Here is a 72,089-nt window from a genome sequence, read left to right on the forward strand (position 1 = left end):
GTGATCTTTTCATAACAGTCAATAGATGTTAAGTTGCCAAAGCTCACCCAGAACTTAATCTAATTTGTCAGTCTAGGTTTTGAAGCATGGATTGTTTTGAAAGGTAATGACAAAACAAGGACAAATTACCCGTAAAACAGTTTAGGTCAGACTAAGGATATCCTCAGGCATCACCTGTGATACACAAGCATTTAGCAAGAGCTTGCAGTGTACCAAGACAATGCAGCACTGATTAAATTGAGTCAGCTAATGCAGTGGACGTCTCTAGCAGGGAGGAAACACACACAACCTGTCTAGATTCATTGTGCTGTGGAGGATTTAATTGTACCTTTTATTACCAGGAAAGAACAAAGGTTTACCCAAGAAGCCTCGGGGAACCTGGCCACCCACTCACCTACTACTCATACGCTCACACTGTGATGTCAGCACACACAGTCCCAAAGACAAAAGACAACCGGAAACAAGAGGATACAAAAAAAAGAAAGAGAAAAAGTGTACTGCATTATTGAGCCAAGCGCTGCTCTGGAAGCTGAGGATTTGCTGTCCTTGAAACTGGTTGATGCCGCACATCGACTTTATCGAAATGGAATTAACACTTTATGTCACCATGTGCCCAAGAAACACAAAAAAGTTCTACCAAGGATGGCTAGCAGATTACATCAGACAATTTCCATGCATGTATTTTACATTTAACCCTTTGTAGCAATTATAATAACCAGTGTGAGAGATGGCTTTAACTTATTTCTTAGAAAAACTTCCTATCTGAAATCAAAGCAACGTTGTTCGATTCACCACCGTGTAGTGATGCCAATCGTTGCTCTCAGACGGTCATGCATTTTGTTACACTGACATTGTCTACAACATTTTCCAAACAGTCCATGGATTCATTTATCAAACCTGTGGGTTGAGTGTTTATCGCCAGGAGACTTTGTCGGGCGAACAGTGATGTTCTCAGTACTGAAGTTAGCTTTTCTCAGAACGCTGTGGAGTGTCCTGGTCTGGTTTTCAGTCCTACAAAGAGTCCTAGTTTAGTTAAGTGCTTTAGGGGAATTCTTTATGGAACAGTGGACCAGTGGACAGTAATGAATGGCAGTCGAACCTTCAAGGAAGCTGTAGTCAAATCTGTTACGTATACTGCTCTACTTTAGATGCCATGATTGTTTAACCGAGAAAAATCTCATGTTGTTTTTGATCCAGCAAATGTTGAAAGTCAGATGAATTTAGTCTCGTTCACAGAAATCAACACCTCAATGACTGAAGCTGGTGAGATAGTTATATTACTTTAACTTTATCATCAAATTCAGCTCAGATGTAACCTATACAAATCTTATTTTTATTTTTATGTGCAAGCTTTACCTACCAAGTTATTCCTAAAGTCCATACTGAGACTGGTAAGGAAAACACTTAATCTTTCTTTGACGTCATTGACATGTCACTCTGGGTTTCTCGTCTTCTTACATGTCCTCTCTGTGTAGGGGCTCAGCTGGACGCAATCACTGGTAACCTGTTGGCTTAGAGTTGGATGAGGCGATTGTCGTAGTCCATGACTAGATATCCAGAAATATGAGTAAGGGAAGATCTGTCTTTGTGAATGAAAATTCCTCTTAATGTAGCGTAATTGCGAAACAGCAGAAACATCATCATCCCATGTTTACATTTTAACATCGGTGATGTTCCGAGAAAGCTCCGGACATTCCCTTCCCCCCTCGCAACAACACATTCTGGATCAACTCAGGTCTTTATAGGAAGTCTTAAATGAGGGCTTTGTTGCAAAAGATGTAGGAATAGTGAATGATCAAAAGCATTACTGAGTAAAACTACCTCAGGCACTTGAATCTTCTTGTAAACATGTAACACAGACATCGGTTTGAGTAGTAAGATCTTTAACCGTGTGTCTGTTTGCAGCAGTTCAATCATTGCGGCTTACAAAACAAAATTCCTTGATTAATTATGTCTTTTTTTCTCTTTTTTTAGAAACGCCTTCGGCAGCAGATATCTGTTCCACTGACAAAAAAACTAAAACCCTGAACACAATTTATCTCGAATGTGTCAAGTCTGAATATTTTATCGCACCAAGGAAACGCATCACCGGGCAAATCTGATGAACCGGAGGTGACATTTACCTGTTTGAGTGAGTTTGAAATGAAAGGTCATGTCACTCTTTGCTTGCTTCAACGCCTCTGGGAAAAGAATTGAGGCCGAGGGCAGTTTAGGACATCTCAGCGCCCGATTTCACCTCAACCACAGTTCTAGTAATATCATTTGCATTTGGACTAAGCCCCGTTACCTTACGCTACCTAGCATTGTAATTCCCTTTTTCATCTAAGGCTGCACATCGTGAGCACTGTGAGGCCCTTTCAGTTTCATCTGGGCTCAGCTGGGATGGGGAGAAAGCTCATCCTCGGCTCAGCGTGCTTCCTTTCACCATTCACCTTCATCTGGGGTTCTGTTATGGAGATGAGGAAGCAGGATAGGTATCATTCTTTCTTCACTCTCCATGAAGTGTTGTTGCTAAAGAGAAAATGATAGATGAGATCTCTGGTACCTCATTTTCACCTCTGTATCAGATACAGAGCAGCCCAGAACAAAAAGACCACTAACGGGCTGTCATAGCAAGTCATGTGATGATATTTTACACCCCTCTGTTATTTTCCACCTTTTTCTCTCAGGTTGAGAACTTTCCATCAATAGAGAAAGTAGGTCAAGAAGCTGAGGACTTTCCATCAGTAGAGAAAGTAGGTCAAGAAGCTGAGGAACGTCCTCTAATCAAGTATCACAGCAGTTTTGGAACCAGGTATAGAATCTGACCTCATTAGTACCATAGATGTATCAAATGGGAAACACACCGGGAAATAATCCCTTTCTTAAAGACAAACTGGAGGTAGCAGAGATGAAGATGCTGAGGTTCTCTTTGGGAGTGACCAGGATGGATAGGATCAGGAATGAGTACATCAGAGGGACAGCACATGTTAGAGGTTTTGGAGATAAAGTCAGAGAGGCCAGACTGAGATGGTTCGGACATGTCCAGAGGAGAGATAGTGAATATATTGGTAGAAGGATGCTGAGTTTTGAACTTCCAGACAGGAGGAGGCCTAGAGGAAGACCAAAGAGGAGGTGTATGGATGCAGTGAAAGAGGACATGAAGGTAGCTGGTGTGAGAGAAGAGGATGCAGAAGACAGGGTTAGATGGAGGCAACTGATTCACTGTGGCGACCCCTGAAGGGAAAAGCCGAAAAAAAAACCTATGAGTACTTTCACCAGTGGATTATACTGCAATACTGTTTGAAAAGTTTCTGATACTTTTGTGTAGTTGGCTTTTAACTGTCACCGAATTTTCGAACCGATAGACGGTGATTAAAATATTCAAAAGCCAGTATATTAAATACATTTAGCTTTAACTTTTTCCATCATCAACGTGGTTAAACACGTCTCAACAACTGTGACACAGCTCACAACAAACTGCAGCCTCCAAGGTTAAGTTGAATCAACATTTGAACATAATCCATTATGAACGTCCCATTTATTGCAAAATCTCGGAATTGACCAAAAACAGACTAGTGGAAAACAAAATACACATTGAAGTGTTTGTTTTACTTCACTCTCTTTCCTCTAAATTCACCAAACTTGTATTGTTAAAAAACATGTTTTAAGGCTTTATACGGTATTTTCTGATTTTGTAGTGGTAGAGATAATAACACTAACACAATTTTAGGTCCTACTTGACCATGCTGTGACAATAAAGACATTTTAATTGTTTTACGTCTTGGTTTCTCCCCCCAAAAGTCCCTTAATGGAAACAATCAGAATATGTCTGTACCTGAACTGAAAGCAAGAGTTTGCAGTTGAACAGATAGCTACTAACAGTATGAACATCTTGCTTCTTTTTGATTCTATTGAGGATCACTACAAAGCTAAAGAGATATTGTGCTTTAGGAGACAATTCAGCTCTCCACATGCTCCGACGAGGAGCCTTCACTCCTTTGTTTCCACATGAAGCATTAACCAGCTGTTGAATTTGCTTTGCTTTGTGACGCCGATCGCAAATCACTTCCACAATACAGAACGTACACATTAGCTTCAGAATAAACACACTGAGCAGCTGCTCCGATGACACACTCTAAGTTAACTGAACAAGTTGTCATCCAGTGTGAACTTCCAGTATACTGCCAGGCAATTGATGCACATGTGCACCATCACTGTGCAGTCAATAAAACTAAATGGAGACAAATGCGGACGAGGTTTCCTGCGGACTGTGTGACTTTATGCCTGAATGAGTGAGAGAAAACACAGCAGAAGCCACAGCCGTCATATTAGAGTAACAGCGCTGTGTTTGTGTTCATGGAGAAGGTGTAATAGAAAAAAAAACCTGACATCCTGGTCTCAGGTCAGTGCCACAGGAAGTGTCTGTAATGTTTCCCGGCATTACATCGGCTTGTTTGTTTGTTTGCTTTTCTTTATTGAAGGTCCTTCAGGGCGGTGACTCAGTGAAGAGCGGAAGGGGGCAGCTGAAAGTCCATTTAAACAAAAAGATGAATTGCTGGGAAATTCCTGCCAGTGGATCTGTACAATCTAAAAAAAAAAAATCAAGGACACACGATTGATGATGGGAATAATTGTTTGACGGTAACTTAGCATTAGATATGAATTAGTGCTTTGAGTAAAGAGAAAGTTGAAGGTTTGGAAAGCCACCCCACATTTTGTCAGTGTTTCTGGCCATGCTGAGAAGCGACATTAAAACGAGCGATTTATCGTGTGTCGGCGTCTGTCCTTTAGCTTTTTACTTCACAAATATTTCACCAATGACTAAAAGAAAGTCCCAGATTGTCAACAGACCACACATTTCAGGAGGGCCCTAAAAAAGAATCTCATCTTTATAATGATGCATTGATTATGAAACCTTGGCTCAAGTGTAAAAACACCTCAAATCATTAAAAAGTGGTTTCATAAGATGCAGTCTGGTATTGTGAGGGACTAGATCCTTTAGCATATGAAAGTGTTTTAGCCACTCAACCTTCCTCTGAAATAATTACCAAGTTCAACAAATGCTTCGGGGATTCAAATATAAACAGGTCGGTGCACCAAATATTTAGTTATTTTAGAACTGCGATCCACCCACGCAGAATATATTCACAACTAGAACGAAACATGCTTGGACAGTTGGGCAGTTGTCCTTTTCCCTGAAGCCTCTGAACATTTGTGAAGCGGTCCTCTGTGGGAGTGCATCTGGCAGTGTGTGTGTGTGTGTGTGTGTGTGTGTGCCTCAGGTTGCTCATCTGTCTGATCCTCCTCTGGGGAGGAGCGGGGCAGCCTGCTGCAGACCCAGCCAGATGCTCGCAGTGGCTGTTAAACAATAACCACTGGAGTGTGCTCCCCCCTCAGCAACACTGTGATCTCTAACTACTCCCAGGAGGCTATTTAGACAGAGGTCAGCCGAGCCTACACTATGCAAACTGCCCTGAAATTTAAAGTAATAATCTGTGAAACAATGTCTCTTTTTTGTTCATTACTATACCAGAACTTCTTCAAACTGTGATCTCCATTAACATTTTCCTTTAATTTTTCTGTTGCAGTTTGCACTCCATCCCTTTCTCTGTTTTAATTATGTAAGATGTGTGCGGTCACACCACCTACTTTACTTCTTGAAACTTGAGAATTCGGATGCCTTAAAAGTAGCAAAAGCTGTGAATGGAAGAAGTGCAGTCAGCACCATCAGCGCAGTGTGTAATTATAGGCAGCATGGCAGAAGGTACACAAGCATGAGTCAGCTGGTCACTGCACATACAGAACCAGGTGGTAGCTCTGAATTAATAACAGGACTAAGACTTTACAGCAGGGGTGTCCAAACTTTTTGCCTTGCAGGGTCAAAATTGAAATCTAATGGTGAGCCACAGGGCAGAAGCAAACACCTCAGGCTGTATTGATTACGCTCAAAATGGTACTAAGATAAGTGATGCTCGACCAGAAGAAGTACATACCACCAACAACTATTGCATTGATTTTGTTGCAACTAGATTATATTTTCTGTTTTTCTGGGTCTGCATCAGTTTGAGTGTTTGTACCACAGGCGTCAGAAGAAGAGGAGGTTTTCAGGCCCGGGGCATGGGGGGATGCTGACAGGGAGCAGAGCTAATGTCATGTCAGAACCAGAGCTGGTCGGGTTGCCAATGTAACAGTAGCTTCAGTAGCCTCTATGGACATAACAACAGAGGAGAAGAATGTTAATGGAGGAAGCTAAGAAGAAAAAAGGAAAGAATTAAAGCTGCAAGCAGCGATGGTCGGGAATGTGCATAATATCGGTCTTTATAACCACAAGAAGTTTCAGACAGCTCTGAGAAGGTGCTTCCTGACGATTTTCTTCTTTGAATCTTTTTATGGATCGCCACGCCCACACAGTTTCCCCAAAATTCATCATTTTGATAACTTTTATTCGGTATGTCTATATGAACACACCTACCAAGTTTGAAGTCAGTTGAATAAATTCCCTAGGAGGAGTTCGTTCAAACATGACTCCTTCTCAACCAGCCCAAAACACCAAAAATGCTGATTTTTATTCTTAAATATCTGGCTTCCTGTTCATTGTAGCCCGTTGCTCCAAGAGACTTCTTTGTAGGTCTTGCCATGTTCTACAATTCGGCTGAGTTTCTGTGAACTCTGTGTCCAAAACTGTGGCGGGGCTGCCTCAAAGAAAAATTCAAGGGAGCGCTATAGAGCACTTTTGCCATGCCCCCTAAATAATATTATGCAGCCGAATTTAATAATATTGGTCTTAATAAGCACAAGAAGTTTCAAACAGCTCTGAAAAAGTTGAAATCAGCCAAAAAGTCAATGGAGTCACATTTTTTTTTTCCGAAAAAAAATCGGCACTGTTGACTTTGACGCGCCGTCACGGTCACGCCCTCTGATGAAAAGTTGAGATTTTGATAACTTTTTATTGTCGAGGCCTTAAGAACACACACGGCAAGTTTCAAACACATAGGATGAAAGCCCTAAAAGGAGTTCATTCAAATACGACCCCTGGAAATGACCCCAAAAACACGAAAAGTCCAACTTTGACAAAAATCAGACGCCGTACGCTTCACTATAGCCCGGGTCACCAAGAGTCTTTTTTGTGCGTCTCGGTATGTTACATACTCCCTCCAAATTTCGTACACGTGGATGAAACCGTGGCGAGGGGCCCCTCCGAAAACATACATCTAGGTGGCGCTGTAGAGAAATTTTTGCACGTCCATGTGCGAGACCCGTGAAATACGGAATTTTACATCCGACTTTGGGGGGGTAGGCAAATTTTCGTGAGTTTTCGAGAACATATAGGCCGTCGAAAATGCGATTTACTTTTAGACATTCGAAATCCAATAGGGCCTCGCAAAACATGCTCGGGTCCTAATGACAGTATTCTTGCTGTTGGACTAGTAAGTAATATTTCTGTTAATCCCAAAGATGGTCTGTCTTAGTGTCCCTGCAGTTGTCCTTCCAGTATCTAGCTTGACAGATGTCCAAAATACTGTTATCTATAAAGATAACCCCGTATGTTGCAACTCGTTTCCTCGCTACCGTCTCTGCCTGCTGTCTAGGATTTGGCCTCTTTAACATTATGACGAGTGTGTAGTCAGGTACATATTTACATAGAGTATTTAGTGGAGCCCGTCACAAACACTGGTAACTAGGTGTGTTTTATTTTCCTTTTTTTTTTAAAGGGCAGTGGACAAAGGCAGCATGGTTCTTTTGATATGATAATCTGCTGGATTAATGGGCACAGTCTTCAAAGACAATTGCCACCAAGCACACGTGCAGCAGCACGTTTTGCTGAAGTCCACAAAGGCCTCCTCGTTCCTCCTCTTTTTCTATGTTACACAAATGTTCTCTGGAGCAGAGCCCGCATCGGAAATCATTTGCGCTGTGTGTCTGCTGTCACGTGTGTTCTCATTTTGTATCATTTTATCCTCGAGCATCCTTGAAACCATCTAGATTCAGTATTACATCAGTGGACTATTTAAATGTTTAAAAACCATGTTATGTGTATCGGAGAGAGGTGGATTGTAATCAGAGAGGAGCAGGGATATCTGGCTGCACCGAAGCAGATTTCACAACCATGAATTAAATATAAGCGTGATGCTCTCTCCAATAAAAGCGCCTCCAGCAGTTAAACGACTTGCAGCTCGTAGGTGGTCCTTTACAAGCGCTGCTTGCCCCGGAGAAATCGCTGATAATGATTAACTTGACGTGAACGGCTTTGTTTTGTTTCTCCTGCTGTACACCCAGTGGTGGGGTTGCGAAATGTCAGGCCCAGACAACAACAGGACTGATATTTGACTCTTGTCAACATCACAAACACACACTATGAATGTACCGGCTGCCTTGGAGATCATAACAAACAATCAGTAATGTCAATACTCAGCAGGTATTATTCCCAGAGACTGTTGTTTGTGACTAAAAGGAACAGGTAACACTCAAGTGGACAGTCCACTCCTGTAGGAATATGAGAGTTGGATAAAGTAAACATATCATAAGTGTGCAGTATGTATTGTATTCAGAGTTTAACTTAATAATGAGCATACTGAGGCAAATACCAAGAGGTGTTGAGACCAAGTAAAGGCAGTTTAGAGCCTCTTTACGTAGCTGATATTCAACACATATCTTTAGAAGAGGATCCTGAACAGTGGCACAAAGTTTCTGAGTAATCAGAATTTACAGCCTGCTTTGTGTTTCCTTTGTTTGGCAGATTAACTCTTCGTTATTCCTGTAGCCAAATCCTGTTAGCGAAGATTTGGCTGACCCCTCCTCCCACACAGTTACAGCTTCTTCTGCTGTGTCCTACATTTACTTTCCTGGAGTGCGTGCGAAGGTTTTTTTTTATTTATTGATATGCCCACAGTCCATTGCCTAAGACAAGAGACAAGACGGAGGAAAAATGCGGTCGATTCTGAGACAGAGACCTTCAAAAAGCGGTCCTGAAAACGATCTCAAGACCGATCGAGTACTACAACATTGCTTAATTGTCTTGGGCAACATGTCAGTTGCTGAAAGAAATGTTTCTCCTGCTTCCTTCCATTTGACACTCCAATATTCAGACTCTGGTTTGGTCTCCAACTCCCGAGTCTTCAGCTAAATGGTCCATTCTGGTTCCACTTCGATAGGTGGTCAGTGTTAACTAAAGTATGTTGATAAGAAAGTTAAGACTGTAAAACTGAAATAATGAACATGGATCTACAGAGCTGATGATTCTTTGTGTTTATCTCTGCAGGCGAGGCCTCGTACATCACATTAGAGATTTAATTTACTGTTAAAAACATGGTGTGTTTACATCTTACATCATCGCAGTCATGTGAGGCTGCTGCACCTGTTTTTTTTTTTTAATTCTGGTCATTGTAACGTGGACAATCAAATTTGTTTTGTCGTTCTTTCCTGTACCGCCTCTGTTGTTTGTCTCAGAGCTGAACAGGAGTAGTAATCGACCGTCCCCCTCATCCTGCCCATGATCCATAGTCATGGGAGCGCTGCACCATGGGTATTGTGTTTGCTATTGATAAAGACAGCAGAGAGAGCGAGACAGACTGAGGAAGATACAGAGAGGGAGAGAAATAAATAAAGGCAAAGGAAAGCAGTCACTGGTCCTGTTGCTAGTCATAAAGCGGTGCATGTGTTTGTCTTTCAAATGCATTAACCCGTTTTGTTAAAGACATCTTTCTATGGGAGTGATTCACCAAAGGTACGTCATCTGAAGGAAAACAAGCAACGCCTGCAGCAAAGTGTGCTCAGTCCATGCTGCAGTGTAGAAACTAACAAACAACAATACAGTTTCAAGAGAGACGAGTAGCAGACCAAGACTGCAAACTCCTCGCAAAGCTCAAGCACAGAGCAAGTGAATGGTAAAAGAAATGGCAACTACAAAGTTGTAAAAGCTTGTTACACAACAAGAACTGCACACAGTGTCTGCTATTCACTGTCTGCACCAAACTGTAACCTTTTACCACATTATTATTATTATTATTATTATTATTATTATTATGAACTGACATAATCAGGTGATTAATGCTTGCCTTCTGATGTCCTCCGGCTGCTGCACATCAAGTAAACTGTTGACGCTGTTACATATTTACACATGTAGAAACTAGGGATGGGACATGATTTTCGAATAGTCGAATATTCGTGACGAGTTCGAATATTGAATAGTAATTTCGAATGCCGTTTTGGCTTACGTTGCATTCCACTAAAAAAAATGAGCACGGAAAGGCGTTTCCTAGTTCCTAACATACTCTGTTGCATTAATTCGGCCAGAGGGTGCCGCTATCGTACAGTAAAGGTAGTCAAAATAACAGAAGAAGAATTGCAATCGGTAACGTGTAGTGTGATGCAGAGATGCAGCGAGGTAGCAAAAGTTCCGTATGGTCCTCATTTACTTTGATAAATGAAAATGAAGTGGAATGCAACACAGGTAGGCGCCGCCTACCTGTGTTGCATTCCATCGGAACGTGTGTTCTCCGCAGCCGGTCTGATTGTCAATAGGCTGCGTACCCGTCTCCATCCCGACCACGTCGACATGTTAATTTTTCTAAACAAAAATATGTCTTAGGTTTATTCTACTCTGTTCGAGCGCTTTCAATATCGTTCCCTAAACGGGCAGTTTCACCCGCGGTTCCTTCTAACAGACGTAAATAGTAAATAATAGTAAATATAAATAATAAAATTGGAAGCCTATATTATTGTTTGAGACTGTTGGCTATGTGATGTGAATGGAAGTTTATTGTTTATTTGTTTATCATTGTTTATTGACTCATTAAACCGTTACCGCTTTCACCCTGTCTGTCATGTGTGCACGCGTTTGGGTGTGTGGGTGGGGGCGGGCGGGGTTCTGTCGATTTTCGAATCGAATTTCAAATAGTGTTTTTGATCAAAAGTCACATCTCTAGTAGAAACATATTTAGAAGCACATAAACCAGGAAAATGACCCAATCTGAGCAAGTAAACAAAGTCCGACGGGCTAAACGCTTCTGAAACACTCCCGGTGGGGTTTGAAGTCGTGTGCAGGACGGACCAAAACTGGGGAGGTTTTAAAGGCCCAGAGAGAGCAGCACAGTGCTGACAGGGAGCAGAGCTGGTGTCATGACAGAATCTGGAGCTGGGCAACCAGGCTTTGTATAATAACAGGGAAGAAGAGACTTAAGAGGACGTCAACGGAGGAAGAGAAAAGGAGCGAGTGTGCAAGCAAGAAGCTGCCAGTCACTGGCGAGGGCTTCATGAAATAAAAGGCTGAAAGACAGATGCTGAGCTGGGCTGACTGCTGCTGGACTAGTCAGTTGACTTGCTACTTTTTTATCATAAGTAAAATAATACACGTGTACAGCTGTCCATGTTTACCACAGTGGTATTGCACTCTGTCGATTTAATATTCCGTTGCACTTTTCCATGGTAGGATTTTCCGAAATATAATGGATTGCAGCATTAAAACAGAGCACCAGGCCAGCATCAGCTTTCATAATTGATCCCATCAAAAAAAAGCGACGGCACCTACACATGGTTTACTCACACTCTGACGCCCAGTACTTTAATTTTCATAGCCACTGATAGGTTTGCAGCAGTCATGATTACGTGTTGAGTTGACGCTCGGCTTGTAAGCTCTTCCACAGCGAGATATGAGCTGGCTGTGTTTGCACTCTGCTTGGCCCAGATAGGTTTGTGTTGTGTCTGCTGAGCAGAGGGTTGCTGTCCCACATTCGCTTTATTCTGAGTGACTAACACATCGACAAACAACAGCAAAGTTAATGGATGTGTAATGTCAAAAGTGGGCGACTTCATCCCACCAGTGCCCCAGATACTAAAAGAGAGCAGGAGTTTTCTTGCAAAGCGCAGCTGCTGTTAAAACAGAAATAGTCTGGCGGAAAACTAAAAACAGAATAATAATCAAACATTCATACTTTGTGTGACTCATCGCTGTTAAAGCGGCTGCAACATGCGACCTGGGATGTGACTAAATATAAAGTTTTAGATGTTGAGTGAAGTTATCTTCCATCTGCAAAGTCATAAACTGACTCTGCACAGCGAGTACATTGCACATTGCTCACCTGTGAGTTATTCCAGTGGAATGATTCTGAGAATACTAAATCTCTTGTTCAAAAAATCAATTTTGAAATAGAACACTGAATCATTCCAGATTCAGGACTGTTATGAAACGACGTCGGGATCGAGGTCAATCTGTGTGTATCGTCAGTGTAATTTCATAACTAATACCCTTTTGGTATTATGACAGTGAAGCCACAGAGCATAGATGCAGATCCATTTTTAATCACAAAATATAGTGGGGGGAGGGGAGGTTACATTCATGTGGAACACAGTAACAGACGATACAGGGCGATATGTTCAGCCACATGCAATAAAGAAAATATTTGTCTGTTTTCCAGGCAAACACATCCGTCATGTTACTGACTTATTCTACTAGTTTTTTTTTGCAGTCGTTGTCAGAACATACTATACAATATGTAAATTATTCAGAGTATTGCATCATGCTGAAAATACATTTAGGAAAATTTGCACAACACATTTTTCAACTCAGAACAGATTTTATTGGGGTCAGCTTTGCTTTCAGTTCACTACCTGCAGGACTGGGAGATGTTTGTTCTGTTTAAACAAGCACTTACGACTGGATATATTAAAAAGCAAATCAGTTATGCAATCCAGTGCAATTTTTAGCCATGACAAATAATGACTCATTTAGTCAAACTTTTGAAGGCAACGTTGACCAGAAAGTCCAGAAAGAAAGTCCAAAGAAACAGATTGCATTTCATGGAGCTACAGGTGCTGATAGTTGAGTAACATGGTTTTAATCAAACCTAGTTTTAAAAAGTATGAATATTATTTTATAAAATTCCAGTCAATCAATAGGATGCACCTTGTATAACAAGATCAACAGGGGTGACAGCACATCTTCACTTCCTGAATAGCATGAATTGAAAGCAAAAAGAATTACAAAATACAATGGACCTTCAAACTTTACGTTTAATGTCACACAGAATACCTGCAAGAGTTTACAATACACAGGATTATGTATTCATATCAACATCTAAGTGCAATCTAGTTTGGCACAGTTTCAGATAAGTGTCGACTCACTTTACTGTCTGTTGTAAACACACAAACTACCACAACAGGTGCAGTCACCTGCATATGACAGTGTCTATTTCACAAAGAACAGAAGAGAAGTAGAGATAGTGCTGGGCGATCAGAGGGTAACAACATTTATCTCGATGGAAGAATAAAAAGCAACTCCGTACTTTGCCATGGATATCATTTTTCCTGAGCATTAACACCAGCCTGTTGTACTTTGATGGAAAGGCTACAAGTGTTAAAGAAATTTTGGAACGATGGCGGATTCAAATTTGGAGATAGAACAAAGAGTTCAGCTAAAGAAGGTGGAACCACTGGCCCCAGAAAAAGACCGTTTAACAGCTTAGTTAAATGGCGAGTGTCCACAAATCAGGAGACCATCTATGTAAATATTTTAATATAAATGGATTCAAGGGATGAAATTGTGTATACATTGGCATATGTAATTAGCACAAAATAAAGATTTTCAATTACAGTAAATGGATTTCCAAGATCAACACTTGTTTGGGGAATTTGCAGTTTCTTGCTCCATTGAATACTTTGAATGAGTTTCATTTTAAATGCCATGATACATCATCAAATCATAACAAAAGTTATTGCATAACACTTTCCATATTGAGCAGGTCTAGACTCTATTTTATTTACAGAGACCCAACAATTCCCACCATGAATAATCCCAGATAAATATAGTTATCACATGATATGGTCATTTTATATTTTTAGACATATCGCCCAGCACCAAGTAGAGGTAAAACGATTAGCCTATCCTCATTCAATCTTCTTCACGGTACCGCACAGTGCAGTCCACCAAGACACGTCTTCTCTAGAGGGATTGCATGCATGGAGCTGGTGTAGACAAAAGGAAACAGTCAAACATGCCGCCCCATCCTTGCAGATTCACAGTATTCTGATATGTGAAAGGGTTAATGAGTGATTTACAGTATAGGTCCAGTTTTATGTCCTCTCTGGTCTTCATGAGATTCAGTCAAACTGACCTCCGCTGGCCTTGTGCATGTGCCCTGTTGACCATATCCTGGTACATCTTGGACCTGAGGAATCGTGGGTAGGAGTCTTTCTCCATGAGACAGTAGACTTTAGCTTGGATTTCGTTGAGGCTGGTTGGAGACGGATCCTCCAGGCTCTGCTTGGTCCGTTCTCTGGTGCGGTAATCAATGTTTACCTGCCAGAATAATAAGAGGAAATACATATTTGAAAAGAGAATGTAGCAACATTATTATTTCAAGTGTTAGCCACAGACCACAACTTGGAATACAACCCTTTTTGGCTATTCTTCCTTCGGTTCAGAAGGCAGTTGTAATGTACCTGGTGGTGGCGTTTGGCAACCTACCAGGGGTAGAACATCGTCTGCACTTGACTATTCAAAAAGACAAACCTTGACTACAGCTTTGGCAGATCAGATAACACTTATTTGGTTGATTTGGAAAGGCAATTACCTAATTTCTGTTTTAGTTCAGGAATCAGTGAAGCCAATGAACGAGCTGGAGGTGGGTTGATCAAGTGAGCCAATAAATGTGCCATGAGAGCTGGTCTTTCCAATATATATAATTTCTCTTTGTGTAAAAAAAAGTTCAGTCTTCCTAGCATGTTGGCTGCCAGTTAAAAAACAAAAGATATCCGGTCCCTGCAAACCGAAAATGACGTACGTGTTTTGTTCTATATAGAGCCGGGAAGTGAGATCTGATCACATGAGGTCACTTTAATGCTAGGTGTGAACTTGTGTGCTGTCCTTGTGACTGGATCATGTTAATACCAGTATGTGTGTCAATGCAGGTACATGCCAGGGCCTGTGAAAGCAATATGTGCTATGATTTCTGGAAAAAACGTCAGGAAAGATCAACTCTTTGTGAAAAGGAAACAGGTCAGGTGAGTACGTAAAAAGCTGGTAATTGCAATCTCTTGGTATATTTACAGATTAAAACACACACCAGTCACACAGACACAGACCTCTCTCGGTGCCTGAATGTCAATGAACTCCTTAAAGATCTTGTTAGCTTTTGACACAAGCTTGGTTGAGCTCTTGATTTTTTTATACTCCTCGCAGGCCATCCAAAACTCGATATTCTCGTCGCTGAACTCTGTCTTGAGAAACGTCCTGAAGGCAGCCAGGCCATCTGGAAAGGACAAATGAATCAGATGGTAAAAGGGAGGAGGGGAACAACAACAACAAAAACATGATTGATAGTACAACGTAGCACTTATTTCCATCCAGCAGCTGAGAACTCTTATTTGGATGTCTTCCCCCCCCATTCAACATACAGTAGCTTGATCATGTGGTAATACCCTTCATCCTATGTTGACATTTTTCCAGTGCGTACACACTGTTGTTCCCAGAAGCGGGAATCAGCTCTTATGATTAGAGCAAATAAATCAGTACTCCCCTGCCTTCATCAGTCAAGATAAGTGATTAATTAATGTGCTCCTATTGATGATAACACAGAGGAAGGACATGTTTTTCTATGGGGCCCATGTCACACTGACATGTTATTCTGCTGTTTACCTCACAGAGCTATGAAACCGGACAGAGCGGAGGGGGTGGTCCATCTGTGCATATGCAAAAACATCACACCATCACACACACACACACGGCTGCAGTGTCAAGAAATCCCCAAATAACTGTGATAACAAGTGGAAAGCAGACTGGGAATCTTAAAGATTTTACAGCGTTCCCTCTCGTCGACTTGGACTTGCATGGAAAAGGATTTTCTCTTTAGTGACACGCTTTGTGAAAAGGTCTGCTGGGAATGTAAAACATCTCTCTCCACATTAGTTATGGGCTTAATAGGACTTTTCTGGCATGTAGAGCTGCATCCATTTTTAGTCAAGTACTGTAATTCATGAGAAATGTTTCAAAAGGAACATGCGTTAGTAAATATCGACTGGCAACCAGAATTATAAATTTTGTCATATTATTTAGATTTAGTCTTTATGAAGATACAAATTTCTGCCATTTTCTTGTACATCGCTCATTTTGAGGTGTTTTGGTAGCATCAGCTGAAGTCCAAGACTGTAACTATGTGAAAGTATGGACATTTCTTCCTTTAAGGTTTTCCATCCGAGTTTTCTTGGAGGCAAAGTTATTCAGTCTCCGTCTGCCCTGGCACATCCGATCTGCTGGATCATTTGAGGTTTTTAAATCCTCCTTAAAAACGCACTGTCTCCCTGGCTTTTAACCAAACTTAAGTATCTGATCATTTGTCTTAACTCGTTGTAATTATGTCACTTTATGTATTATATATGACTTGACTTGACTTTTAGTGTTTATCACCAAGAGGCATTTTTGTGTATCCTTAAACTAGCTGGGGGTAGCAGATACAAGTTGTGTATCTGACCACCTGACAAACATAAACCCTCTTTTAGCTCCATTTTTGGTCCCCACCAACAGATCAGGGCATTATCTCTTCACCAGGTTTGTGTATGCTGAGCATAGTAGTGGAGTGGTTTAATGCTTTTGGCTGCAGCTGAAAGTTACACTAAATATTACCACCAAGTATTAACAAACATTAAACCATCAGCAGGACATGAATCATGCCACCTGTGTGCTCGTGGGAACAAAAAGCTCCACAGGGTTGGATGTTTGATAAGATGCTTTCATAACCGCTAAGACTATTAAGGTGTCTTTAAATATACTCATCAGGAGATGGGCTCATGGTCTGTAGCTTGGTAGAAGATTGAGCGGGTGAGACCGAGAACAAGGAGGACTAAAAGAGACAGACGGCTGCATAAGAAGTGCAGACTGACTGATCTGAGGCAAGAATCCAGAACAGGTTAACGTGACACTAGAAGGAAATGTAGCTGAGAAACTCGGGGAACTTAACGAACCGACCGTCCAGAGACTGGAGCTTAAATACATCAGAGCAATTAGGAGCAGCTGGGAGTAATAAGGACAATGCATGGCAGCTGAGGCCGAGACAATTACCGGGGACTGAGAAGTGATCATGTGGCACTCAGACGAAACCAGACGAGATATGATTCAAGAAATGCATCGTCCCTGTGAGTTTAAAACACGGCTGCTGTGTGTGTCACTCCGAACGGCTAAAACACAAAGTGTAACCCCTGACGTGATTGTTAACCTCACTGAACGTTTGTGCACTTCCACGTAACAGCAGGCAGTGTGTACAGGTCAGGGAACAACAACACACAATCACTTTAAACACTGAAGAATGACACTAGCAATGCAGTCAGTGTAATGCAGTCAGCGCCTTCTTTTTAAATTAGATTAAGTGAAAGTGAATTTAATATCCAAGGGAACATTCAGTACTGTTCCTTTTTGCTTTGACATTACTTATGTAATGTGTGTATGTCTCTGTGTGTGTGTGTGTGTGTGTGTGTGTGTGTTAATGTACATGCTGTCGTTCACCTCTCTAATTCTTGGTCGATTGAAACAGGATACGCAAGTGTGACACGCCGTCTCCGCCTGCGGGGAAAGGCCCTGTTCTAGGCTCTAAACCATGTTTTTGTGGACGAAATTACCTTTTTTTATGGTTACATGTCAAACCAATGTGTTATGTACGGAAGCCCTAAAGCATCATACATACATACATTTTATTCCACCCGTTTTCCCGTGATAACGAGATAATTCATTCGAGATCTCGAGAAAACAAAACGATAGTCTAGTGTATTAAATCATCGCAGGAAACATCATTTAGTGTAGCAGTGTCAGAGGAGCAGGAGACACCTTTAGTTTATTTTGTATTTGTTCTTCAAAACATTTCAACAATCACTGAGTTTGAAATACAGATAGTCAGTTTAGATTTTCAGTGTATTTATGACGACATCAGGATTGCGTCTCCGATAAAGCTGAAGCCTTGCTCGCCGTCTTCTCAGATGAAGCACACTAATGTGTACGTTATCTATAGCAAAGCATGAAGCTGTTTCAGCCTGTGTTGAAGAGATATTCTCCTGCTCCTCTGACATTGCTACGCAAAATGATGTTTCCTGCAATGATTTAATACACTAGACTGTCGTTTTCTCGAGATCTCAAATTAATTATTTCATTATCGCGGGAAAACGGGTGGAATAAAATGTATGTATGTATGTATGTATGTATGGCTTTTTAGGGCTTCCGTAGTTATGTCACGAGCTCCAACAAAACAGATACAGTGACGTTCACGCAAGTGCAACGGCTGACAGAGGCACACGGTGTTTGATATGATGGCTTTCACACATATAAAGACAAACTAAGGTTTGTTGCTCAGGAAGCTTTAGACATCACGTACATGCACATAGGTCCACACCGGTCACTGAGACGGTTTACTGCTGTTTTTCTTTGCCCTACCAAGTTAAACCATGCTTTCCGTCGCTTGTTAGTCCTCTGTAAATAATGTTATAAAGAGTATGGACTACTTGCTCTATTTCTGTTATCATTTGGTGATGTATAAATAAAATGAATGTGCATGGGGCACTCTGGAGTTAGCATGTTGCCCCCATGCCTGCGGGTGTCATGACCTTCAGTCACATGTTAAAAAATAGTCTCGTCTTAAAAAGCCAAAGAGTGGTTTCCATATCAGCTAAATGTTGATATTACTCGAAGGAGAACACACAAGTGTGTGTGTGTGTGTGTGTGAGTGTTTATGGTGACATCTCACAAGGTGGCCGTGCTCTGAATCCACCTGTGTTTTCTTTAATCTCTCACTTGAGTGAGTTTGATTTTCAGTTACGTCACATAAGCTTGTTAGCAGTTAGAAAATAAACACATGACCTGTTTGTGCAGAGGGATGATTGTGAGAAAGTGTGTGTGTGTGTGCATGTGTGTGTGTGTGTGTTTGGTCGAAGGGGAAGGTCACAGACAAGTATGTGACTCATTTTGTGGTAAGGAGTCCTCACAACACGGAAATGAGACCCTTACATAAGATGAGCTGCGAGAGGAAAAGAAATTGGCTTTGCTTTTGCCGAGTGACAAATAGAAACTTTTAAAGAAACAGGACATTGTTATTTTAAAGTAGAGAAGTTACATAATATTGCTTTAATGTAAGAGTATGTTACATGATGCACAGTGGAGTATCTATAGAAATAAATAGCAGAGAGCCGTGAAGCTGCTGTGATCAATGCAAGCTGCAATTATCAGAGAGAGTTCTGCCTCCATCTCAGCCTAATGTTACATAAATGTTACATGAATGTTACATAAATGTTACATGAATGTAACGCTTTGTGGCCGTGGACAGTATAAAAACATGGATGTTACATCTGTGACATCACCTATAGGTTCCTGAGGAGCCACTGTGTGGAGTTTTTGTGTTTCTGGATCTTCTGGGTCAAAATACGACAAATGTATCCTTCTGATAAATAAAGTTTCAGTTAGCTGTGCTGACCTGGGATGGCCCCTCACCATGAGCCGGGTTCTGCTCGAGGTTTCTGCTTCTTATAAGGAGTTTAAATCATTGCCAGCGTCGCCAGGCGCTTGCTCATGGTGGGAATTGTTGAGTCCCTGTTAATAATATTACAAGAGTACGGTCTAGCCTTTGTGTTACCTTTTGTTATGATTTGCCACTATACAAATAAAACTGATTTGAATTCTTACATAATGTTGTTATGAGGTGGCTGTACGTTTCACATTGTCGGCTGTGTGTGACATGTGCAGTGGGACTGTTGTAAAAATAGAAAAATAATGTCCACTTACATTTGTGAGAGAGAAGATGATCGAACGATTCTGACCATCGGACAACCTCGTCCGTTGAGAGTCTGACAGAGAGAAAAGCCAAAAGTAAAAAGTGCCTGAGCGAGATGTGAACCAAACACTGCGCTCTTATGCATTTTTTCAACACGAGACAGCACTGTATGTATTATTGAAGGGCAGCCAGGTTTAATGTATGATTTATGCTCACAGCTGTTCTTGTAAAGTCGTTTTAATGCCTCGTCACAATTACAGAACGATGACAGGAGGAGGGAGAGGAGACAGAAGAAGAACAATAGCTTACGTTTGCTCTAATTCTCTTTCCTGGAGTGGTGAAAACATTATGGGAAAACACCATGCGGAGATTAAACAGATGCATTAACATTATTGTGCCGCTCCACTTTGGTCGACGAAGCTATTTTCTGAAACACATTTTTGCTGATATAAAAGTCCAGTAATGCTTTCACACCTTTACCACGAATAAAGTTTATGCCATGGTGTGTTGAAGCAGCTTGTTACTTTGCATATAAATGCTGGCACTGATTGACAGAAGGAGAGAAAACACACGTTCCTGGAAGTATTTTAAAATTAATTTACCACCCATATTTTATGCACAGTATGACTCGGAAGTATGTCTTCAAATTAAGGCATTAATACGCCTAATGACTGACCTCATTTGCACAAATGCTTGTGTTTAATTCATCACATTTGTTATGGCAGTACATTAGGCAGCTAAAGTGTAAATTAAATCACACCGAGAGAAATGTTTCTTCATCGGTAAACATTCCGATTCCGCTTCCATTAAAAAGCAGCTTTTAATTTGAGGAAACAACAAGAATAGAATTAAAAGTTTTATGCAAATTAGACTTTAATCGCACTAAAATACTGTTAACTTATACATGAAGATAGATTTTACTTCAAAAGTTCGAACATTTATGCAATTCATTTCTAATTTGCCAAACTTCGAAGGCCAAATGTGACACCTTAGTTAATTAACAGGACAGAAGCTTGAGTTAAACGTTTGTCGTCACACAGACAAATGTTGGCAGACTCACTTCAGACACCTGGCGGTGGTTTCATGGGCCGGAGGCAGGAACTCTGAGAAGTCGCTGTAGGAGTCAGATTTGTGGGACAGGCAGCCTAGTCTTGTCTTCATGGTGCTGATCCTGCTGAGGAGACACACAGTGTTTTATGCTTTTGTCTTATGTCTGTATCTCAGCATTGCAGGTAAAACCTTGTCCCCATGTGTGCTGTGATGATTCACGTGTGGTTGCATGGGTATATTTGTCACTTTGAACACAGAGACAAATAAAGAACATAATGTTGTGACCAGATCAGGAAAGTGCAACCCAAACTACTCCAGGAGTGAAGCTGAATATGTCCTCAAGTCAATTTCTGGATACTAAAGTTTGCATTTGTAGACAAACCATCAAGAGCGCTGCCGTCATATTTTAGCTGTTGCTAAGTTGTAGCCGGGCTGCCCCTTTAGATATTTTGACTATGCATATGTGCTCAAATGTTGTTGATGAATAAACTGATTGTAAGAAACAAGATGCAGAGAGATAAGGCAGACTGGACAGGACTGGACGGAGACGACAGGTGCAGCTCCATATGCAAAGAGTTGATTCAGTATATCTCTGAATATCTCAGGGAGCTTCAGATCCAAATTTACTTCCCGATGAGGTTTCTTAGTTTGCAGGTTTTTAGAAAAAACCTCCTACGTGACAATTCGGGATTGCAACTCAGTTCTACGGAGGCAGAGCTCTCTCTGATAATTGCAGCTTGCATTAACTCACAGTTGTACACCTAATTTATTAGAATGATCAAACAGAATCAATGAAAAAATAAAATGTACAGTTCATTTCTTTGTTGGCTTTCAGGATATTTAATGTTTATCACCAGCCTTTAATTATGATTTTGATAAAAACACCTCTGTTCTCTCATACAGAGATTTGAACATACTGAAATGAACCATATCTCCTCCGTCTCTCATCACAAGCTGTCCCATCTCATTTGTACACTGCTGCTGTCGTGTACTGTTTGTCAGCGCTCTGCCTCCGGGACACATGGGTCACTCCAGATGAGGCACGGTCGTAAAAAATGCTCCATCAAAGGCCAAAGATTTCTGACAAAGTAGGTCTACTTCACAGAGAGGAAATAATGAAAACCATTGGATGGATAGACGACGTGTCACTGGCTGCGGCAAAGGGAACTTTATAAGAAATGAATGAATTCATAGATTTTCTTTTTTGATTCCTCCGAACAGGAGGAAACTTTCCAAAAAGACATCAAGATGATTGATATCCATAAATCGCCATACAGCATATGATATTTGACTTTGTTTTGATTAAACAATCAAGATTTAAGGTGGTAATTATCACGTTAGAGGTGCTGCTTAGTAATCCTTTGACCTTTTCATCATCTTATGATCCTTCTTTGGGCTTTGAGCTCATGTGATCTGATTATATCTTTATTTAATCAGGTAATTTAATTGAGATTAAGATCCGAGTACAACAGAGAGAGACAAAAACAACCAGACATAACAAAAAACATTCAGCATCAGAGACAGAAACAAAATGAATTAAAACTTGATGTCTCATCCATTTGATTAAATTTAAACTGGGACATGGGCCACATACAAAAACTATGCTTACACATTATAAACTGGTATTTATGGAGACACATGTGCAGTAAGAATGTGTGTACTTCATGCAGAGCTGATGTACACACAGGTCGAAATGATGAGGTGCTCAGAGGCGCGTTCATCAACTTTCAGTTTGATAAATGATCAATCTTGTCATTCTTTACTTACATTGGAGGCATCATCCCTGCTACCGATTAATTTATTAACACAAAGCTCAATGTTAACTGCATCAAGCAGCAAGAGACGGATATCATCGTCCAGGACAGACTGTCCCTGAGACACAGCCACGCTTCAATCCGATTTAAGTTTTTGTGATGGATCTGCCATATATTCTAACAGATTAAGACAATTTTACAACTTGTAGCTGTCTAGTCTTCAATCCATGCTACTATTCACCTTTTAAAAGCGAATTTTTCTCCTCTTTCCTTGTCGTGTTTCTGTCTCTCGAACGGTATCAGTGCTGCAGAGTTGAAGCAGTGGGATTGTTTTGATGCTTGGATCTAAAATTGGGAACATTGCATGAAATGTACTGTTCATTAGCCAACCGAAAGCCTTTTGCTGGAATTTATTAACGTGTTCTGATGTCCCTCAATTTACCTCTGACAGGATGTTTCGAGACATCCTATATTTGTGTTTGTACATCAGGTCTTAACATGAAAATGGAGTGTTTGATAAATATGAGGATTTACATAAAGGATATAAAAAAAACATCACACTCTGCTTTGGTTTGGGTTTTAGTCTTTGCAGCTTATTTCAGATGTGATGTAGATTATGATGCTTTCTGCCCCAGAACACCCACGTTATGTATCAGATGTTATAAAACAGATGCGCTGGAATGGAAGGGTGGTATGTCGTCAGCGTGAGTCATAATCTGAAGGTGCAGTTCATTTGTTAATGAACGCTCTGCAGGGACTTTGAAAAATAATAATGGGCACAGATATTTTAAGTACGGCGGATTGTGTTTACTGAAGTTCACAAGCGAGGGTCGGCTTTTACCCCACGTCTTTCGTGGAAGGTTATAAAAGAGTGTTAGGATTTAGGGGTTAGCGTGTTAGTGCCATCACTGTGTGAGGAAGTCATGCAACCAGGCGCAGCGTGGCTGCAACGCTGTTTTAATCCGTTCTCCACGTGACTTCACACTAAGAGCTTTTCAGAAGCGGAGCACTGTGCTTCTGTGTCTCATCTATTTTTGTGTTAATGTGTTTCTACCATGAATAATAAGCTACACAGTTAAATGTGAATAGCTGATGAATCTCTCTGTCGTTCTGTGTGTTTCTGGTCTGGCTTGAAGATTCGGCTCTCCCCACCGGGAGTCGGCTCTTCTCATTCACTACAAAGAATCGGCTCCTAGAGCCGGCTCGTTTACGAACAAAACCCCACTACTCAGTGCTGCTTGCTATCAAAAGCAGACCATTCACGTATGATGATGGAATCACAATTATTGTGTAGAACAGACACGGCACCGCACTGTCCCCGGTGGAATTTAGGGGTAATACGAGATATATCGCTGTACTTGTAGCACTGCGGGTAGAAAGGCAAAAAATTTAAAATTAAGGATAATATGCAAAACAAAAGTTGATAATCACAAAAAATCCAAGACCTTCTGAAACGACACCCTTAGCATTCTGTAACACACCGTAAGGTTGGTGCAAGAGAAAAGGTCAGAGGATCAAGAAAATTAGTACAGTCGTCCCTCGCTATAACGCGGTTCACCTTTCGCGGACTCACTGTTTCGCGGGTTTTTTTTGTGTAATTTTGCATGCTTTTTTTTACAGTGTACTGTACAGTATGAATGTGCATTGTGTTCTGCGTCCTGATTAACTAAGGGAGTACTGTACACAATGCATGTAAAAAGGTGTATAAAAGTGTGTGGTTAGGGGTTTTACGGCCTTAAAACATGTATAATAATTGTAAAACTTACTTTGAGGATTTCGTTTATTGCGGGTTATTTTTAGAACGTATCCCCCGCGATAAACGAGGGACCACTGTACACATCCTCTGGAGAACATGATTTTTTCCAGCAAAGTACAAAGTCAATAAATTTCAGCATGCCCCATTCATGGAGCTGTTCTGGAGCTTTTGACTGTATCAAATAAACTTCTTTAGCAGATAATATGACGTCCTTAAACAAAACAAGAAATGACAACTAGGAAGACTGACTGAAAGCTCCAGAAAAGGCACTAAAAGGACGCTGAGGTCAGATCACTGACTGGCTAAATACAAAAATACGTAGGTCTGGACCAAAGTGATGGATGGACAGACCAACTGAGCAATATTTACAAGCCTGGCTTGTCTTGCTTTGCACTTGTTAATGAGACTTGTTAATTTGATTTAAATTCCATGAATGACCTATGTGTTTTTATGTTGCTGTCATGCAGGCAACACCCTTCACGGATCGCATGACTAGATAATAACAGACGCCGAGCACAAATCAGAGGTTATTTCATATGCAGATTACATATTTATCAACATATTTCTGTCAGACTGCAATTAGTGCTCTGAATTTCATGTAAACACATCTGGCCTTGAATTCTTCTGTGGTGTAAATATTGCCACACTGGACAGCAGCTTTAATACGTTAATGCACGCATTTATTTCAGTTGAAGTCAGCATGCGCCTTTTTCAGCAAACAAAGATCATCAAGTGAAGTTGATGAGCAGAGACAAGGACATATTGATAAGTCTGTTTGGCGGGTGCCAATTTGTCAATAACATAATAACAGAGCTCTCCCTCCTCCCTCTCCTTATGCCTTCTGTCCTCGCCTCTCCTCCTCTGTTTTTTGACAGATCCCCCTCTCTCACTCTCTCTCTCTCTCTCTCCGCCTGTTGTGAGTTGCATTCTTCGTCTGCAGTATGGTGCAGACACGTGCCGCTGTCATCGCTGAGCTATTTATAAAAAAATCCCTGACAAATACATGTAGTCAGGAGGAAGCAGTGCATGTTCTATTCAGCCATGCAGCAAGGCTGGCTCCTGGAGGAAGGAGGCTAAAAACAGCAGCAGTGCTCTAATGTCTCAGAGACACACAAACACACACACACACACACACACACACACACACACACCTCATGAATCTAAAAGTACAGGCAACATCCGCTAGACCTCCAGAATCTGACATGCCCGTTGGGGTTGGTGGATTAAGAAGTTAAAATCTAGATCATGGAAGTGTGTGTGTGTGTGTGTGTGTGTGTGTGTGTGTGTGTGTGTGTGTGTGTGTGTGTGTGTTTGCATGAACATCCTTTGATGTTACCTAACTTGGTGCAATGCAGGTTTTCAGATTTTCCCTCATGTCTTCATTTCTGAACGCTGACAGAAGACCCTGCAGTCTTATAGTCATGTGTATGTGAATTTGTATTTGTGCTAATTACGTCCAGTCAGTTATGTGAAAACTGAATTTGGTTGGTGCCGGTATCGATTAATAAATGTACACTGTAATATACTATACGTAGTGTATAGTACATGTCTGCACTGACGTTAAAGGCAGAAAGACAGAGACCGTCTGTGTCACGTAGTCACTCAAGTTAAAAGAACATCTCGAGTACAGGTCAGATCCCTGCTGCCGCTCCTGCTGAGTGCACGTAAAAATAGCAGCTTGTCAACTCGAATCTTTGGACAGTTTTGATGTGTCCAGTTATAGCAGATCATGTTTTTGCTCTAAATCTGGGACAATTTTCACATCATACAGCTATATATATATATTTATATATAATATATATAGTTATGTAAAGTGGTAGGGCATAGAGTTTTTAAATCTAGCTTAATCTCACTGTAATGGAATGAAATCTAGATTAATCTAGATTAAAATGGCTCATTCGGAATATGTGTGGGTACCTAAGTAATGACTAAAAGTAAGTCTTTGAAAGCCAGGGCTCATCTCCTGTTTCCAAAATGCATCACTGACTTTTTTTACTTTGATACTTGGTGATGAAAATAAATCATGTTGCGTTCAGGTGGTACTTGAGACTGGAAGAAATAATTTGGCATTGCACAAGGTGCAAACAACCTGAGTCTTGTCGAGGTTTCCACTGGGAAGCTTCTTAAAAATGAATTTTCCCTGAAGCAAACCCGGCGGCTTCGTAGCTGCATCCATGTCAGCACGTCATGTTTGATGTGGTAATTCACAGTAGGCACACTGTGGCTAGGTATACATCCACTAAAATATCAAGATGAAAGTCATCATAGTTTGCAGAGTATAGACCCAGCTCCCAACCCAACTTTGAGAATAGTTTAATGGCCAGATAAGAGTCTCACGTTAACGCCGATAACGTTAGTATACTAGTGAACTGTGTCCATACAGTACTTACTGAAAATGTGAAATACAAAACTTATGACAGGGAAAAACAAAGACAATTTACATTTGAAATAAAATGCACACAACACTGCTACTACTACCAGCTACATCCATACTGTTTTCTACCATTAATAAATTACAGCTACCAGACAATATTCCTGATTTATTCTTTCTAGGATCAATGTAATTCTCATATATGACAGGAAATGTTTAGCTTAGCATGCATTTCTGTAGTTTAGTCTAAATAAGTTGAATCCACCTGCCAATCTGTCCAAGAACAGAAGTGTAAAAAATGACATATTGCTGAATGGTGTATGAATAACATGTCAGTGAATTCATAAAAAGAGTCATGATGCATGTTGCAGTGCATGCTTCACGCCAGTGTGTGTTGATGTGTGGACATCACAGATATGTGACATAAAGGAGGTGGAGGCTGGGGTGAGGAGCTGTTTGTGTGTTGATGCACACTTCCTGCAGTTACTGCATTTCCGATTTTCATTAATTGTACAATTTCCCAGTTGTTCTGTTCGGTTATTGTTATGCATCGACTGTAATATAGAATATCCATGAACACTCAGTAATAAAATCGGGGTATTTAATGGAAAAGTTGGGAACTACTGCTGTACAATGTGAGTGCTTCTCCTGCTTTTCTACATCCTCATTTATCTGTAGCCGTCTCTCACATATCCGTTAATTAATTTTAATTCATGAACTTGTTAATTAATGCTCACTCGCTGTCAGCCTCACTGCCCTCTCTCCATTTCTTCACACACACACACACACACACACACACACACACACACACACTGAAACAGGGTCATTCTCTGCAGAAGCGCTGAGCCGTGACGGGCTCTTTGCCTCTATGACACTCAAAATACTCAAACCAAATGATACCAGAGGAATCATTCATCACTTCTTGAGGACTAATATCGGAACATTTTTAAATTCTTTTGCAGAAAAGCACAAAAGTTGCAGAAATACATGGGGGAAAGCAGATGTTGTGTTTCTTGCAGTATCTTTAAGTAGGTCAGTGCGATCGTAAATAAAAGCTTCATAGTCATAAGTTGAATATTTGTTCTACATTCATAGGGAATGTTGAGGAAAGTGTTGAACATGCAACAGCTTGGCGTGTCAAATCAGTACCGAACATCTCTCAAATGTTGGTGTAATCAGCGACATTACATTACATTACACATTTATTGTGTAACTCGATTCGCTCCAAGATAGTTTCCATGCCAATTAGGACGCACTGTGAGTCAGATCACAAGATGTCCAGTTTTGGCTCGTCCACTCGTGTCAGAACAAGTTGTCAGATTTGGGATTTGAGTCACAAGAGCAACAACTGCGGTCTTGCACTGGTGTGTTTTCATGTCTGCGCCCTGCCCCGAGAACGGAAACCCAGCTGCCCACAGAAGTACTGTATGCGTCAGACCATCTGATGCGTCGCTGCCGTTAGGAAGGAACAACAGAAGGAGGAAACCGTGGCTTATTTTGAGTTTCTTTCTGTTTTCCGCAGACATATGATGGACTCATGCTGGCTCAGGTACTGTTTCTGGATAGAACTCCTGCTACTTGCTTGTGTCCATGTGTTGTCTGGGGGTTAGGGTTAGGTTAGGGTTAAGTTTTCCATTTTATGTTTATTCTGGTGGCATCTGTGGACATAAGCAGTCCGTCTTCCACCGCCTCACTTCGTTCATTTTGAGAGAAACTCAACTGAATCCTACCCGGAGGCAGCCATTAAAAATCTTTTTGGCGATGGCCTTGCTTATTTATTTTCTAAATTAATATTATGAATTGAAAAAGGAGCTTCTGCTGTAAAGACTGCTGCTTCTTTGTGACTCGTCTCCCTGTGCTGATGCGTTGTCATCTTGCAGGAGAAGCAACTCAATACAAAAGTAAGAAACGATGATGGGAAGTGGCTGAACTTTTTAAAAGGATTAGTTCGGTTTAAAGTGATTTCATATTCCCACGTGCATTTCCGCTGTGCCAGAGGACACGGTTATGTGCTGTTTACAGTAAACAGATTTGTGCATTGTCATGGCCGGCTCAGAAAATGCTTCTGGGAAAACACGGTGCAGAGAAATATGACGAGAAAGTGCAAAAGACCCAGAAGTCAGATGTAAAAACGTGACAGATGCACATAAAACATGCAGGTTGACATCACGTTGACATCGGTAGAAATATTCATAAATTTTTAGCACTTTATATTTAGATTTAATCTATAATGTGTCTGTCCTCTTATCCTCTGCTATGAAACAGGGATATAAACTGAATCATTGATCATCTTTTTGATGTTTTAATAACGACGGAGATACCACCTTTGATAATAGCTTACAGGTACTTGGGATTTATTAATAAACAGGCACTATATATATATATATATAGCCGCAGCTGTGACTAACACTGTACAGCTGTCGGAGAACCTTCCCGATGTGGCACAATCTTTAAAAATACATTTCTCTGCTGCTCTTTTCATTGACAGGTATTCTATAAACAGCCATGTTCCGTATTTAGCCTTTAGTCATAGTATAGTAGTTGTTATTTCAGCAGGGTGGCGTTGGCAGACGCAAACAGGTGATTAAGAACAAAAAAAACATTCAAAAGACCTGAAAAGTTTCAGTTTTCTTCTCAGATGTGTTCAAATCTGAGACAGTGAGCATGATGTGTCTACCTGACAGGTGTGACACATCAGGGTTCTGATTTCACTGCATGACTATTGCTGTCTCAGTTCATACTCTTCCGTACTTACACTTGCTATTCTGAGAAAGGTAAGTGCATTCACGCTGTCATTTATATCAAAATGCAGTGGAACAATGCTCAGAAAAGTTCAGTGTGGAACACCGAACACCGAAGACAGTGCCAAAAACTGCAGTTCCTTGAACCTACAGGTGATGTCATGCATACGCTGTCCATTTTTTATATTCTGAGTGGACGTAGCCCATTTAGGCTATGCAGTAGACACAGTGAATGTCATAATTATATTTTGGTTGTCAAATGTTGGTGTTAATACAGGTAAAATGGTAAATGCTGCATGATACGCAGCAAAGCCAATGGTGCAAAGTGCACAACGCCTGCACTCGAACGGCCTCTGAGTCTCTGGTCACAATAAAAAGTCAAACATTTTTGTCCTAGGAGGACAGAGTCACGACCTGACCTGAAGATTTTGGAGTGAATTAAACTTTTTGTGTGCACAGAACATTTTGTGTATTGTTAGAATAAAACATTTTATACAGTCGTCCCTCACATGATGTGTGACCTGTAAGTTGTGTTGCCAACTCATCACCCTGATTTCTTTAGATCCATAGAGCAGAAGGCCACCTCTGTCAGGTGACTGAAACAGGATCTGTAGAACAGAGGCTACTCTGATTATCAGCCGGTTGAAAACAGAGGGACAAGATACCGTCAGGGTCAAAGAGTCAAACCCAGTATGCAGTTAGTCATGTGAGGCGTACTGTAAGATAGAGGTCTCAGATCGCTGACTAGGTACAACTGAACATCGAAGGTTTTCCTCCTCTTTAGGAAACAGGCTGGTCCAACCGTCTTCAGCCAGTGCACCAACAAGGGAAAGCCAAGTTTAAACCAGGGCTGCTCCCCAACAGTTTTTGGACCAATGAGATAGGCACACATATTATATAACTTTATGCTTGCAGACTGCGATTTGCTGAACTAAAGAGGTCCATGTACATGTAATATTTTGATGTCCTGATGCTAAATAAATACTCGTACTAAGGAATAATTCAGATATAGAATTCCTCTATGCAAATCAACGAACGCGCTGACAGTATGCATAGTTTTCATGTCCACCCGTCGATTACAATAATATCCAGGGTAAATTAATGTTAGAAAAGAACTGAGTATGAGTAATAGACTGAAAACTTTCCCCTGGTGAATCATGTTCCTTTCCATACACATCCTGCTCCGTCTCTGTGATGACACCTGAGCACATTGCTCTCTTTAACAGTCGGGTAGGTCGACCTGGGATAAATCTGCCCAGGGGCTTTTTCAGCACGTAACACCGTGATAATATTTTTCATTCACTCTCACTCGTACAGTTAGATTAACGTCACCCCCCACCACCACACATCCTCTCCTCTATCTATTTATTTTGTATGAACTTAATCTGCGCCTAGTTCACGGGCTCCGGCAGCTTATAATTTAATCTGGCAAAGAATAGAAGAGCAGAGCCTTGCAGGGACATTGCACATTATTTATCTCTGCAGCTTGTTTGGCGAGCTGAAAAGGATTGCACATCTGCTCTACAAATAGTTCATGATTTCATCCTCTTTCCACCGAGGTACACTGTTCATTTGGATGAATGTTACTCTGCTGCCTGCAGGTGTTTCAGACTTGTCCTGACAAAAGCTCAGAAAGACATTGCTACATGTTCACAATAAGTTAGTCAGTCAAAAGGAGAGATGGGGACTATGAGGCATCTGTACAATAACTTCTGGTTTATTGAAGATGCTCATCTCTTTTGTCCATCCATCTATACCTAAAACAGCTTCAAGGGATTTAACCCTCTACACCTCGGGAGAGTTCTGACAACACTGTCCAACACAGAGCACAGGACTTTTGATTTTCTATGTTTTCATAAGCTGGGAATGATTTTAAAATGTGCGCTCCTAAAATATGTAGTGAAATATAAAAAAAACAGGCACTTCAGGGGGTCAGGAGGATTAAGAAACCTGTCATGGATCTTTGCTTTTACCCCAGACAAATCTCCAAAAACGGACTGTGCTTGAAGCTCTTCATCGCGCTCGCTCACCTCTGGGGGGGAAAGGAAGGACGAACAAGTCTTCCCCATCTTTTGCCAAGTGTTTGACTCCGAGCCATGTCAGACTGCACTCAAGCACATCTGCCTGTCGCGGCTATTAAAAGCACGTGCCAGGGGTTGTTCGGGATGATAAGGGCACGCCGCTGACTTGCTTTAAGCTTCCGGAGAACATTTCGCTTGGTGATAAAATTAGAGCTTGTCGTCTACTGTAGGCTATATCTGCACATGATGGGATGTGACTGGACTGGATGGGCTTTTGTATGGTCCTGCTGACATGCTTGTTAGGGGCAGTGTTGAACTGATGACAATATATTCATGCTGTTTGACTTTAGTTGGGGTATTTAACTAGAACCATCCAGTGCACATGGTAGAAATGTTACACGCTGTTGCTTTCCAGCACAGAAAGCCTGCACATGTTTGCAAACACTCACAGCAGATTAGCACATCCAACCAGTCACCATCATGTGTAACAAACCCTGTGATGCAGCTGTACAGAACTGTTTTTAATCTGGACATGTGCTGCATACTGAGCAGCTACAGACACTGATGTCCGTTCTCACTCATCCTGCCTTCAGCCATTTATGTAATCATTTTCCACAGGGATTTATTTTGCATCGCAGAAAGCGACTCCACTCCGAGGCCCGTGCACGAGGTCTGTCTTCTAAAAGCGCCGACCCTTGAGTGGGATTTGAAACTGTGTTGTCAGATGCATGTAGCAAGCACGCACTGACTGAATGTGTTGAGCTATACAGCAGCAATGCACTCGCTCCCTTGCATGAATACTGCTGCACACTGGAACCCGCAGATTATCAGTTCAGCAGTTTACTGTTTATCTTCGAAACAGAAGCCCGGCCACAGATGCATGTAACATTATACGTACTTTATATATGTCCATCCAGCCGTCAGAATCACAGAAATCACTATCACCACTTCACTAGACAAAATGTATATATGCCTCAGAGTGTGTCATTTTCTCAGGAAAGGCCAAAGTCTAAAAAATCATTAAGAACATCCACAGATGTTGAAGAAATGTTGTTTTTCCATCCAGATACCGGAGTACAGTGCAGACGTTTTGACTTCATGGGGACTTTAATTCTTCTGTCAGTCACTGCCCCGGTCAACAGCCTTGGCTTAGGACTGGAGTTGGTCCCCAGGCGCTGCACAGTGGCTGCACACTGCTCCTAACACTGAGGTTTACATGCAGTGAACAAACTTCCCTAGAGGGATAGATAGAGGACAAATTAACTTGATTTGTCGGGAAATGTAATGCCATTGGAACTTTGTTAGAAACTTCTCTGACAGTTAACATTAGGGACAGGCAGCGAGCGGGGGAGATGACGTCTACATGGTATGTACCTTATACCACAGGCGGCATCGACACTACTGGAACAGTTTACCAATATAATAAAGTAACATTCATATTAAAAAGTGTTTTCCTGCTACACCTGCTCCAGAGTTGACATTGCATTGTGACGTTTGGAGAACTCAAATCACCAAAAGTTAGTGAGATCAGTGCCACATTTCCAGCAGCCACCGAGTAAGCAGGGGGAAGCCACTCGCTTGACCCCGTCAAAAACAACATCCTCCTTCCGATCAGTATCTGTAACAATAATGCTTCTGACATGATGATTGATAACGTTCAAAAGCCAGGGGCAAGCAGGAGGAGAAGGGTTCGAACACAGCTCACCCTGACGTGACACTCTGGGCTTCAAAGACCTACTCCATCTTTGATAGCTGTGATGAGTGACATTTAGTGAACTGAAGAGCGTTCAGCATCAAGGCAGGGGAAGGTAGGCGGGAGGGTGTGATCTGGTTTTCAAAGCATGCGTGAACGAGCAGCCACTTCGATGGAGATCTGGACATGCAGCCTCACAGACTGAAATAAGATACGCTCTTGTATGAAGCTTTGCATTTCTCTCCTGCAATAGTTTGTTTACATTTCCAATATTAGCCACAGAGACGTCAAATCACTTCATCAGCAGTGTTTACTCAGATTTAACAGTAAGCCTCCGTTCAACAATCAGTCCTGTGAACCATTAAGAATGACAAAGACCCGCATAATGCTCAGAGCTCCGTGTCCACAGCAGAATTACATAACGCTTTGTCATTCAATAAATGGATCCTTTACCTTGACTCCGGTGTGCCGTGCCTCCCCTTCTTTTCTTATCTCTGCCTATCCCCAACGTACGTTTTGGCAGAACGCAGTCTCCGTCCAGCCAATGCTGCTGCTGCTGTGTGTGTGTGTATGTGTGTGTGTATGTATGAATCTGCACAGCTCAGAACTGAAGATATCTCGTGTTTCTGATGCCAGCGAGTGGGAGCTACACACAGCATGCTCAATGGTGTGAAATCGTGGAGGGGGGTGAGGCAGGCAGGAGGAGGTTGGGGGCAGAGAGAGATGGATAGAGGGAGAGGCAGAGGAGGTGGAATCAGAGAGACAGTGTGTGTGTGTGGGGGAGAGAGGGCTTTGTTTGCACAGTGAACTCTCCAAGGACAAACCCGAGTGCAGGAGGGAAAGCTGGTGTAGAGGTCTGCGATGAAGCTGTTGAAGGCTGGAAACTATTAATCAGTAATTTCTGATGTTAAATTAAAATTTAATTAAATTAAAAAGTAATAAATGTGACGATTTTTAGCTTTTTGCTTAAAAAAAGAAAGGTTGTATTACTTCTATACTATCGGCTATTTGGAGGAGTTCACTTGTATGTATTAGACTGTGCACATACATGTTAGAACATGTAGGGAAGAGTGATGAATGCATTAAAAACTGGAAAGAAGATTTAAATAGTGGGCAAGACATAAGTATTGCACAGATTACATAATTCTCCACGTTTCTCTAGAAACACACGGCAACAGATTCTTTACATTCAGGCAAACCTGCACCAGTCTAAACATGCACTCTAGGAAATTAGTTTCAGGTTTATTTATCAGGAGGACGCAGTCAGCTCGGCGTCGTTAGGACAAATGAATGCATTTCTTTCTTTGGAGCAGTGTCAGGGTTTACCTCGGGGCATAGAACACTGTAAAGCTGAAGACTGTCACTTTAAGCGTCCTCCAGGTCACTATCATGTTTGCAGAATGTTACGCAACACAGCATCTGCGGTGTACACAATAGGAATTGACACTCAGAAGATAACATGAAAGTCATAACACACATATGTGCTGCACACGAGCATTAATATGATTTATGCACACACACAAATACAGAGCAATGTGCAGCTTTATTTGTTTGTGCTCACAAAACGTATTGAAGACGCGATGAGCATTCAGAGGATAAAGAACGACGAGAGAGTTTGTCTAATCGCAATCTGAAGAGTAAGATATGATCTGCAAGGAGAGTGTGGAGGAGGCAGGCTGGCAGAGGACACACAATTCTTGCCACTGAATAGACAACCAAGTGTTACATAAAATTACACACACACACACACACACACACACACACACACACACACACGTTGGTGTCCTTCTGTCGACATCCTCCTCAGTTCAGTTTCACACACACACACACACACACACACACACACACACACACACACACCCTTCGAAACATTCGAAGGGTGGGGTGGTAAAATAATTTGTGATTTAAACCGTTATTATATCGGGGAAGGAAATCTGATCTAATGAAAAACATGTCCCCCCTCCAAAAAAAAAAAAAAAATTCTGAATAAATTCTGAGGAAATGAAATAATTTGAAACAGCTCCAAAATGTAATCAGGCTTTTAATCATAGTGCATGATAACATCTGCTTACACCCATAATCAGTATCGCTCTAACCTTAGACCATCAATTCAGATAAGGAATTAAGGTTACTAAGGAGAATAGGAAGGAAGGAAGGAAGGAAGGAAGGAAGGAAGGAAGGCACATAACTGCTCCAGCATGTTTTTGTTTTGTAGATGCCTTTTTTGCAACATGTGGGAATAACAGCGTGATCAGTTGTTTCCAAGGAAAAGTGAGAAGTGCATGAAGAAATGCAAAACATAAACCACAAAAGCCAAAAGTCAATTAAAGATGAAAACAATGTCTTACTCTCTCGCCTCTGTGCAGCTGGCTGTAAAAGTGAATAAATTTATCTGGAAACACAACTTCCTCTTTAATCTGATACCACATGTGGCATCTTTAGCTTTAATTCAACACTTATAGATCATGAAGAAAAAACAAATACCACTATCACCATTTCCTTTATAAGAACACACAACAGTACAGCTACATGAGGAAAACAGCGAGCCGCTCAGTCCTCCTTGTTGACTTCTTGGTGAAGTGTCCCCGAGAAAACAGCCTCCATCTGGGCAGTGAGAGCCGGGTAAGTCCCTCTGTTTACTGATGGTGATTATGTGATGTGAGCAGAACACTTGAACTCACAATGGATCTCAGAGATCCACACACACACTTACAGCTTCCAGGGACGCTAGATACAATACAAAGCTCAGGTCTGCGAGGGTTAAACTCTACTATAGACCCAGAGAGAGTGTTTAAAATGATTCCAATAGGAACCGTAGCCTAATTATTAATTACAGTGCAGAGTGACTACAGTCTGTCACATGGCAAATTTACCTGTATATTTCTGGTGAATGGTCAGGCTGGGCAAAGATATGAAAAGTACATCATAAATGAAAATGGTGTTCATGTTTGTCAGATGAGATGACACATGCTCTTAGCAAAGCACTAATGAATGCAAATGCCATCTGAAGAAAAGAAAACAGAGGCGGTCAGGAGTGACACAGCTGGAAGCAAAGGTTCATAATTGTCTTATTTTTCATTTGCAGCTGGCAATTATGACGAACGTGTCCCCTGAATAACACATTATGTCGTGCGATGTACAAAAAGGCAAATCTTTGAGCGTGAACCTTCACCGCTGAGAAACGTGAGCTCCTGAAATTACAGTTTGCACGATTCTCTCTTTGTTTCTGCATGTTAGTGTCACCCAGCAGCAGTAAAACTGTGCCGAATCCAAAGCTGCTTTTCAAATGTGAGGAAGCGGGCCACAAAAGGGAGAGTGATGAAAACGTTCGCCCACGTCGCTGACCGGGGACGGGTGACCTTCATGACGCTGGAGAACTTGAATGGTAGGTTTCCCACTCAGCCTCCGTCTTTGTGTCTCTCTCACCATGACTAATCGGTAATCCTCTACCAGAAGAAAATATTTTACACGTCCTCACTCCATCAAGTACTTTGTCTGTGACAGACAGTCTCTCAGCTCTGTTTGGCATTATACAATATCAAATTCCACTTGATAAGGTCTGAAGTAGACCTGTGAGAAGGAACGTCATGAAGCAGTGCTTCCTGTTGCTTCATCAAACCCTTCACAACTCTGTGAAATGCAGTTTATACAAAGGCTAAACCATTTATTCTATTGCCTGAGCCGGAACCGGAACCGGAGCCAGTTATGGGACCCCCCTGTAGCACGGCTGCCGATGCCCGTGGGCACGATTCTCCGGCCTGGTGAGGGATGGCAGGACGCTATTCCCCAGGCCGGAAGGTATGTCAATCTATTATTGGAGAAGTGGGCACCTGGGGGCCAGTTGAAGGGCCAGACTGAGGTTGGCTGACGGCAGGTGGTGGACGGCGGTCACGCAGAGAGGCAGATTGACATGCTGGACTCATGGTATTCGTGGACTGAGCTGGACGTGGCAGATAAGGCAGGGGACGGTTACCACGATGGAGAGGGAACATGGAACATGGATGGACGGTGGACTGGCTGAAGTGATGCAGGCATAGGTGAGAGGGAAACCGGAGACCATGCCCAGCAGCACTCACACTTATGTTTATCCAGGAGTATGTTCTTATTAAATACGTTATATACTATAAATATATGATGGCTTCTTTTGACTATTAACTGCCTGGTAGATTTATTAGATGCTTATTTTGGTGTCAAATCCCTGCATCTACGTTCCAGTTCTTCCCTGTCTGTGTTCATGACCTTTATCTTAATTATGATGGATTACACAAAGATGAGGCTTGTGATGGATTAATCCCTGTGACATACCTGTACAATCCATAATTATTGTCCCCGGGTCTAAATATATTCACCCTCTTAGTCATTGTCTCTGTGATTTACTCAGGATTATCAGATTTCATTTTACAGCTTCCATGTTTATTTTTGTTCCTTTAAAACCTTTCAGAATAATCTAATCTGTCACTTAATAGGAAAATGATAAATCTTCTATTTTTGGACATAGATCATATTTTCATAGCCTGGCATACACCTGCTCTCAGGTATATCGTAGCTAAACCATTTTAAGTCATTAAAATACCAGAGCTGACGTTTAATCAGACTGGTGAAGTAAAAAGATCTTGTTTTGAAGTGTATTATTGCTTCATGTGGATGATTTTTTCAAATGGTTTCACAAAATTTCATCTGAATCCTTCTGATGTCATTCCATTTACTGTAAGTCCACCAAACCCATTTCAGAAAGCGCTGAGTCTCCAGTGTCATGACAGTTGTAGCGTGGGCCGTCCCACCACAAGATTTCATTAGAGTGGCAGGGCAGCTCCAGTCTCCAGAGCTACAGTGTGACGTATTTCTGAGTAAAACAAAATAAAACATGTGAGCAAGTTGGAACTGATTACAACCCTGATTCCAGAGAAGTTGGTACGTTGTGCAAAAAGTATGCAATGATGGACAGTTCTGCTAAGTTTGGAGAAGGGCCAACAAAAGTAAAATTATATGTTAATGTTCAAAAAACAAAAAACAATCCACAGCTGAAAACTCTGACGATGATTGGCTTCGAAAGGAACTTTCTCTCAACACGCTCAGCCTTTTCTGAGCAGTGACAGCGTTTTGTGAAAAACTGCAAAAAGTCTGACAGTTTATGAACAATATTCTTAACACACAAGTAACGATGGATTTCACCATCTACAACCAATAATATCATTAAACAATTCAGAGAATCCAGAGCAATCTCTGCCCGTAACCAGGCAGCAGGAGGTTTCTGTTATAGGATATTACGACAGGAGTTCAGGAACACATCCAGAAAAACAGTTTGCCTTTCACTTTGCATGGTCAGAGTCTTGTGACAGGTATCAAAAACATCCTTAAACGGGTCCATCGGGTGGGAAACGGGTCCAACAAACATAAGACATTTACCCAGGAGACCGCTGTTTATGTCCTGTGTGAAATCAGTGGTGCGGTTTGATTTGGTGTTTGGTACAAGACCTGGCTGGTGTTTGCTCAGTGCAGCTCCTCATTGTTTTGGGTGCAAGTCTTACGTTTTGGTCTGATAAATGCAGTATTTTTTTGGCCTTTTCAAGCTTTTATTTTGATAGAGACAGCTGAAGAGTGACAGGAATGTGGGGAGAGAGAGAGAGACGGGGAATGACATGTGGGAAAGAGCCACAGGTCGGATTCGAACCCTGGGCTTCTGCAGTGAGGCTGCTCTACCAACTAAGCTAAACTTAAACTTTGACGAAACAGATCTGCTCTTCTCTGATGATTTACTGATCCAAGAATGTTCCAAGTCTCTGCAGAAAGTTTTTCATGATGGATTTAAATCCTAAAACCTGACGGTGCAGCACTATAGTGGAAAATGTAGGAATGATTCATGCACTCTCAAAATGAAGGATGGCATGCACAGATAGACTAATGCATAATGTTTCTGGAGATGCAGCCTACATACAGACACAGGTACAAACACCATCTGTGACCTCCTCCAGAGAGTATAGGCGGGCGAGTGAAAAGGGGGACTATGTGTTGCAAACCCTGCCATATCTGTGATTGGTTTGGACTTAGATGGAATATTTTTTACAGATCATATGATCATATGTTTAGCAGAAACACATGTGTTACAGCTCCCTTGCTTCAGCTGTTCTCACCAATGAATCATTTGGTTTAACCCACGTGTGTGCCATATGATATCGACATATAGCCTCCACAGTCCTTCTGGCCTGTCCTGGAAGGTCTGTAGAAATTCCAGCAACCCAGATTGAATGCATTCTGTGTCAGTGGCACAATGTCGCGTCACCCACGTCTGCACGTATGGTGTTTGATCACGGTTTGATCATGGGGTTCGATGACTGCAGGGCTTCCCCACAACATCAGCAGGCCATCATCTGGTACAACGTGTCTGTGCTAACATGTTCCGGGTTATTCAGGCATTCCCAGAAATACTTTGCAGCACAGAAGTTCAATTTTCTTCCAGGATCCTGGACAGGACAAGACTGAACTCGTCCATCAAAGACACTATATCCGACTAGATTAGAGGTGATGTAATATTTTCTCTTCAGGTCAGTGGGAGTGACATGCGAGAAGCTTCAACAATAAAATCATAAATCATAAAAATGACACCTGTGGAGTCATAATAGCTATAAAGGGGAATACCCCGGCTGTCATTACTGACCACACATCTAACTGTAAATAGACAGAAAAAGGAAATTGCCTGCACTTCCCTTTCCCAGACAAAAACAATCTGTGATATATGATAATCTGTGAATAGTAAACAATTACTATTATTTTTTTATTTATTATTTTATTTCAGAAGGTAAACACCACGACTATCTAACAAGTATTAAACAGAAGTACTGTGGGAGACATGGTGTGCTGGCTGTTTAACAGTTTTGTGTAGGAGGTGCAATTGAAAATTCTACAAGGAAGGAGGTGCAGGATAAGAAACTACAGGGCTGCAACTTAAATACAGCGATCATGGTCACTGAACACGAAACACTGTTTTGCCATAAACTGACTGAATGACAGAGGATGTTCGATGCCCTTTTATTTCACAAAGCTCTCTACAACTTGCTCTGAGCTCACAGTCCGGACGACCTCACAACCTGAGCTAACAGCAGCTACAGTTGGCATCAGGGAATTCTGCAAAGGCAGAGGACCTCAGAGGGAAAACCAGAAAACATTTTCTCCATAAAAAAAAAGGATCCAGTTTCACCAAAATCAGTGAAATAGTTGGTGGTGTGTGTGCTGTAAAACGTTAAGTACTAATAAATAAAAGTTTTATTAACAAATACATTTTTACAAAGTTGAATCTAATCTAAAACTAGTCTTTCTGTGTTGTATAAAAACAACTGAATCATGGCACACTGACCCATGAGAAAATGTGCAACGGTGTGAAAACCACTGTGTCACTCAAGTATTAAAATATGAAGGTCATTAATTGTGTCTATTTTTAGTCAAGTATTAAAATATGAAGGTCATTAATTGTGTCTATTTTTAGTACTTCTGCCTCTCGGTCAATAAATCCACCCCAGGTGAACGACATTTTATTGTTTCTCAGAGGAAATGATGCAATAAAGTGTTTATTTTTGGAACAGCTGATGCACCTGTTTCATCTGACAACATCGTATATTCAGCACCTTACTGGTGACCACGACTGAATAAACTGTACTCACCTTTCATTAATCTATGATTCACAGGGAGTGTTTGTTCACGCAGAAGCCTGAGTCAACATGAATGAGCATTTATTCCTTGAAATGCTCTTCAGGGAAGCATTGAGAACAAACACGGCACTCTTCAGACTTATCATAACCCTCGTCAGACTGGCAGATCTTGACCTCGAATCAACACCAGAAATTATTCCAAATAATTAAGAAGACATTTTGACCTGTCACAGTGAGAAAAGCTCAAGTGTGAATAATGAAATTAATGATGGCTGAATTTCCTTTAGCTGCTTCATGGTCCTAGTATTATGCATGCTGGCTCACGGTCACACTGAAATGGCTTATTGAGAATCTCTTAAGGATATTAGTAACACCTGAGCTTTTCCTACCATGTCAAGTCAAAACGTCTGCTGCTGCTTTTCTTACTTCTAGCATGAAAGAGGGCATATCTGGTGCCAGGAGACTCTGTGGGAAAGGACATGCAGCGTCTGCTAATATAAAAAAGGCTCATTCTAAAAAGGCAACAACACGTTTGGATTTACTGCTGAATGTTCGAAGAGAACGTGAAATCTTCCAGTGAAGCGTGGCTGAAGCTGAATGGGGGTACTCGAAACAGAGGACTCGAATGCAGAGTACGGGAAAAAGCAGATGTCTTTATTTCCTTAATGTCGGGCAACACCGGGGAAACAAAAAGTGCCTCACGATGAGGGATGATCAAAAAAGACACAAACTAAACTAGAACTACAAAAAGGCAAGGGTCAACAAAACAACAACAACAACAACAACAAAAAAAACACTTTCGAGGAACTAGGCGAAAAAACAAAAACTTGACTACAAGATGACTACAGACTAGACTATGACGAGGGCTGGTGATCAGGACAATAGACCTGACATACAGGACAAAGGGAGACGCAGACTATAAACACATGGAGAGAAATGGGGAACAGGTGGACACAACCAGACTGGTGACACGTGAGGAACGGCAAGTGACCTGAAATGAAACAAAATAAAAGAGGAAGTCACAAAACAAACATGGAGACAGGACAAAAACTCAACTAAACATGGAGACAGGACAAAAACTCAACTTGACATACCGGTGTGACACCAGGCTGTTTATTAGCAGATTTTTATAGAATTTGAACAGGTGAGTTCTGAATGGAAACAGAGAAACCCGTAAACATTTTTAACATAGGTTAATAGGTTAACATAGCGGCTTATGGAGGCCATTGAGGAATCCAGTGGTTGCTGAGATATTTCAGTCTTGATCAAAGTGATAGACCGGTTGACCCACATTACATCCCTCTAACAATACAGCCAGCATGGCTGATAACCTGCAGCCTCACAGCAAAACACCGGTGACTGATATTCTGACTGACCTGGATATGGATACATGGAAAGGAAAAGTCTACACAGTAAAACAGTCAAAACCTTTGTTTACATGACATTTTAGGAGAATTTATACAGAAGAGCAGGATTTTATTAACTAACATGAAATATTACTGCAATATTTAATTGCACAGTAAAACACTAATATTTTACAGTGTTTTATTGTAATATTTGGTAGTTTTTCACCGTGAAACATTTTAAAATATCGTATAAAGCGCCAACCGTATACATGAACAGTACTAATATCATTTTACTATAGTGTTAGAAAAGGTTATACCATATTTGTTATGGTAAAATCCTGGCAACTACAGCTTTTTTATCGTATTTATGCTACTATGAAAATTTTGCTTTGAAGACGATGTTGACTTCTTCAAACAAAGTGACCCCTGTTTCCAGTTTAAAGAGTCTGTGACCTGCAATGACACAAAGACTGACTGACATATTAACTGACTCCATAAAAACATGACCTGATCATGCTGCAATTAGATCATTTTAATTTTCAGCCACTTCACTATATGTTTAATAAGAGTCTTAATGACGACGCCAGACAAAACCAAGGGACGTGCCTTCATCAAGATATGATCAATTAACATGTGCAACGCATACAATCCTGCCAGCTCATTGCAGCTAATAGCTGCCCCAGTTCTCCGTCTTGGTTACTTAATTACGCATGTATCATCTGACCACTTACAGAGGGACATTTCCATTTTCTGTCTGTCTGCTTTAGAGCGTTTATTCAGGCTCATAAAAACATGCAGAATAAGAGCACCGGGTTTTTCACACCACCTGCTGAGAATGACCACGCTGAACTCATTTTAACAAGGTCGCCTTTCCAAGGAGGAGGTTGATTACAGCACTACATAAGAGTGCAATAAAGTGCAGTCTAAGTCTACTTCTTTAGATGCAATTCCTGGAAATATACATTTATGCAAGCATGCCCCTGCACTTATTTAATAATAATGCTTATGCACACACGCACACATCAGAATCAGACCTTTTGAACGAGGCTCTGTGCCATGAAAACAAGTCGGTTACCTGGCAACACTGTGCTGCTTTAAGACATGCTCCCTCACTCTGTTATTGCACCTAAAGGTGCTCCAGACTCGCCACATACAGCCTTAGCTTTCTGTTGATTGAGTGTCAGCTGAGAGGCATTTAGGGGTTTGGGATGCAACAAAACCATCTCATTTTCCAAGCAGAGAATGTGTTTCCTCGAAACAGTGACACGCCTGTTTCTAATGACAGCAGGCTGTTTGAGTGTACATAACTCATCATAACCACCTGCAGTATTGACTTTTTGGCTTCGTCAGTCAACGAGCAATCACAAGAAGCAAACATGAAAGCCATGATGAATCAGGCATATTTGTATATACAGTATATTAGTGCCCAGGAGGTGAACTGGCACTTCTCCAGCTACCATAGTTTGGTCCATACAGGACCTGAATCGGCCACCCTGCGGTTCCCTGTCTCTACGGACTGAGCTACTGCCACTGCTTGTCATGTATAGTTCAGAAAGATGGACCCAAATGCAGACACGGAGGTATGGTGAACCAAAGGGAGCTTTTAATGACGCCTAAGGCGGGCGGAAGTTCAGTCAACAAAAATCCAAAATTAGGAACGCAGGTAGAAGCACAAAGACTGAAACAATGCAGACCCAGGAAGCAAATGCAGAACCGAGGACAGAATAAAGGACTGGTGAAACACACACAGGGAAAGCCAAGGAACATCCGGATTAAATACACAAATGAAGACGGGATAACGAGACACAGGTGAGAACTAATCAGGGACAGGTGAAACTAATCAGACTGGAACAGATGATTAAAAGTGGCAGGAAATTAAACAAAGGTTGAAGACACAAAGAATTACAAAATAAAACAGAAACAAAATATTTTCATGGCAAATACATAAAAAAAACACTTCATGTTCTAAACATGTCGGCACCTGAACTGTAAATACTCTGTAATTCATTCTGCCATACTTGTTATGTTCAAAAACATACATGCACATTACAGTCTAACGTTTCTGTGGCAGAGTGGAGTTTTCTTTCAGTATTCATATTTTACACTGTGCAGGTAGCGTGCTCTAGTGGCAGCATGTAGGCGTTGCACTTTCACTCCATGATTCTGCACAATCGATTGAATCCAGCTGATGACAGACTGATAAACAACTCCACCACAGTTATTACGTGACGGATCGAACATCGCCGTGAACACATATGCACATCTCCAAATATGTTTTTCTGCCGCCGCCGTCTGCTGCCGCTGTAATAATTGATGACAGTTGTGATAAAAATCCTCATGTTCCTTTGTGCCTCAGAGAGTCTTCAAGGACGTGGGCCCTCTGGCAGGTTGGTGGCTCTCTCTGCCTGATTGCCTCCAGTGGGACGTTTCATGTGGAGCACAGTATAAACACCTCTGACTGTGAACAGCAGGGAAATGGCAGCAAAGAATGAGGCGTAGACAAAGTACTGAAACGAAATGTGAGGATTACACAAACTGTGGATGATGACACATAAATTAATGAGTTTGCTCATTCAATTATCCCCTTTTTCTCCCTTGTGGCCTGTTCTTCAAAAGCTCTCCAAACAGCAACATTTCCTTCAGAAGCTTTTCATCGGCTCTGAACTCATTCATTTATTAAAATACAGTTCCTTTTCTTTTGTTTGTAACCTATTGAAAACGTCTTTATAACCCCAGTTTCAAAGGGTTCACGTATTAACAGATAACATGCACATACTAACTGAATGTCTGACTTGTGTGTGCTGCAGTACCTGCGAGGTGATGCCGAGCTGCAGACTGTTGATGACGATGGCTGTGAGGACACTCTGGAGGACCGTGTTCACGAAACTGTTCATGCCGAACACCAACGCATAGCGCGTCCTGTTCAGCGTCTTGGCTATCTGAAAACTGCGATACTGAATATGAGACGCCGCGCATTACAATGAAAGTGCTGAACATCATGGTTTGAATGAAAGAGCTTTTAAGGGACAATCAAATACAAGTATGAATCAGAGTACAACTTACTCTGAGGCGGGCAAAAGATGTGTGTACCAAATGTCCTACACATTTCAAACTCATAGTGTCACTAGAGAAACTAGAATACATCCTATCAAACCACAAGTGTCTAAATTTGCGTGAAACAATCCATCCGATATTTCATTGAGTGCTGAGTAAAAAGTTTGACCTTCAGATGTTGCAAAAGTGACATTCAGGAGTCAAAGAATTCACCCCTGTGGACATGGATGTCTTGAATTACATTTACAGGTAGAGGAAAAGTCATGGGATTACTAAAGTCAGTAAGATTCATCCTCTAGTGACCATGAAGGCAATCTATCCAATGGTTGTTGAGATATTTCAGTTTGGACCAAAGCGGTGCACCAATCAATCCACCAACCAATTTCCATTCCAAGCTTCAAAATGACTGACAGTTCTTCATTTAGTCCCAGACAGCATGAACAAGATAAATCTATCACAGTGATAAAACCAAAGGGAAAGAGAACAGGTTGAAACTGAGAATAATTACTTTTGCTTTAACTTGGAGTTAGTGGTGGATGTGTTTGATTTATGTCAGGCCCACGATGGATATCTTCACCTGATCGGAGTATTAAGTACAGCTGGAGCCCAAATTACCCAAGAAACTCCAAATAAAAAGCAAGTCCGAGCTGCTCAAGGGGTCAGAGAAGCAACGCTTTCATTAACTGTGCTGCGTGGTCGGGATATTTGGAGCTTTAGAATACTCTCTATTCATCCCTAAACCATAACAGCTGATAATATCTCACAACGAACGTGTTTAAGTTACAAAAACATCTTCTGGAGCTTGTACATTTGAGTCGTAGCATCACAGATTAAAACTCTACGCATCAGATTGAGGCATGTGCTTCCCATATTCGGCTGCTGCTGACATGTCCGTAATGAATTCTTACGTGCAGATGGTGCTGAGCTGCAAGTAAACCGTTTTGAAGAGGGAGTAGCACATGTAGCTGATCCAGATGTTGTCAGTCAGATCCATTAGAAATATGGCTCCAGCGACCACGAATGTGAAACCCCCGAGGACCAGTTCCCCCCACACAGACCACTCCAGAGACATGTGTCCCACAGCAACAGAGGCTGCAGCTCCTGAAAGGGAAACACGATCACTCTGTCAGGGCAAAGCTGTGGGGGTGTCGAGGGGTCTCGTCAGAGACAAGTGCATGAACTCTTTAGCTGATTTCTGCTTGTGGAGGCACAGTTAGGCGCTTGCATGGCTTTTCTGATTTACTCTTATCAATATCTATGTATATAGACTGTATGATTTGATATAGGGAGAAACATAGAGAAATACTAATTCTGAGCATCATTTTGGAAAAAATATGCTTCTCACATCGGCCACAAGGTGGCACAGTGCAGCCCTCATACACCACAAGGCTCCAGTCTCCTCATGTGAAGGAGCTGTATGAGGCCTTTTTATGACTGTGGATGGATGTAAAGGCAGTGAATCTTTGGAGCATTGATTATTTTAGGACACTCACATTTCTCTTTCTATCTTTTTTTTTATTTTGGAACGCTCGCTGATTTTGTCCCCTCACTCTCCATCTCTTCCCCGTGAAGTCAGAATTTATTTGTTTTCATCACACACGTCTGCACTATATGTCACCTACACACCGCTATCCGACCTGTCAATGACACAAAAAAAAGTCATTTTTGAGGTATTTCCAGGTTTTCTCAGGTGTTTTAGAGTTTCTCATTTTCTGGTGAACGATAAAAAAAGTTATTGATGGCCCTTTCTGCACTCTGGGGGTGCTATGTTACTAATTTTGCATCAAATGAAACGCTTTCTCCCTCTTGAAGTTATTCCTGTTTGATAAAGTCTATGAGTGATTCTGAGGGCAGCTCCGGCTGCTCAGCTTCAACTCTCAGTTTCCTGATGGACAGCTTTAGCCCAACAACTGACAGGCAACAGAGCCGGGCTCAGCGGGACTGGACAGGACAAGACCGGGTTCGAGCCTCTGAGACCAACCGGAAATAAACTACTGAGGTGATTTAGAAACTTTCCCAATTGAAAGATGGCTGAAAATCTCAGTGGCCTCTGTAGGCTAATGTATTCCCTGCCAGTCACTAGTTTATAATCAGCTCTCGCATTTTTTTTCATTTCTTGTGACGTCTGCGGTTTGTCCTACACGCTGGGAAGGAGATGATGAGCCGAAGGTGAATCGCTGACGGTTAAATTAAAACTAAACCTGACTCGCATTCAATGAGGCAAGTGTAAATAGGAAAATCTTGGACTCCCCAGAGACATGGATCCATTTCCCGCAGAGCTCTTAATTCAGTAGAACATAAAGAGAGGCAGAGCATAATTGCTTCACTCTTAAATGTACACATTTCCTCCCTGATTCCTTGTCCATCCGTGGTCAATGAGCGTCTGTGTATTTAACGCGTTCGTAATCAATCCCCCAGGCTCTGATTAGCAGAGGGGGGTCAAATGCAGACTGAATAATTGGAGCCGTTTCCACAGCAGTGTCAACTGGAGGCTTAGAAGGGTCAGCAGGAGCCAGCTGTGTACAGCTTCATAGGGAGGGATCAATATTGCAGCTGGGCTCGACAATATGTTCGAACATCAGGAGTTCAAGCTAAATACCAACTCGCCGCTCGTGTTTCAGTTTAACTGGATAATTTAACCCGCTGTGTGTCTAACAGGAAGACGGACTTAAAGAGATCCTGACACACATTTAAATTTATATTTAAATGAAAAATATATAACGGCAGAGACCAATTAAGGTACGGTTAAGGAAACATCATGGTCTCAGTTGAAATAACATGTACAATAATTACAGGCCTGCAAAGGGAGGCACGTCCGCCATGCTCCATGACTTTCAACCTCACGACATAAAGGGCAAAGAGTTTCCTGCATTTGCACAGAACATTGGATTTAAAGCTTAACGTGCAGAATGTTTAATATGGACTGTGTAGCCAAACAATTTAGTTTTGAGCTTTCACAAAGTTGCAAGAGACAGATTAAAATTAGATAAATCAGCATCATGCAAACATTTGTAGTAATATTTGTAGTATTCAGCTGCGGCTATTGGAAGGGAGAAATTATTTTTTTGAGGACAACCCGGTAGTTACAGTAGCGTCAGCACCGGTTTCCTCAACAGAAAGCCAATCGGATTTTTCCATTAATATACTCTGTGGTAAATGTTTTATGATGACTACTCACTTCATCTTTAATGTAAACGTCAGAATCAAAGAGTTAACGTTATGGCTATAAATGAAATACAACATGACATGACTTCAGCATCACCACCAGGAAACTTCAAGTGCTCGGACATCCCAACAACATCTGTAATCTCATTAAGACATTTGTTAACAACTGCAAATTTAAGATACATACAAGCTTCAAAATTCATGAGCGAGTTATCTACTGATGAATTTAATGTTTTGGAACAAAATGTAAAAATCTCTTAAGCACTAAATTCATTTCAAAAGTCAGAGCGAACCAGATGTGGAGAAATGCTAACCGATTTCTTGGACACATTCTTGCAGAACTGTACAACGTCATTTTTTTAAAAGTTATGATCAAAAGTATTGCACACATTGAAATTTCGACATATTTAAGGGGTCGCTCTGCCTCTGCAGCATTGATTTTCAGTCCCTAGCATGGTTGAAGCTCCTACGACTTTCTGTTGAAAATATAAAAACACGAGCTGCATGGAGGTCCCGTCGAACCATCTCGTAACATGTGTGGCACATGGAGAAAAACGTGGCCTCACGCTGCGTTTGGTTGTTCATGCTGATTAGATAACATCACACTGTATGTGTGTTGCACGTGGGCGAGTAAAATGTAAATTTGCACACTTTGAGCTCCGTGTGCGGTCTACAGGAATGCAGTTTCACACCAAATTAAATGAAAAATCCTTGGACACCCCCTGACCTGGGGAGGGGAACGTCCTCACTGAAACTGTGTTTGAATTGTAAATGACTTGTGATTGCTGTTTTAGACCGCAGATAAATAGCTGCCCTGTAACTCCTTCTCCTTGAAGCATACTGTACACAACAATGTAACTCCTCACAAGTTTGTTCTGCATACACATTTGGTTTTATCTTAATATTAATGAGCTACTAAAAAATGGCGTCCTCAAGCCCGGGGACGTACAGTTATTAATACACTGAATATGAAAATAGTAAATTATGTTGTGCTTTTCTGCCATATTTTATCATGTTGTTAATCCATATGCATATTTTTTCCCTATCGGTTTCCACCAGGTTTTTTCCTCAGGGATGTTTTCTAAGTGTGGAACAGAGAAAATACAAGAATCTTTGGGGAAATATCAGACATCGGCCCTACAGCTTGACTGCATGTTGGGCAGAACCATTTACAAGTGAAAGGCATACAGCTGGATGCGGTTTACACAGAGTAATTGCCTTTGGTTTCTGGGGAATACAGGAATGTATCAGTACTATAATCAATAAAAGTGCACTGGCTGGATGGCAGCAGCTGCTATACCCATCTGGGGGATGAGAGCAGGCAATTAAATTGTCTAATTAATGCCGCTCCTATTGTCTGTCGTGTTTTGGGAGTTGTGAAATACTAATAGTAGAAAGGGATTGTGTTTTCTTTCTGTCCATTCAATTCAATTATTGTTGTAGTGGAATGTGTGGAACACTCGTATTCTTTAATGAAAATGTTTGGACTTGTTTGTTTTTTTTACAAGAACCTGAGCCGGTTCCGTTAAGTAGCTGTGAATGCAGAATGAATCAGGTTTTGCACAACTCCTCTTAGGTTTGAAGTGACGGTGGAGAATCAAACTAGAAGTTTGTGGAACTATTTTTCTGTAATGATATTGGGAGTTTAAGAAAAAAATAAATACCAAACACAATCAGTAGAAGAAGAAGTGTTCAGATCCAGAGGAAAAGTTCAACGTCACTTTCTTGCTTGGTGGAGAAATATATGACAAATTAATTCAAGAACAAAACAGATCAGTGGTGTGTTTAGGTACCTGTCAGTGTGCTGAAAGCATCCACCCCTCCGTTGTAGGCTGTGAAATTGCCTGGCTGGATATGTAGCCAGAAGAGCTGGATGTAGGCGGACACCTGGTAAAAGCCGCATGTCCCTGTAGCTGACCATATGCAGTAGAAGAGCATGGCCATAGAGGAGTAACATTCCTTAAAGTCCAAAACAAGCCCTCTGAACTTCCCCCCAACATGCTTTGCAGCCGTTTTGCTTTTTGCCCAGATGGAAAAGTCCTCAGAGTCTGGAGTTCCCTCGCCTGAGGTTCCCTGCTGTGCAGAATCTGTCCCCTTATAGAATAAACTCGTCTTAGGCATGGGCAGCAAAAAGGAGGTTAACAGTGCAACGGACACGGAGATGAGAGTTATAAAAGCTAAGCAACCCAAGGACACTCCACCCAAAGACACAAGCAGCTGAGCCAGCATGGCACCCACAGCATAGCCCAGCAGTATGGCCCCTTTGACATAACTGGTCACTCTCTGATAATATCTGGGCTGAACCATGGTGTAAATGTAGGAGAAATAGGCCACATCTGCAGCCATGGCGACGCTGTAGCAGAAGAAGGCCAACTGAGCCAAGTGGACCCCCGAGCCAAACAGTATCAGCAGCATGGTTGTGACATAGGTGATCCCCTGGAGGATGATTACAGGCTTGTACCTGAGAAAGTCTGTCACCAGGAGGACTGGGACGAGGAGAACCAGGTTGGAGTAAGTCCACACAGGATACACCTGTCTAGTCACCTGGATGTTGGAGGAAGGCAAACAGAGACCTAATTATTTTTTTAGAAAATGATTCCTAACTGCTGATTGTAAGAGAATAGGCTGGCAGAGCACCAGATGCGGTTCCACCTCCGTTCGTCGTCAGTGAAAAATTGCCTCTGCGCGGACATGATGAAACAGGAAGTAACACAAACGAGGCTCGTGATGTGACACGTTGATGCATTTGAATATTATGCAAATAAACACAACGAGCGTCAGCTTGAACGACGCGTCCTCCTGGGCAGAGTTTGGCTCATGAATTGTTTTTTCGTGTTCCACTTTGTGTGGTGTTTATATTCAAATCTTAATATTTAAAAGGTGGGATTTTAAAACCTGAAACCTCCATCAGCCATCCCGAGTAACAGAACAATGAGCGTGGATGACAGCAGCAGGTTGTTGGTGTTTCAAATGTGTGTCAGTACTTCAGGAGCTCAAAAGTGTACTGTGTACTGTTGTTACTATAGTTGCTAATTGATTGTGGGGTCTTTACTTTGTTTCTATATCTTAATCTAACCTTAATATTTTATTAGAAGCTCGCTCAGGACCACGAGTTGAAAAAGTAGTTTGCATCATCCATGGTTGAGCATCAGATGATCACACCCTGAGAGTACCTGCCATAATTTGTCCCCTCGTGCATCACAAAGCGATTGTCATTGCGGAGGTGTGAAGGACCCCGTTTACTTTCTCTTAATGTCAGCATGTGAGGTGTGATGCTGTAGATACTCTCCTCATTCTGCATCACACTCTGCTTCAGCACCGAGCTCACTCATTAACGTGTAAACAAGTCGGCTTCATGCTCGTCATCCTGCTCTGACTGTACATTATTCTTTAATGCGCGGAGAGAAATGAACAACAGAAAATAACGCGTTGATGAATAATGAAAAGAAGTGATGAATATTACAAGATGAATCCTTCCTCTAAGATGAGATGTTAAATGATTAACACAACATGCGATTGGTTTACTGCAGACGGGCAATAACAACCTCGAGTACACAGCTGCCCTTTGGGACGGAAGAACGAGGGGGACGGGTTGTGTTCGTCACTTCTTAGTTAGAAGAAGAAGTTTGAAGCTGATTGGTTGATCCAGCTCCTGTCCGGAGGCGGGGACATAACAAAAAAAGAGAGTAAATGTCATACTGAGAATGCTTTAGTATGGAGATGAGGATAAACAACACAGCCAACAGATGTCTCCCAACGACCCCCGAGAAGCTAAGTCATCAATTTCTGTTTTGTTGTGGCGGATCGTGAAGGACTCAAAATCTACTGAGCTGTTATTATTCAAAGTATCGTCTGTAATTAAAGCTAAGTTCACGATATCAGAAGAATAACCACCTGAATGTGAAAGACAGAGTATTAATGAGTCATTATGGCATGGATAGCTGCTCATTATTATATATATTTACTTAATAACAATACATTTGTAACCAGTAATTTGACAAATTACATCAACTAGTTATAGTTATAGAGTATGAACAAATATATTCATGTGTAAACTTCTACCCTGGAAGCAAACATCCATTATTTTGTTATTCATACTTTATATTCATATTTACACACCTTTGTTTACATTTACATTCATATTCTGTATATTAAAAGTGAACAAATCTAATAACCCCAGGCTCAGTCTCGTATCTCATTTCATAGCTCGGTGCCTCACCTGTTCGGCGGTGAGATTTTTGTAAGTTCCTGTGAGAAACTCTGTCAGGAAGGGCTCTATGGGCCTCATCATGGAGCAGAAACCATAGATGCAGAGCAGCACAGTGGGGCCCACCCAACCAGCGCAGCAGGGCACATAATGGTCTCCCCAGCAAGGTCTGTTGCCACACTCCCCGCTCCAGCAAAAACCCATCATTCCTCTCCGGCTCCCCTGGGACGTCTCAAATGCGTCCGGCGAGAGCATGGTCTAATTTAGGCAGTTTAATCTGTTGAGATATGGACGCCTCAGATAAGACCAAGGTGAGACTGACTGTGAACACCAAGTCACCTGCTTTGCCATTGTTGTTCCTCTCCTCTGAAGTTTTCCTGGCTACGGCAAGACAGGAAAAAAATGTGAGGCTGTGAGTGAAGATACATTAAGATGAAATATGAGGTGGTAAGCCCCTGGGGCTCCAGCAGGTTATAATAAATACTGTCTCCTCCTCTGTCTTTATACAAAACACCCTCACTCCTGCAGATATTGAGGAAGGGGGGAAGTCAAGCAGAGGAATATGTATGAGTGTGTGTGCAGGTGTACACACCACCCTGCTGCCCCACACACACGCTGTGCACACACTGTGTGCCTGCCACCATTAGAAAGTGGAGTCCAAAAACAAGGCGAGTGACGCACAACTGCTTCGGTCAAATAAATAATCCAAAAAAAATATTGTTTTACAAAATATCTAATGCATCTTCACTCAGCTCTAAATTAAACACAAGTCTGAAACTCAATTTTCCAGAGTAGCTCATCTGATCAGATAATCTTAATGTTCAGCATTTTGTCTTTGTGACTGTCATAAATAACAAGTTCCTAACGTTGAAGTCAGTTTTTGGAGGTTGCAGGGCGGCTTGGTGGTGAATGCTTAATACTTAGGGAGAGAGGGAGAGAGAGAGAGAGAGATAAGCAAGGCAATCATTCCCCAGATGAGAATTACTGTAGTCCGTAATTTAAAATATCCAACGGCGAATTATGACTCACCATGGGGTGTCAACAGAAAGCTCCGCCGCAGCTCAAACTGTCAGACTGTCACCACAACTTAAGTCTCAACATCAAGGTCAACGGCAAAGAAAATATTATTCATATTCATATATTTTGGCCCTTCTAGTTTACTGTTGGCAGATTTACAGTATGTGATGTTCAAGCGACTACGGCAGGAGGGAGATAAAGAAACACTCATTTTGACCTTTACTGTCAAAGTGGCAGTGGTGGCTAGAGAGGCGAGCTTGTGACCGGAAAGTTGCCGGTTCAATCCCCAAAACCGGCATGATTAATCCCCAACTGTGGTGAAAGTGAAATTATAAAACAGTTGATATTCTGTTCTATTGAGGAATGTATCCTTCGGCTCTGAGGTGTCATTATCACTACAAGTTGTAGAACAAGTCATAGAAAAGGTCACATTCTTCGATCTACAGCGTACTTGTGTTTTCAGTCGTGTGCTCGATGTTAACACCCTCGGATCAAAAAACAGAGAACCCGGTATCCTGCACGACTTATTTCTTTGTTACATCCCGGCATCAAAATGTATAGGGGACTGTATATGGCAGACTATATGAATATAATGTACTGTGTTTTCATGAGTGTATAATAAATGAATGAATCACCTCAAAATAAGGATAATTATGTTTTTGCTGAACGAACCTTTTATGTCTGCAGACGCTGTGGGACCTATTCCATGGAGTCCGCCACGTTCAGCCACCTTGCTCCTACACTTTTCTCCCCAGGATAGATGAAGTAAACACTAAAAAGACTCTAAATTGGGCCTTTTGCAGTTTTCAGGTGTTTAGTGGCCGCTGTGTTTTCTCCTGCGCGCTCTGGGAAGGAGAGCGTGAAACGAGGGTGTTACTAAATCCTACACTTTGCTCCTTTAATTATCTTCACTGGGAATGTTTCTGCAGGGAAAGAAGTGCAGCCTTTCTGTACAATGTATACAAGTCATAGGGGACATGGTCGTGGTGGGATGGTGGGGGGGGGCGTACAAATAAAGTGCAGGACTTGTACATCGGAGGCTGGTGAAACTGATTGTCCCTTGCCCCTCACTGTAGCAAAGCACTAAAGAGTTCTGCTGCAGCTGCTACAAGACTCTGTATAGCAAGATCAGATGGAAACGAGCCCACGTTTGGTAGCAACACTTTACAACCAGAAGCCAGAAACTTTAGATTAAAATGGAATTTGGGTGTCATTATGTGTTTAGTTAGTATGAGCTAGTACTATATAAACAAGTATTGTAGGAGATGTTGGCTTTAAAGGTCGCCCATACCAACTATAATCTGGGGAAGACGCACAAACGAATGGAGAGTTATAGACCCACAGCAGCATGGCACACCTGTAGCCCAGGAAGGTGCTAATACCGACACTGCTTCATTTCTTCAGGTTTGGAAGTTTAAATCAAACTGTTTATCCAGGGAACCTACTACTACTACTACTACTACTACTACTTCGAAGGCTAGCAACTGAAGGCTTTCATACTGTTGTGGTTTAGGGAGGCGGGGGAGGGGTGATTATGCTCAGGGCAGCCTCAGCGTGTCATCGAGCCACCCTGTAAGGACCACCCACAAAAATCCGGGACTGAAAACTAGTGAAAAACAGTTTGAACGACACATTACTGAAATGTGGAGATAGATAGATAGATAGATAGATAGATAGATAGATAGATATACTTTATTTATCCCAAGCTGGGAAATTATAGTGCAGCAGCAGCATTACACAAAGTGACAACAAAAAAATAAAAATATACTATAAAGCAAACTATACATAATAAAATATCAAAAAAAGCAATAGTAAATACGATAAAATAAAATATATTGTACAGAGATATATACAGCAAGTTGGCAGTGTTGATATGTACAAAGTATGGGGAAATGTGAGGTGACTGTAGATTGTAGGTTATGCTTTAGCTTTTGTTGTAAGTACATATGCAACATATTTAACGTGTTTTGAAAGAAATCTTTAGAATTGCCTTTACACAGAGTTGTGTTGTGTGTTTTAATCATCTCACTATACATAATTTCACAAAAATGAGATGACACCCATCAATTGTTCCCATAAATAAACCTTAACGGACTAACTAATACGGCATAATGAGTCCCTCGCTGTGACACTCTACATTAAAAGCCTTCATTCACCGCTTTAGCACTCCTCTCATCTTCACATCTTTCGTAACAGTTGTATTATTAATAGTATCTGCGCTGGCAGGATTAGTATCATTAGTAGTAGCGGTACTTCTTTTCATACGTGTACTCTATATTTTGTGTCACTGCGTATAAAAATCGCCCAAACTAAATGGATACTTAACTCAGAGGTTTATTTTATTCCACAATTTTAGCAGCTTTGTGTGTGGTTCATCTAACGCTCCTCTGATGATTCTCATCCGCTTGCCAACATAAATTTCAAGTATTGCTTTTTTTTTTGACACTTTAAGATACAGAATATATTCAGGAAGGAGAACTTGTATTAAAATAATACATGAACTTCCTTCATTGTGCATTAATAAATGTTTTTTTTCATCAGACAAACAACTCTGTGTCTCAAACACTCACCGTACCTGTAAATTATTTATTCTCACTGTTTAAACATGTAAATATCATCACTCACACACAACCTACACATGCTGTACATACTGTTTATACTCATATATCCACCTGCTGTACATAAAGCAACCTGCTACATGAATCATATTTATTTTTGCATCCTTTGCACTCTGCACCATTGCATTGCATGTCCACATGTTATTGTTGTTTACATAGATAAATAGATATACATGTATATATTATTAGATACACATATGTGTATATATATATATATATTTATCTGTACATAGTATCTTTGTTAGGTGTGTTGTTAGTAGTGTGCACATTGAAAGCAATATACATGTCTTACTATATTATAACAAAAAACGACAGACATAAAAATAACACTAACACAATATGACTGCAATATGCTGGGGCAAGATCACCGTATATTAAAACCTCATCTTACTCTGTGAACTCATTACATTCTTAATCATCTCTGACCTGCAGTCTTATTCCTATTAATTTGTAGCAGAGACGGACCTCATTCTCATTTTGAGTGAGCCCGACTACCTCATTTTCGTTTCTTCTTTTTCTTCTCTCTGTAATATTCAGTCTGCACTGAGACTGAAGTGATAATCAAAAGTATATATCTCCCATTTCCCTACCTTTTTATCTGTAAGTTCATGGATAAAGACAGTGTAAAGATAGACGGTCTTCTGATAGCTCGAACAGAGTGGGAAGCAATGGGCAGGTAAATGTCTGAAATGACCCGCTGTGCTCAGTAGGGCCAAATGGAGCTCAGCACGGTGAAGGACATCCAAAGGCTCATGGCACTGTGTTGCTTGTGTGTCACCTGCAGAAGAAACTGTGTGGAATTAGATTTTTGGGGGTGAACACGGCCTGAGATTGACACTTTGTCGAGTTAGCTCTGAAAAATGCCCCTGGTTGACCCGGCTCTGAACGAGGAGTTTGGCCTTATGACCAACCCCTTTCCAAAAAACAAAACAAAGGAGACAATCTGAGAGCTGCCTCAGACAAAGGTGAAGTATTTCTTGTAAAAGAAAATCTTTTTCTCTTCTTACATATTTGTTCTCAGCAGCGTTGCACTTTGTCGTCCTGTTCCCTCTCTATGCCCTTGCTTAATATTTCAATTAACCTATTCCTCGTCACAGACTTAGTGAGCCTTCAAAAGCATTCACGGATCAACCCTACAATCTCCTTTTTTTTTCCCCTTTCTGCACTGGCAAATCATATGAGGCTGCTTCGCTCAGGAGCCTGCCTTTGAGACGACCAGTGAGTGTGTGTTCGGGGAGGGGAGGGCGTACTGTATACTGAGGTGTTTGTGAGCCTCAGATAAGCTTATGTGTGCAGCGGTTTTGGCTGGGAAACAGAACTCCTACTGTGTCGCACTGATAAGACGCGGAAGTTCGATTCTTTTCCCACCGTCACGGCTCTTGTTAATTTCACTGGACATTGATTTGTACTTATAATGAGGAGGCTAAATCATATTTCTGGTTGAGACGGTGAACACATTAGAATCAAACACCTCTTACACTGAGAATTTACATATGGCACTTAATTTGAATGCAAACTAAATATTCAGCAGAGCATCATTTGTGTATTCTTTGCTGCTGTTGTTGGACCACATCCACACCAATTTATTCCCTCCATCCAGGACGTGATGGAGTAATATCAGCTAAAAGAGAGAAATAAACGTGTCAAGATTAGAGTTTGATTAAGTACTATATTTGCATTATAATTAATTATAATTAATCAGATAAATTTGCAATTATGAAGCCAAGTTATTCACTGTGAACCTTGGGTTTTAGTGGATATGAGGAGCACGGATCCCTGGGTCGGTTATCCGTGATGCCCAGCTGGTATTGTGTATAATTGTAACCTTAGCATGAACCCAAGTCTCTGTGTTTAAATCCTTGGTCAAATACTGATTATATTCACTTCATCTCACTGTGTAAAACTCTGGTGTGTGTGTCTCTAAGAGAACGAGTGCAGTCTGGTGTAAGATTGGGAGTCTTAAAATCATGCTGTAATCATCCAACTGAGATTTGTAAGCCAGCAGCACTAAAAGCCCCGTCGTGATCAACAACCCCACAACACTAGATGGAGCTCTTGCTTCACCGTAACACCTGTAAACATCACTCCTCAGTGTCTGTGATGCACGGCGCCTGTGACAAATTCTTGACAATTTTGACAGTTCCAGCCTCAAACTCGTGAGAGCTGCAGGAAGAGCAGCGCGTGATTGACAAGCTGACGGAGAGACAAACAGTGAAAAGCTAAAAAAAAAAAAAAACAGCTGTCCTTGCCATGAGGCCATCTGTCGATTCCTGTTTAATTGGATGTTGAGAGCTTTGATTGGAATATGCTTTGAATTATCTTAAGAGTTTGTCGTGTTTACGGTAGCAATAGATGGAGCAGAATTAGTAACAGCTCTGGAAGTACAAACAGTCAATAGATCATAACTTGCAACTGACAACAGCTATGATTCATTGACATGATTGTAGTGAAGATATAACATGGTCTACAGAATCATATAAAGAGCTGCGTTGTTGGCTTACAGCTAAGCCCCTTTGACATTTTGTCCACTCAAGCGTGGGGTAATATTTCCTGACACTGAGAAATATTGTAAAGATTCAGGATTTCACATTATGCAGTGATGTAGGGGTGGGAAATCAAACAAACAAACAAACATGTTTCATCCTTCGAACACTGACCAGAATCTATAATATGATATACACCTCCGGACGTCTGGACATCGCCGGTGATCAATACCAGAAGAGATATGATTCATACAGTGGAACCAATTTATCACAGGGGCAAGTTCATTTTTTTCACTGTCAATCAAAGATGGAAAATAACCGTTTTTCATCATGCATTCTGGTCTAGCACCGTCTTTGGCAGCCCCACAGACAACATAAATATTTTCTTCTGGCATGCATAAAAATGTGATCTCCCATCTTCCCGTTGGAAACACTGCCATACCAATGACTCGGGCTAATTGCTTACTGTGGACTGCCAAACACATCAAGGAATTTTATAACATTATGTTGCAGTGGCTGTAGTAATCCAGAAATTGCTGGAATTCAAATGTCACTGAATATCAATACGTCAAAGGCACCGTAGAGCTCAAGAAGGAGCTGCTTCCAATCAACACTTCACATCTGAGCCGAGTGGACCTATGGCTGTCAGCACTGAACCTAACCCTGTGACATTTAAAGAGGGGAAACAAGGAAGGTTTTCACTGCCCCATCGCACAAAATGACAGTAATATCTCCAGGTGTGTGTGACAGGGATGATAGCTAGAATTCCTGGCATTCAGGACTCACCTCTCTTGGCCGTCTTTGTTATTTTGCTTTGAAAAGAAGCTTTCTGCCCTGTTCATTCATTTTGTTTAGGTAATTCTACCCATCATCGTGGCAGCTGAAGCATGTGTTAGACTGCAGTGACACGGTGTTCCTAAGGCACGGAAACACCTTGAAGTCAGAACTGTCTGCAAGACGACTGCAAGTCCCTTTTTTCAGTTTAAATGCATTAGTCATCTTTCACCATAGCAATGCGAAAACAATGATGTCAACCTCATGATGGCACTAGAGGAAAAACAGATGTGTCAGCCTCCCCGCGTCACAAACGTCACAAAATTCACTGCCGTTCCATTTGGCATTTGCCGACATTGCCATCCATAGAAAAATTGTTCTACGTTCTACCCTGAATCCCCATTTTATCTGATAGGATATGTGATACATAGAGTCTTTCTACCCAAGTACCTGGTCCTCAGTAGGTTTAAAACAGAAACTTTAGACTTTTCTTCTCTGCAATGAAACTGACACAATGACTTCCCACATCTCGTCAATGCCAGAATGTCATTGGGCTTCAGCACATTTGAGCGTCAAAGCTCACGTTAGTTGAAGTTTGGCTGCAAAACCTGGTGGAAAAACCTCAGGACAAACGTTCATTGGAATAAAATAAGAGCTTTGCCTTGTGCAATGTTACAGGGTTCATCTATCTAAGAGGCTACCAAAGGTCCAGAGGATGAGAGTGGTAAGATAAGGCGGAGACTCGTGAAGGAAGAAACATGTGTAGGAGTTCTTGGAGCAATTTGCACTGGTCCCACAGAGGTCACAGATGACTTAATACCACTTTAAGAAGTCCTAAACATATAAATTAATTGAAAAAACCAACTCAATATGGCAATATTCACGCCAGTTAGGACATATCTATTAGAAGCCATGCATTAAAACTCATTAGGGCTCGTTTGGAAAGGATGGGAGGTCTTTGGCACCAATCAATCAAGGTCATTGCTAAGATGATGCCATGCCATCGCTAAAGGGCTCTTAGACTGATGAGTGTCAGCGGCTTCTGGTGAGCGCTTGAGGGCTTATGTTCCCCTCGCTGGGCTTCCTTCCTCATAGACGAGTCCTATTCTGACAGAGAGAGCTGCAGGAGGAGGAAGGAAATAAAAGCTGACATATCAGCACCCTCTCCACATCTTGTCAGAGTTGTCCTCTTTTGCCTCAAACCAATATCCAGAACCTCTTGTTCTCTTTTCCTTCCCTCCGTCTAGTTCTTATTCCTATCGGCTGATCAGGCTAGCTGTGAAGAGACTGCCTTTCATTAGCTCGCTGTGTGGGGGTGTGCATGTGTGCAAGCATGCGTGAACGTGGGTGCCTGCAATATTTTATACATTCAGTACTCCTTCAGCAGTACCTCTTTGTCTTTAGCGCCAGCCTTCCTGTTTCTGTGCCCCCACCCTTTACCGTCTTGATTTCTCCCCTTCATAATCTCTGCATCTCGCTTAAAGTAACAGATCCAGATCTGCGGTGGTAATCACGGTGGAGGATGAGAAGGAGGAGAAGGAGGAAGAGGGGTATGAGAAGGAGGCGGAGGAGATTAGCTTACCAGTTATTTGGTGTGCTGCTTTTTTTTTTGGGCACAAGCACCACTCAGCTTTCCCTTTGACAGCTCTTATCCCGATCCTTCAGGGCTCTTCCTTCCGCAATCAACTAATCATATTCTTTACAATGCCGTCTTTTGTATGACTCTCTATTTTTGGCTCGCATCCGAACAGGAAACGGTACTTGGCGTTCGTCATTTGGGTAGAGATCTGAGAGTCATAAATGCTCAGGCAGGATGTGAATCCATGGTAATAACTGACATAATGGCTTCCGCAAGCGAATATTTTAGAGCCCTTGACCTCAACATAGACAGACAGACAGACAGACAGACAGACAGACAGACAGACGGCAAGGCAGTCAGTTTGTGACCTTTTCACAAACGTAAAAGACCAAACACATCTTAATAACACTGGATATCTCTAGAAACACGGATTGTTAATTCTCACCTCGAGGCAGTGTGCCCAGTAAATGTGCCGCTTTGTGTCTTTTCTATTAATCGGTGCAATTTGCAGCCATTCCCATTAAGCCTTATATGTTAATGGGAAACATTAAAGAATAAAAGAGAGAGAAAAGTCCAGGGAAGATAATCAACCATGCTTGATTTGGGCATTAATTATTATAATGAAAGCAGGAAATCCACTTTAAGGTCAACCTGAGCTACCTGCAGACATATTTGGTATTGGGAGTCATGCTGGATATTATTAATACGTCCATCTGAGAGAAGTGGTGTGTGCCAAATGCTACTTCCTAATGACCTCGCCGATCGCGGTACACTCATATCGGTACTCTCTTTTAATGAGATGGACTCATTATGAATTAGCACTGTATTGTTGGCCTGAAATTAGCAAACAGCCAATCAATTGTGAATTGCAGAATTGTAGTCGGCAATTAACACATATCCATGCATCCATTTGCCATAACCGCTTATCATTATTCATGAGGGATGGGGTACACCCTGGATAGGTCACCTATCAGCAGTGGTAACCACTAATGCATAACAATATTATATGTATACACACACTATATTATATATCCACCAACTTTAAATAACTTCAGTTCAGTAACTTCAAACGTGCAAAACATTTATTTAATGATAGAAAAATAGTACATAATACTGTGTTTGTTGTGACTTGTTTACCTGTGTGCATGGTAGAACTCCCAACATGAGTATTCATCTGAATTTTGGTTCCAACTTAGACTATAAAGTCTGTACTGGTAATTTGATTGGTGCAATGTGTGTGCGTGTGAACTAAAAATAGTTTGTAATATCACTTTCCACCACGCAGCCAGTCAACCATCTGGGGGTGTGACATAGTTAGCTGTTTCTTAATCCCATCTGTTATTCATCGGGGCACATACGTTACTCTGCAGTTCTGCACATCACTTTGTGCCGTGATTTAAATCATGATGTAACCTTTGTGTAAGAGCCACAGAGATTTGATTTATTATTGATAGTTTATACATACAGATGTATAAAGGTTATGTTTCTATTTATTATTCTGTAATGAAGTACTAAAGTACGGTTTGTTGTTGACGACAACAGGTGACAGCGATAGTGCCTTAGGGTAAAAATGCGACTGGATGACGTGATGTTAATAAGATCCAGAGAATTCTGCAGAGGTTTGATTTTGATTCTTTGATGAGAACATGTGATGGATAGCAGTGCAATAAGAATGAATAGAACATAGATACTTTGCAGAAAGGTGGAGTTTCCATGTGATGAGTTTATGCCCAATGTCAGCTGGGGTCAGCGCCAACCCCCCGACAAAATACAGTTATGGAGGATGGATGGATGGATGGATACCTAGCATCGTATTTATTATGTAAGTCACAGTATTACTCATTGTTGTGAGCTTTGACAGTCTGGTCATTTGCCTTTAGAAGTCGACCCACGAAAGACACAACTAGGAATCAGTGCCAATGTTACCTTCAGTCAGGTTCACTTCGGCATTTAATAGAAGCTCGGCTGTGAAGGGACATTCAGCTTAAATCAAAAAGTTGAAGCTAAAGTTTGAAGGGCTTGTTGAAAAAGGGCATAAAAAAACAAAGATGCCATCGCAAATGCTGTCACCAGAAGCTGACAGTGCATCTCCTGGCTTTGCTCCCTCTCAAATGTCATCTTTACTTTAACTTTAAACACAGCTAAGTTCTTTTCAGACGGAGACGGGATGCTTAGGCACAGTTAAATGTCTGCGTACATACTTTCAATGTTCTATTAAAGAGACTCTCTCACTTTAAAAATCCACATCATGCCACATCTCCGGGATTTTTTTGACTTGTGAACACGAGCATCTGTGCTGCTGTCAACACCGAGGTGCTCCTTTGGCAAAGAGAAGAAGTGTGTATGAACTTCGTGAACTTGTAAAATGTTGGTTTGAACTTGTGCACCACTTACAGCGGCGCTAACAGCTCTGAACCAGAATACAGACCCATACCCTGGTGCTCTTCCTCAGCCACCTTTTCCATCTTTTCTAATTAATTCTCTGTGGAGCTTCACACCTGCAGGGGCCAGACCAACTCTGCTCTCTTGTTTCTGGCTACAGGGAGACAGTAATAGATGTTCGCCTATACAAAAAGGAACTGTCCCAGGTTACAGGGATGGAGGACAGTATAGGAAGTTTGAAGTTCACTGTAGGGCATTTTCACAGTAGGTTTGTTTGTTGTAAAGTTCGATTGTCACCTCTACCTTTAACCCCGCTGGTCTGCTTACTGACTTCTTTACTTTTGTTCTGGCCTGCTTGGGTACTTTTGTCAATAAAGGGCAACTGTGTACCACCGCTGTAAAGATTGGTGCTCGTGTTGCTGCCTGTGTGGTCCAGCCACATCTAAAGTCTGTTCAGAATGGCTACCTTTGAAGCAGGGGCAAAGAGCCTGACATACAGTAATAGAGAGGCAAGGTGTGATAATTATACGAATTGGGATAATAGGGCACACCTTTTAGACAGTTTTTAGATGTGTTGCACTCCTTTGTACAGATGAAAATTGACAGAGGGAGCTGTGTGAAGGATGAAAAAAGACATTTTGGAAGAGGAAGTAACCAAAGCTAAATCCTGATAACACAAAGGGAGTCTCAAACAGTGTTTGAGGATCCGACAGCACTTTGTTTAACAGATACTTTGATTAGATCAAATCAACAATTACAGGCCCAGTGTGTAAAATTTAAGGCGCTCTATTTACAGACTTTGGCAGAAATGGAATATAATATGCATCATCCGTCTATAATCACCTGAAAATAGGAATCATTTTGTTTTTCTTGCATGAGGCTTTTACATCACCGGGGTGTTGAAGCACAGTTTCCCTCTACATAGGGACTTTTGTGTGACACTTTTTGTCTGACTGTCAACATGTTACATCAGACACGATGACGTTGTCTCCATGTTTTTTTTTTGTGCCAAAAGGAAGAAGAAGAATGATGAAAGAGACTTTTGTTCCTTCTTTTCTCGTACCTGCGTATGCACTGGTAACGCAATGTGGATTCGAGCTTCGTGTGGCTTGTTCGTAGTGAGACAATCAGCCACAATGTTTTCACCTATACATTCTTGATTATCCAATTTGCAAAGGATGTGTTGTGTCATGTCCTCACTGTCGTCTTCGTAGTTCACGCATTTGCTTTTAGGAAGAACATTTGTGTTGGAGATGTCATCAAGTATATGCAGAATTAGAATTGGGAACAAGTACCTTTTAGTTTTATTTACTGCAAGTATACATGAGTATGGCAGCATGTCTGGGAAGATCTTATGCCACCTTGTTCCAGAAAAAGAGTTTATATTAACCAGTGTTTTAGGCAAACCACTTTCTGATTCAGATGAAATTGCCAGCCTGAAAGCGCCCTAAATTTCATCCCCTTAAACAGTTGGATTAGGATACCACCTTGGCTGCTCTCACTTGGCACCCAGTTGTTTCTGATTGGAGGCCTTCGAGCCGAGCCAACGAAGCAGAGCATGTCGTTTGATCTGCCAGGGCTCCGTTCCCTCATCCAGACAGAACAGTGTGAAACATAAAGGCAAAGCCAAAAAAAGGCATCTATAATTAGTGAGTCGGTTAGGCTTCACCTCTCTCCAGCATCGCTTTCAGCTGGCCGAGACCCCCCAGTATAAACACTCACACCCACTGTGCCCGCCCCTGCCCCCACCCCCACACTTTAAGATTCATCTGCAAGTACGGCTCTGGTTTGTAATTGCCTCGCAAGTCTGGTTACTGAGAGTCGGCCTATTAGGAGAGCACCGGAGTGGAACATAACATTTTCAGTTTCAATTAGGTCTATGAGGGCATACATAATGCACGGGAGAGGTTTGGTCCCCTCAGAGTGGTGAACTGATGAACTCATGTGGGGAAATGACGCAGCAGTCGTCGAAGGGGTTGAGCTGAGCTGACTGTTTGCGCCGCATATGGCTGTAAGATTTGTCAGCCTTAAGTGAATTAGTATGTGCTCATTGGAATGTGGAGATAAATTTGGAGTGAGCATTTGCGAGTGTGTGTGTGTGTGTGAGAGAGAGGCAGTAAGCTATAGAGGAGAGGAAATTGCACCAGGCTGAACTAACTGAATTATATTTAAACTCATGAGGCCACAATTACCTGGTTTGGATTTAAGCTAAGCGAGAAGCAGCCGTTCCTACAGTTAGACACTTTGTGTTGTCTGATCCAACATTGTGTAATCTGACATTTACACATAATGTTCACAAGTTATATGATCTTTTATATCTCATTTGTTATGCAATATTCCCAACAGACTCGCCTATGATTTGTGGTGAAGCAGCAATGACCCTGATTGTGCCTATAGTGTGTGTTTGCGTGTTAGTGTAGCACTTTAAGTATGACTACTAGGACCAGAGTCTAGGTTCTAGGTTCAGGTGAGTGATTGATACTAGTGCTCAGGAATAAGAGACCACAGGCCAGTGAATAAGTATTAACTGTTTATATATAACTGAATGGAAACAATCATATGGTGGTACCAAACACACACACACAAAGGAAACAGTTCAATTTCCCTTCAACCAAAATGAACCCAAGATCTCAGGAAAATAAAGTTATTGAGCCTTATTTATCTCGTTTGGATTCAATACAACTTATTTAAGTTGAGGTATAATTTTGTACCTATGTTTCTTATATCGGTTGTTTAGTCTCTGGTATCTCCTTTGAGTTTACTCAGTTTAAGTTCTCATTTGAGCTCAGTTAGGTCTATTTATGAGTTCAGTTCTATTTTTGTACTTTCTCTTTAGTTTGCTTAACCAGCTCAACCTTACTCACTTTACACAACCCATTCACGTAATACCAATTTGGCACACAATAAGGGAAAAGTGAACACATAAAGAAAACACAGTTCAATAAAATACAACAACTCAATTGTCAGATCTCACAGAATAATGCATATAAGATCACCAGTCCTTTAGTTAAGTCCTTTCTCAGTCCAAATGAAATTCACTGTGTGTCTCTGTTTTGTCCTCCCACGATCCACGAGCGTCAGAGTCAGTGTCTTTGCCCTGGGCTGCAGGTGAGTTTCGCAGAACAGGTGATACTCTGAGTGTTTCTCCTATGGGTGGCTCGCCATCTTCTTTCCACAGCTCCAGGTGTTTTCACACCCCAGCGATCCCAACTAAAAAACCTGGCCTGCCATAAAACACGGCAACGCACAAACAGGCAATTTAGCTTCACATAAATCTGAAGTTTCGTCATATTCGATAGTTTCACTATTTTTAAGGCTTCTTATTACCTTAAACACAATTGTTATTTTATTTGCTTACATTCAGTATCGACCTAGGCTTCTATTAGTTATCATATTCACCTGGGTTACATTAGTGTCAGGGAGAGCTTGAGGTGAAGAATTGCACACTTTGGGCTGGGGCTTGAATACAATGGATCGGGGCCAGACTAGGGCTGGAGTTTCTGACCCGTGCAGTGATCTACTCTAGGTGTTGGATACATTTTGAAGATGAATTCTATATACTTAATCTTCTGGGTCTTGGAGCTAACTCACTGGTGACTGAAAGTACTGACTTTCTGCCAGCTGAATCACGACAGTGTGCCACATCCTAGTTAGAAGCTTACCGAAAGACCACACAAGCTAGAGAAACAGTCAGAAAGAGCATGAACTTAGAGTCCCTCAGAGGCACAGTAGGTTGATCTGCTACAGTCATTTATCAATGTGCATTTGAATGGTGCCATATGAGCTTAACAAAATGGACAATACAGTCATCCACCTATTTCCTTCTGCTTATCTGGGGTCAGGTTGCAGTGGCAGCAGGTTTAGCAGGGTGTCCCACACGTCTCTCTCCCCAGCTCCTCTTGGGGTATCCCTGGCTATATACAGTAGTCCCTCCAGTGGGCCTGCCTCGGGGTCTTGTGCCAGTTAGACGTGCCCTGAAACACCTCCAATGGAAGGCGCATAGCATCCTAATCAGAAGCCCGAATCGCCTCAGCTGGCTCCTTTCGACACAAAAGACTTGTGGTTCTCTGAGCTCCCTCTGGATTTCCGAGCTCCTCACCCCATCTCTAAGGCGGAGTCTAGACACCCCTCTTTGGAGGTAACTCATTCCTTCGGTCACTACCTAAAGCTCATGTCCATAGGTGAGGTTTGCAGTGTAGACTCTTTCCCACGTTACATTCATACAAATTTGTACTAAACTGCATTAAATGATTGGTAAAGGGATTCATAGTTTTAATCTTTGCCTACGATTAAGAGGCTTAAAAACTCACTGTACCTCACTAAATCTATTCCAATATTCACATTTCCCCTCCAAAATTAATCCCTTGATCAGTTTTAGTTGCCTATCCTAAGGTGACCCTAACCATGCACTAACAATACTTTATATTGTGTGGAAAGAAAGGCACTGAAAGCATACATTCATCTCCATGGGAAGACATTTTATCTTTTCTCTACACAGTATGCCCTCTTTAGTTCCTGCATTAATGAATGCATCCCTTAAATTAGAAGTGCTTGCGTAAAGTTTTATAGACTTGCGAGACAGATGCTCCGACTAAATCTGAGTGTCTAACAGCCCACGGTGCTCAGAGGTTTTCTGCTTCCCCCCTTTGACATCGTGCACCCCTCAGGCTTCCAACCTTCATATCTGTGCCATCTTCTGCTTCTGCCAGTTAACGAACTTCAGTCTCTGAACTCTCTGGCTTTCCTTCACCTTCCGGTCCCTCATAGCCAAAGGTCTTGTGGTGGATTTCATTGACTGTCTCCCTCGCTCGAGTGTTCATTCTCCTTTTGCACAAACAGGATCAGTATCAGCCTGCAGTCATGTCGTAAAACTTGAGCCAATGCTGTGTTTCATTTGTTACCTGGATCATATATTTTTATATACGTTTCCTGGTATGGTTTCTATGTGCTTTTAGATTAACACAGACTGTGATTGCAATAGTAATTGGTTACACTGACAATAGCACTGTCTGTGGGTCTGAGTCAGTGTTATTTTGTCTTCAAATGATGGTAAAATGAGTTCATCTTGGCATGAAATTGAAATAAAAATAACAGTTGTAGTCTTTAAACTGTGTTTGGAGATCCATTTTTTATTTGAATGGTGCTGGATCCACAGCCAAATATAAGCTCGAATCAAGCGTTAAAGTATTCTGATACATGCTCAGGGGATCGCTGTGATTTCTAACCTCTGAATAAGCAGAGATAAGTTTGTATTAATATCCATACAGGGTCTTTTGGAGAGAGAGTTAGGTACAAGTCTTTATATAGCTGAAGGTTTACATGAAATCACTGAAGAAAGGCAAACCCAAGAAAGCAAATCAAAAGTTCTTTACTTTCTTAAGATGATGTAGTTACTTCAGAAACAGGATGTCAACTGACACAAATGAGGGATAACTCTAATCAAATATCATTTAAGTAGAGAATGGACGGTCAAATTAGGTTTTCTCCAGACTTCCCTTCCACTCAGATGTTTGCAGGATGTGTTTCTTCTACTTGTATAGAATACATCCATGTTTGTCTTTGTCTCCTGACAGAAATTTAATCAACCTCCTGTGAGCTATGTTTACTGTCCATCCAAGTGTCTCCAGAAAAGCTTCATTCTGGGTCCTGAGATCAATGTTTAGCTTTCTTTAGGTCGACTTCACCAACTCCTCATGGCATATCACTCAAATGTGCACTGAGCTATTTGTCTTTGTGTCTCTGTGGTACACAAACTACCCCTCGCTTTAGGTTGCATCGTGATGTGTGACCATCCACGGGCAGCAATTGACTCTACAAGAGAATGACAACAGGCAGCAGTTCTGCTCACCAGCAACGACAAGCTCTTTGTGTGTGTATTTATGTGATCGGTCAGGCCAGAGAGGCCAAGTGTGGCCGGGTGCCCGCCTCGGCCACAGCAAACGAGACAGGACAGAGCAAGCCATTTTCTCCAAGCCCCTCTGGTTAAATTCCTTATTTTCACACCAGTCGCCCTGGAATTGCTCTGTCTGTCTCTATGAGCGACATCCTGATGGCACAGTGGGCAGCAAACTCAGCAAGCAAATAGCAGGAAGCCTGGGGGGTGAGGCAGCGTCGGAGAGGCGTGGGAGTACAAAAGTAATCCGAGGCCACGGAAAAGCAGCTGAAAAAGAAAATCTCAAACGCCCTGTTTGGGTTTGTTTAGTCGAGTTTTGGTTGACCTGTGGACATACCTCTCCCGCGCAAAGCGGGATCACGTTGACATTCCATCTAGTTTATGTTCATCTGCTGTTGTTTACTCAAGCCAAACATGGACGGGGCCAGGTCGAACGTTGCTGTCTTGTCGACTCTCGACGGTGTACGTGACCTTCCCTCGACCCTCCTCTGAGCCTCTCTGGCCACAGGCTGCGATTTAGCTCAGCAAGTCGAGCTGCTCTCAGATTCCCCCCAGGTCCTGTTCACTACCAGAGGATCACAGGGTCAAAGAACCTGGCTTTACTTTAAGTTCAGGCTGAATGTCCTCAGGGCTAAATTGTTAAGAACACACTGTCTGGTGTATTATGATGATTGCTGAGGAGGCTGGTATTATCCAGGTATTACAGCAAAGCCCGCAGACTCTCTATTATGTGACTTATCCCATTGCATGGCAAAAGAACATTATTAATTACTATATTATTTCTTTGTGGTGCTCCATTGGTACACAGTAGGCATTTATCATGTGTTGGCCACATTCTGTGTTTGCAATTTGCATTTTTAATTTGTTTTGTATGTACTGTATGCTCTTTTATGCACCCACACTGTCCTTACAAATGTCCTTTATGGGGATAACAAAATTAATTAATCATTCATTCAGTAAAAAAAAGAGCTTTGGAGGCAGTTTTGAACTGATATCAGCAAAAAACATGCACATGCTCATTTAATGCAATGATATACAGGTACAAATATAATGCACTTTTTGTTAATAATGATGCCCAGTGCTGGTAAGTGGCTGCAGGTATGTATGTCACCCATAGCTGACATTGCTTTCCAAAACCATGGGCAATAATTCGGTGCTATAACCATCTCCATTCTTCTGGGAATGTTCTCCCAATTTTCCCAAAACTCGAGCCACAAAGTTTTTTTCCTTAATTGGAACGAAGGGGCCCAAACCATAAAAAACAGCCCCAGGCTAAAAGTACACAAAAGTATACCAAAAGTTGGGTTCATAATATACTTGTCCTCAATTTGTGAGTGATGCTCACTCGACCATTATTGAGTCAGTCTCGTAAAAGGTGATTATGTTACACAATCTGTATCCACTCAAATATCTTCCATGTGCAATTTTTAGCATTTACATCAGCAAGATGTAATTAGTTTTCTTCACACATACACACAACACTTACCCCATGACTCTTTGCTGTTTTTACAAGTACAATATCAAAACACATTTTAGCGCTGTACCTGAATTTGGACCCTAAAAAGTCAATTAAATTCTGTGCTGATGAAGATCATGATCCATAGCTCTGGCGCAGCTACTTAATGGAACTTGTGATTAATGAGAACCTGGAAGCTTTTAAAGCCAACAAGGACATGAAGTCCAACAAGTGCTGAAAACAACAACAACAACAACCAAAAAAAAAAAATCAGATTACATAATCTTTATCAGCACATGTAATTACACGTGCTGATAAAGATTATGTAATCTGATTTAAAGTTCCAGAGCAGATATTAAAGAGTGTTTAAATGATTTTTCGAAAACAAACACAGTTAGAAACAATCTCAGATGTGAAGTGCTTCATTACGGTGCATTAATTACATTTCTCGTGTTGACATTTATTTAATTTAAAAAGGTTTAGCAGGACCGCCCTGTCAACAAGATTATACACTCGAGTGACTGTGACTTTAGACAGCTATAAAAGATTCAGTGATCTACTGGACTACCAAGACTAAGAGGCTGCATCTTGCGAGTTTAAGGATTGCAGGCGCCCTCATAAATAATAGCTGTCCAGCAGCCAATGGATCTTCATGCAGGCTGAGTTAAGCGAGAGAAAGTCTCTGCTTCGTATCTCTTTATCTCAGCTGCACAACCAAAGAGAACAGACCACTTGGTCCATTTTTTATTTTTTTACAAATTAATTACTCTTCATGGTACTGCGAGGCTGCAGACGGTTTGACTGTGAGAGAACGTGATCCCACTCTCTGAGGAAGCACACAGCTATTTGTTTGTGTGATGTTATGCTAATTAATTTCGCTGTTCTGATGGAAAGAGGGTGGGAGAGCATCTGCAATCCCCCCCGTACAGTCCATGCCAAACCTGGATGGCCAGTTTCGTCATTTTCATGTGCAACTGCAGAAGTCAAGTGTGTTAGAAATATGCATGTTCTCCCACAAACTGTATCCATGCAAATAAACACCACAAAGCCTCATGCTGAGTCTCTGCATCCAATTCTCTTCCCCCTTGCGTGTGCTTTCCTACACACAGAAGGCAAAAACATACGCTCAATTATTAATATCATATTTGTATATCACAAATTATCCACAGCCAGTCTAATAAGCCTTTAGCGCCTCTTTAACTGCCTCATAAAGCTTTATTGTGCGTTCTTGTGAACATCTCATTTTGGTGGAGCTTGATCACTAAAAAAAAATCCATGAAGAGTTTCCACAGAAATGCAGATTTGACTCATCAACATTAAGCCATGCTTTTGCACTGTATATGCAAAGGGCAGACAGGAGTCAGA

At 41.5% G+C, this 72,089-nt stretch overlaps 2 protein-coding genes across 5 annotated transcripts; both read right to left on the reverse strand.

The window, feature by feature from the left end:
• Positions 1 to 12,246: 12,246 nt before the first annotated feature.
• LOC104926361 (regulator of G protein signaling 8) lies at positions 12,247 to 33,852 on the reverse strand. Of its 4 annotated transcripts, none has more exons than XM_019272911.2 (6): positions 33,561 to 33,852; positions 20,782 to 20,892; positions 19,733 to 19,794; positions 15,061 to 15,227; positions 14,091 to 14,275; positions 12,247 to 13,941 (listed from the first exon to the last, which is right to left on the reverse strand). In XM_019272911.2, the coding sequence occupies exons 2-6, from the start codon at positions 20,880 to 20,882 to the stop codon at positions 13,878 to 13,880; spliced, it is 579 nt and encodes a 192-aa protein (XP_019128456.1). In that variant the 5' UTR covers positions 20,883 to 20,892; positions 33,561 to 33,852; the 3' UTR covers positions 12,247 to 13,877. The 4 variants fall into 4 exon arrangements, with proteins under 4 accessions (XP_019128456.1, XP_019128457.1, XP_027145678.1 ...); XM_019272912.2 differs by having other exon boundaries at positions 20,782 to 20,895; XM_019272913.2 differs by having other exon boundaries at positions 13,843 to 13,941; positions 14,035 to 14,275.
• Positions 33,853 to 43,677: 9,825 nt separating this feature from the next.
• LOC104926362 (thiamine transporter 2) lies at positions 43,678 to 52,777 on the reverse strand. The gene is made up of 5 exons (XM_010740201.3): positions 52,535 to 52,777; positions 50,109 to 50,859; positions 46,059 to 46,251; positions 44,907 to 45,042; positions 43,678 to 44,603 (listed from the first exon to the last, which is right to left on the reverse strand). The coding sequence occupies exons 1-5, from the start codon at positions 52,775 to 52,777 to the stop codon at positions 44,460 to 44,462; spliced, it is 1,467 nt and encodes a 488-aa protein (XP_010738503.2). The 3' UTR covers positions 43,678 to 44,459.
• Positions 52,778 to 72,089: the final 19,312 nt, after the last annotated feature.

This window comes from Larimichthys crocea, chromosome XVII (assembly GCF_000972845.2).
Source record: "Larimichthys crocea isolate SSNF chromosome XVII, L_crocea_2.0, whole genome shotgun sequence".
NCBI classification, from domain to species: Eukaryota; Metazoa; Chordata; class Actinopteri; family Sciaenidae; genus Larimichthys; species Larimichthys crocea.

What these genes read in the sequence shown, in the direction of transcription:
- LOC104926362 (XM_010740201.3), bottom strand. Translation starts at nt 52,777, where the DNA reads ATGCTCTCGCCGGACGCATTTGAGACGTCCCAGGGGAGCCGGAGAGGA. An exon ending in AAAATCTCACCGCCGAACAG is followed by an intron (nt 50,860 to 52,534) that starts GTGAGGCACCGA and finishes TCCAACATCCAG; the next exon opens with GTGACTAGACAGGTGTATCC. An exon ending in TGCTTTCAGCACACTGACAG is followed by an intron (nt 46,252 to 50,108) that starts GTACCTAAACAC and finishes TTTCCCTTTCAG; the next exon opens with GAGCTGCAGCCTCTGTTGCT.
- LOC104926361 (XM_019272911.2), bottom strand. Translation starts at nt 20,882, where the DNA reads ATGAAGACAAGACTAGGCTGCCTGTCCCACAAATCTGACTCCTACAGC. An exon ending in TCATCTTCTCTCTCACAAAT is followed by an intron (nt 15,228 to 19,732) that starts GTAAGTGGACAT and finishes TGTCCTTTCCAG; the next exon opens with ATGGCCTGGCTGCCTTCAGG. An exon ending in CATGCACAAGGCCAGCGGAG is followed by an intron (nt 13,942 to 14,090) that starts GTCAGTTTGACT and finishes TGTCTACACCAG; the next exon opens with CTCCATGCATGCAATCCCTC.